The sequence below is a fragment of the Alnus glutinosa genome, chromosome 13 (genome assembly GCF_958979055.1).
Source record: "Alnus glutinosa chromosome 13, dhAlnGlut1.1, whole genome shotgun sequence".
Lineage (NCBI taxonomy): Eukaryota > Viridiplantae > Streptophyta > Magnoliopsida > Fagales > Betulaceae > Alnus > Alnus glutinosa.
The window spans coordinates 22,808,914-22,880,532 of NC_084898.1; the positions used below are offsets into that span (position 1 = coordinate 22,808,914).

Consider the following 71,619-nt stretch of genomic DNA (forward strand, 5'->3'; position numbering starts at 1 on the left):
AATGACATGGCAGAAGAATTTTCGTTCCTTATGCTTGGTTCAAAAAGAGGAAGAAGAAGAAAATAAAAGAGGAAGAATAAGAAGACGAAAATAAAGCTACAAGACTCCTTGGTTTTGATGGTCAAAGAGGAAAGCAACCGGTCAAAAGTAAAAGAAACACAAACAAAGAAAGTGGGAGTGTGTTTCAAAGTTTTTGTTAGAAGCTATTGAAGAAAATTGAAAAAAAAAGAAGGGAAGGCCCTACTTGCCCCTTGGTTTGATAAACCGCGTAAAGGATCTCTGTGAGTCTGTGTCTTCCAAAGGACACATTGCAAGAGGAAAAAAAAAATGTTGGTCCAAAACCAAAAAAAAAAGAGCAAAGGACCTACCAGCCGGTCAAAGTACTTAGTTTATATTATTTGACATGTTCCAAATTGCAGGTTTCATGTTCCCAGCAGCAAGCACAAAAGACAAAATTTCTATTGGGCCTCTTACAACAATGTTCATTATTTTTCAGCCCATGTTCAGCAGCAAGTTCACAAATAAAGGGAAAGCTTGTTTCAGAATTGTCAAATTAGGCTTGGTTCGAAGCATCCTCATTTAAACTCGGGGTCAAGTTTTTTTCGAAGAAGGGGAGAATGATGCAAAGTGAAACAAGAATAAATTTGTCATTATAGTTTATTTAAAATATTAGTTTTATTTGAATTTAATTATGAGCTTAGCCCAAAGTTTTAAATTATTTGTTGTTCAATAATGGGCTTAGCCTAAAAGAGAGTCACATTAGCTTAGGTTATTTGTTATTTAATAATGGGCTTGGCCCTTAGCCCAAAGTGAGTCGCATTAGGGTTAGGGTTAGGGTTTAGCTTATGAGCCTATTTAAGCGTATTATTCTATTGTAAAAGACAGTTTTTGAAGTTATGAAAAAATATGTTTGTTTCTCTAAGGTGTGATTCCTCTATCTTTTGGTGGTGAGACGCAAAGCTAGTGAGACGCTGGTTTATTCTTTCGTGTTCGTTAACTTGGTGAGACTCTGAATTAACGTATATTTATTTTAATTTTCTGTTTGTTTTGAATTCCTGCTACGTCAGGTAGTCTGCTACCCGCCTGGTGAAGGGTGAGTCTATACCCCTTAGGAGCTTGTCCTCCACTATGGATTTACTCTTGTCCTTCCTTTCCATCTCCATGTATGTGCAACTTCTCTCCAAGTTGGCAATGACTTTGCTCAAATCTCCTGCATCCTCCCGTCGATCTCCCTGAGGGTCGAGCCTTCTGTTCCTTAATTCTAGGGGATCGCCTTCTTGGAAATTATCTACTTGATCATCGTCCTCCTGTCGATCTTCCATCCAAATATTGGTATTGCTGTTGCGATCTTCTTCTTCACGCTCATCCATGTTCATCTCGGGAGGGGGCTGTCCCAGTCTCCTGACTAGCAATTCTGCATTTCGATGTGTTAATGCTTCATCTGGGCTTCCAACGTTGTTATGCGATTATGATCTCCACTGCCCGGGGGAGGAAACGGTGGACGTGGATGGTTCTGAATAACTAGCTCCATTCAAACTATGGGCTCTGGGTTAATCTGGCTTCTGGAATGTGTGTTCATCACCACGCTGGATCTTCTTTTTTGTATGAGAAACGAATGATCGGTTCCCAAAGACAGTACCACATTGTTGGTACAGTTTCCGGTATGGTGATAAGCTGTACATTTTTCAATGTTCTTCACACTTCCCAAGAATAATCTGCAAAAAAAAAAAAAAAAAAAAAAAAAACCAAAACTAGAAACCCTTTTGGGGGTCCTGCTCTAATGTCTAAATTAGCTTCTGTGAAAAAAAATAATGTTGTGTGCATTAATCAGTCTGAGTTTATACCAAGGGAGTCAAACCTGAATTAGGATTCCTACTCTTTCTCGATCTAGAAGTGCTGTCAGAGTTCTACTTAGACTTTGATCATTTAGTAAACATATAATTTGATCTGACCTAGTAAGATCCGGGATCATATTTGGACTAGGAGTCCTATCCTGATTCTACCGAGAATAGAACTACTAACCAAACTAAACTTGAATTAAGAGTCCTATTCCGATTTTGCCGAGGATAGGACTGCTGATCTGATTATGACTTCTACTTCAATTCAACTTGGAGTAGAGTCCTAATCTGGATTTCCTAAATAATTGATACTTGATTTTTGGGACAAGCTTATCACGGACCTTGGCTAGCTACTAACTCTTGGTTTTGGGCTATATGCATTTTCGGAACCCAATCTGGATTTACTTCCTGTTGCATATTTTCGGGAATGGCTACTTAATGTCTATCACCCGATATAGGACTTCTCGAGAGTCATGCTATTTCCTTTTAGAGCCGGACTGAGTGAAATTATTCCCCAAAATGTCCATCACGTCTTAAGGTTGTTTTTGCAGGCAATAATGATCTTATTAATGCTTTTATGATAATGGATTTAAGGTTTTAGCCATTTTGTCAAATTGCTTGACAACTGAATCTCTTAAGAAATTGGAAAAGGCGACAAATTTACGACAAAAGCTTTGGAATCTTCAAAAAAGTGTTTGAAATTATCAACAAAAACACCTCATACCTTAACTTACAATTACGAGTTTTATTGTTAATTTTTTGTTTGAATAGTAATAAGTGATTCACGTGATAGGAAGATGAAATGATATTTGAATTTTTTGTTAGAGAATAATAAAGAAAGTTGTTTTATAATAATTTTGAAAAGTTGTAGACTTCTTTTTTTAAAGAAATGAAAATAAGGGGGAGGTGATTTGCCAAACGATTCCAATGATTTGCCGAGAAAAAATAAAATAAAAAGAAATATTAGAAATTGTATTTTTATCCTTATAATTATTTTATATTAATGTTGATGTCTCAATCAATCTTTAGAATTTTTTTTTTTTTTAATAAAAATTTATTAAATAGTTAGTTGAAACTATCACATCAATATTATTATTGTAGATTAGTTATAATATAAAAATATAATTTTCAACATTACCCTAAAATAAAACTAAATAAAATAGGAGCCGCACAATATATATATATAAGGAGGTTCAAGATCCCACTCCACCAGGATATGAAATTTGAGTTCAAAGGATTCTTCCATGGATTGTTTTGAGTTTCAAGTCTCTGGTAGAATTTCAATAAAATTTCAATTACCAAAAAAAGGGATGATCTCCGACACCAAAATGGATTTCGATAGCCATAAAAATGCAGAAACAAAGTAGAGGGAAACTGGTACAGAAAGAAAGCGACCCAAGTGGTAGAGTTCCTTGAATGAAGCTCATTTCCAACTGGTTCTGCACCTCCAGGATGGTGGTAGCCGAATCCCTTAGCCGTTGCGCCTCCTCGTCCGTCAGATGCACATTGGTGACGCCCAAGACCCCACCCCTACCAAGCTGGGACGGCAGGCTCAAGAACACGTCCCCACCTTCAATGCCATAGAGCCCTCTTGCAAGGACCGTGACCGGGTGGATCTTCCTCTGGTCTCTAAGAAGGGATCGAGCCAGGCTGGCCACCGAGTACCCAATAGCCCACGATGTGTAGCCTTTGAGGCTTATCACTTCATAAGCACTATCAATCACTGCTTTGTGAATATTCTCTAAGGTTTCCTTTTCGTACGCTATTTGTTGCTTTTCTAGGAAGCTCAATACCGGCACGCCGCCGACGCTAATGCTTGACCACAGCGCCACCGAGCTATCACCATGCTCCCCTATTATGTAAGCCTACAATCATAATTACAATTTACAACCAAAACAGGTTAACTAAGAAACCAACAACATTGCTTAACTTCGCTCTTTTAAGGTGGTTTTTTATTCAGAAAATTTTACTTTATAGTCAAATCTTTCATCACTTCTAAAAAAGATATTTAAATTAAAAAAAAAAAAAATGTCAATTTGGAATTTTTATCTTTTAATTTTTTTCAATTTCAACTATCCATTAGAATTTTTCATTAAATTCTATCAAAATTCTCAAATACTATTTTTTTTTATTCCGTTAAATTCTGAACAACACCTAAAATCTTAACGATTTTTTTTTTCTTCTTTTTTTTTTTTTCCTAAAAAAATAAGAATATTTTGAAAATTTTGACAAAATTTAACAAAAAAACTCAAACGGATTATTGAAATTGAAAAAATTGAGAAATGAAAATCCTAAATTGACACTTTTTAAAGTTTAGGTATATTTTTTTAAAATATAAAACAATTGACTTGCAACTAAATGACATGGCAGTAAAATTAACTTTTAGATTAGCACTTAATTTTTTTTTTTTACCAAGTGCTCATCCAAAGCTTATTTTTACTGTCATATCATCTAGTTGTATGATAGTTATAAATTACTCAAATACAAAACACTGACATTACTTTCAAACTTATATATGGTCACAACAAAAAAGACAAAAGTACCCTTTGCCAACCAACCTGGTAGTCTCTAATAAATCAAGGAATATATAAGCTACTCACCCCTAATTTTAATCTTTAATCTATTACGATAAACTATTAAGAAGAGCCTAAAATTCATCATTCAATGCATGGCTGCTTTATAGGTGTCTGTTGGTCTAATCAAAGATGAAGTATAACAATTAACTAACAAACCTGTTTATAGTTTATTCTTAGATGGTAAATCTGTTTTCGTCCTTGATTTTCAAAGAAAATAAATTATTAATGATTATAGAGAAGTGTTGTTCTTTTGCATATATATATAAATATATATATATATATAAAATTTACGAATTAACCGTATGAATTCAACGATGAATTTGCACATTTTTTGAAAAGACATGGCCAAGAAAAAGAATAAAAAAAAACCAAATATTTCTTCATTTAAGATAAGTTTATTCAAACACGGCTTGAAAATACTAAACATAGCCTTTCATGTTTCAGTTTTCACACCTAATTTTTTGAAAAACGTAATCAGAATTAATGGATGAAGTGAATCCTAAGAAAGACAACAAAAGTCCTGAAATTCTGTACCTCCACAAACTCTAATCCAATGCAGCCCCATGAAACTCTCCTCTACTTCCAAAAATTAGCCTCCGTTAAATTTTTATTTATTTTATTTATTGTTTTTTTTTTCTCTCTTTTCTCTTAACAATAATAATAATAATAATAATAATAATTAACATTCAAACACAAAACACCGTTATAAACACAAAAATAGTCCTACCCTTTTAGTTTTCGCCCTTATGCACATTAAAAAACCAAAAAAAAAAAAGGGGCCTTAGACGTTTTCCATGGATTAAAAATTGAGAAAGGTTACCTGCATTTTTAAGTGTGCATTTTCAAATACACACTTTCTAACACACGTGATATTGATAATTATCATTAAATTTAGATGATTACTATTATATATTAAATTCAATGTAATTTTTACTTTTTTTTTCAAAAAATGTTTACTAGAGAATTAAAAACTTAAAAGGACACGTATCATCTCTCTTAAAAAAACAAAAATAAATGCTATGCAAAATATAAGGACCAACCAAGCTACAAAGTAACTCTATACACCTGATTAGTTGTACCACGATTAATTCAAAAGTTCAGGGTTGTACCACACATGATTAAATATCATTTAAAATATTTTTCAAAAAAAAAAATCATTTAAAATAAGCGATCGAATAAAAAGTAAGCACATGAGCTTGTTGAAGAAAATATCTACTTCAACAAAAGGGTGCTGCTACTGACATGGACGTCTTGAGCGTTTGCGTCGAGATGATCGGCGATGAGGAACCGAAATCTGGATGAGTCGAGATTGGTACCCGACCCGATAACCCGATTCGAGGGGAACCCAGATAGCTTCCAGGCCACGTAAGTAAGCACATCCACGGGATTGGAAACGATCATCATAATGGAGTCCGGGGAGTAGCGGGCAAGAGGGGGTATGATCCCCTTGAACAGCGCCACATTCCTCTGCAGCAGGTTCAGCTTAGACTCGTCCGGGATCTGGCGGGCCTCGGCGGTGACGATGCAGAGATCGGATCCAACGGTGACAGCGTAGTCGACGGAGGCGTGGATTTTGGTGCGGGGGAGGAAGGCAGCGGCGTGCTGGAGGTCTAGCATCTCGCCGCGGAGCTTGTCGGGCTTGGCGTCGACGAGAACGAGCTCGTCGGCGAGGTCTTGGGTGAGGATGGTTTGGGCAATGGCCATGCCCACGTTGCCAGCCCCAATGACGGAGATCTTGGTGTGGCGCTTGGTCGGAGACGGAGGGACGGCGCTCTTGATGGGCTTGAAGAAGGCCTCACTTAGGTCGAGGCCTCCCGGGCCAAGAGACGAGCCTGAAGAAGTCTTATACATTGTCAAAACTGAGAGCTTTTTGTGCGTGGGTTTTTTGGCACAGAGCGTTGGAGTGTGGGAGATATTTGTAGTCGGAGTGTCTTGGAGAGAACGAAAAGCTGTGGTCCTGTGCGTACGGAACAGAGACGTTGAGTGGGGAGAACGTTTTTGAATTTCAGCGGTTAACGTTCTGGAAGAACTGCCCTAGATTTCCTACTCGTGCTGTAGACTTTCAACGGTCCACGTTCTGGAAGTAACTGCCCTAGGTTTCCTCCTCCATAAAGAGCTGGAGTCTTTCCTTTCAGCAGTAATGTTGCGTATTATTCCTTTCTCTTCATTTTATCCCCTCAAAATTAATGTGACTCTTGAAATTATCATTGGATCAAAATTCATGATGATTTCAAGATCCACATCAATTTTGGGAGGATAAAAAGAGGACAAGAAAATGATATGTAACATTACTCTTTCTTTTAGTTTCCTCAAGTTCAGGGGAAATGATACTTGGGGGACGTTTTACAGTTTCCCAGCCGACTTTTTTAATTAAAAAAAAAAATTAATCAAAAGCAACTTTTGATGTGACATCAAAACTTACTTTTGATTAAATAAATCTCATTTAAATGAAAAGGGCCAGGCAGGGGCCGGCTGGTTTGCCCCTGCCTATCATTGCTCCAAGTTCAGACTCTCTAGAAGCCTTCTTCATTATTTGGAAAAATTTTTTCTTGAACCAATCATTCCTCATTAATGATGGGCCTCATGGTAGGCCGAATCTTAAAGATCCCTTACAAGTTCCAAATAGGCCAATCACAAATTCAAGGGCGAAGAAGATCAAGGAAGCAATGCAAGGATTGGTGCAATCCACTTGGGCCGAGTTTGCAAATTTATCGAGTAAGACCCCAACATTCAAGATGGGCTTGAAAGAAGAAGAACCAACTTTAATTCATGTTATACAAGCGACAGATGGGGGCGACATAGCCTAGAGGTTTCTTGCAAACTCTTTATTTCACTAAGTATAGGCATGTGAGCCTATTTTTTATGTTTCTATGGTTGTAGGCCTTTAGGCCTATTTGTTTCATTAAGTGGACTTCTTTTATTAGCTATAGAAGTGTAGTTTAAGATATTTTAGGCTTGAAGATGTTCAGCCCAGCCCATGTCTTTTAATTGATGTAGACCTTAGTAGGGTTAAGGTTTCATGTAGAGGTTTTAAAAAAGACTTGTAGCCGCATATGCTAGACAAGTTGATTGTGAATGAAGTTTTGTTCTTCATAGAAAACTTTTTAGTTTTCTCTACTTGTTCTTAATTGAACTAAGAACTTATCAAAGGCAAACCCTTTGTGGCGTTCTTACCAAATCTAGGTTCTTGAAACAAGATTTCAACGGGTCTAGATCTTCTTGACTTGATTTTTGGCTTTCTTGGGTAGGTTTCAATTTGATTGTGGGTTCAAGGGAGTTCAATCCCACGGGTTCACATCATTTGGTATCAGAGCTCAGTTCCAAATCAGGTCTAATTTATCCTTTTCAATTCTTCCATTAGTTTTTATTTTTTTCTTTCTCTTTTTCTTGTATTAGGCGTGTTCTAAGGTTCTCTAGTCTCATCTGCGATTCCTTCTTCATTCTTGTTAATTTCGTGTGTTTGAATTCGAAGCTATGATTTTTACAATTGATTATTCGTGTACTTGATTCAAGAATTCAAATTTGCAAATTCTTTAATTGAGTATACAAATCTTTGCTTAAATTTTTCAGATTTGAATCATTTTTTTTAATTTTCAAATTTGACTCTTTGCTTCAATTTCAAGATTTGAATCTGTGCCTTTAATTTCAAGATTTGAATATGTGCCTTTAATTTTCAGATTTGAATCTTTGCCTTAATTTTTTAGATTTGAATCTTTGCCTTTAATTTTCCAGATTTGAATCTTTGCCTTAATTTCCAGATTTGAGTCTTTGCTTTAATTTTCCAGATTTGAATATTTGCTTCGATTTTCCATATTTGAATCATTGCTTTAACTTCCATATCTGTAATTTTTCAAATTTTAAGTTCATTTCTTTTTTCATTAGTGTTTATCCTTTGTCTACTTCCGTTCTTGTTATATAGTTATCATATTCAAAAGTTGCTGCATAGTTATATATATATATATATATATATATATATATATATATATATATATATATAAATAAATAAATAAATAAATAAAGAGAGAAAAAAAAAAACAAAAAAACCAAAAAAATAAAATAAAAAAAATAAATAAAGAAGAAGAAAAAGAAGAAAGAAATTTCGAAAAATAGCTATTTAATATACTTTGCACTCTGAAAATTGAAGTGATTTGGTGTTGATTGATCTTTATCTTCAAAGGGATCAAGTGTATCATCTTTAGTATCTTGTGTCCTAATTGTTCTTTCATCGTACAAATTCTTTTAGATCCGTGTCATTTTATTCCTTTCTTGTTTCTGGAATCTGTTGCTGGTTGGAATAATACGAGGTATGTTTTGATTTAGTTCACCTAGTTCTTAAAGAACTTGAAAGGGAAAACAAGTGAGGTGAAAGACTAAAAGAGTGGAAACACGAGTGGAGTGACAATATTTGAGTGTAAACACGTAAGGGAGTGTGTGAGGTTTTTACCACTAACATTTTTTTTGTTTTGTTGTGCATTGAAAATGTCTCATAAGAGTGACTCAACACCTAAGGAGGAGGTGGATAATTCATTCTTTGTATTGCGGGCCATGCAAAAACAGTTTGAACGGTTGAATTAAGTGTTGGATGAGGTGAATAATAGGATGGATCAGCAAGAGGTAGTCATTAGAAATCTGCAAGGTGGGCGAGATAGGAGGAGACGTGCGCCTAGCATTGAAAATGAGTTTGAAAACAAAGGAGATGATGATGATGATGAAGACATAGCATCTGAAGTTGGAATGGGCGGAGTTGACAGACCTAGAGGAGGTAGGCGTGGAAGAGGACATGGGAGAAATCCAAGGGGTAGAGATGAGGTAGATAGGAACTTTGGGAGCATCAAAATGAAAATACCATATTTCCAAGGTAGGACTGACCCTAAAGCCTATTTAGAGTGGGAGAAGAAAATAGAGTCGATTTTTTATTGTCACAATTATTTAGAAGAGAAAAAGGTGAAGTTGGTAGTAATTGAGTTCACTGATTATGCAATTATTTGGTGGGATCAATTAATGACCAACAAGAGGAGGAATCATGAGAGACCTATAGAAACATGGGGTGAGTTGAAAGCTTTCATGAGGCGAAGATTTGTACCTAGCCACTACTATAGAGACCTCTACCAAAAATTACAAAACCTTACACAAGGGTCGAGGAGTGTAGAAGATTACCATAAGGAGATGGAGGTGGCTATGATTCGGGCCAATGTAGAGGAGGATCGGGAGGCCACAATGGCCAGATTTTTAAGTGGTTTGAATAGGGACATAGCCAATGTAGTTGAGTTGCAACATTATGTGAAGGTAGAAGATATGGTGTACATGGCTATGAAGGTGGAGAGGCAATTAAAGAGAAAGGGGGCAGCAAGGTATACTTTAGTTTCTAGCACTCCTTAGAAACTAAAGTGGGATAGAAATGATCAAGCTGTAGTAAAGGGGAAGGCCGAACCACCTAAGGGAAAAGATGAGGGAACTAGCAAGAACAAACCCAAGGTTGATTGCCAACCTTCAAGGAATAGAGATATTAAATGTTTTAAGTGTTTGGGTTCAGGGCACATTGCGTCTCAATGTCCAAACAAGCGAGTGATGGTTATGCGAGACAATGGGGATGTGATGACTGATAGTGAAGATGATAGTGATGAGATGCCCGAGTTGGCTAATGCTAGTGATGATGATGGAGTGGAATACCCCGTAGAAGGTGAGTCTTTTGTTGCCAGGCGTGCTCTCAATACGCAAATTAAGATAGATGATACGGAGCAATATAGAGAGAACATATTTCATACCAGATGTTATGTAAACAACAAGGTGTGTAGTATGATTATAGACGGGGGAAGTTGCACCAATGTAGCTAGTACCACCCTAGTTTAAAAGTTGAGCTTACCTTTATTGAAGCATCCTAGACCTTATAAGTTGCAATGGTTGAATGAATGTGGGGAGGTCAAGGTCAATAAGCAAGTTTTGGTGGCTTTTACCATTGGGAGGTATAGTGATGAGGTGCTTTGTGATGTAGTTCCTATGCATGCTGGCCATATTTTGTTGGGGAGGCCATGGCAATATGATAGGAGGGTGATTCATGACGGGTTTACAAACAGGTACAACTTTGTGAAGGATGGAAAAACATTCAAGCTTGCTCCTTTGACCCCAAAACAGGTTTATGAAAACCAACTGAAGCTGAAAAGTGAGATTGAGCAAAAAAGAAAGAGTGAAAAAGAAAATAGAGAGGTGCTTGAGAATAAAGAAAAGAGAGTGGAGCCACGAGAGAAAAAAGAAAGAGAACTTGCAGAGAGAAAAGGGTAGGCAAAGATGAGTTTTTATGCAAAGGAGAGTGAGGTTAAGATGGCCTTCTTAGCAGATCAGCTTATGATTTTTCTTGTTTACAAAGAATCTTATCTTAATCTTGACGAAACTAACCAATCTCTTCCTAGTTTGGCTCTTTCTTTGTTGTAGGAGTTCGAGGATGTATTTCTGGAGGAGATGCCGAGTGGGTTGCCACCCATTAGAGGCATTGAGCACCAAATTGATTTCATACCCGGAGCAGTTATTCCAAACCGACCAGCCTATAGGAGTAATTCGGAGGAGACCAAGGAGCTTCAAAGGTAAGTTGAAGATTTGTTGAGCAAGGGGTACGTGAGAGAGAGCATGAGCCCATGTGCAGTACCAGTGCTACTAGTGCCAAAGAAGGATCGGACTTGGGGGATGTGCGTTGATTGCAGAGCGGTCAACAATATTATAGTAAAGTACCGTCATCCCATTCCTAGATTAGATGATATGCTTGATGAGTTGCATGGCTCGTGTATTTTTAGTAAAATAGATCTTAAAAGTGGATATCATCAAATTAGAATGAAAGAGGGAGATGAATGGAAAACTGCTTTTAAGACTAAACATGGACTTTATGAATGGTTGGTTATGCCATTTGGACTTACAAATGCGCCTAGTACTTTCATGAGATTAATGAACCATGTATTACGTGCATTCATAGGCAAATTTGTAGTCGTGTACTTTGATGATATCTTAGTGTACAACACGAACTTAGATGAACATATTGAGCATTTAAGATGTGTGTTAGATGTGTTGAGATGTGAAAAGTTGTATGCTAATTTTAAGAAATGTACCTTTTGCATGGAAAAAGTTGTTTTTCTTGGTTATGTTGTTAGTAGAAAAGGTATTGAGATACATGAAGAAAAAGTAAAGGCTATCAAGGAGTGGCCAACGCCTAAAAGCATCACTGAGGTAAGAAGCTTTCATGGTTTAGCTAGCTTCTGTAGGCGTCTTGTTACAGATTTTAGCACCATTGCTGCACCACTCACTGAAATAATTAAAAAGAATGTTGGATTTCATTTGGGGAGTGATTAAGCAAATGCACTTACTACTATCAAAGAAAGGTTATGTTCTACACGTGTTAGCATTACATGACTTTAACAAAACTTTTGAGATTGAATGTGATGCCTCAGGAATAGGAATTGGAGCCGTTTTAATGCAGGATAGGCGACCCATAGCCTTCTTCAGTGAGAAGCTAAGTGGGGTGGCCTTGAATTACCCCACTTATGACAAAGAACTTTATGCTCTTGTTCGCGCTCTAGAGACGTAGCAGCACTACCTTTTGCCTAAGGAATTTGTGATCCACACCGATCATGAATCATTAAAGCATCTCAAGAGTCAAGGTAAATTAAATAAGCGACATGCTAGATGGATTGAATACATTGATACCTTTCCCTATGTCATCCGTTACAAGCAAGGTAAGGAGAACATTGTTGCTGATGCTTTATCACGAAGGAAGGCCGAATTGGTGAAGTCAATTCATGAGAGGGTACGACTTCAAATTGCACAGAAGAATGAAAAGTTTGCTTCCCAAGCCAATAATGGGCGAAGGCGTGTCATCTTTGAACCAGGCGTTTGGGTTTGGGTTCACATGCGCAAAGAACGATTCCCAACCCATAGAAGGACTAAATTGCATCCTCGAGGTGATGGACCTTTCCAAATCCTTGAGAAAATTAATGATAATGCTTATAAAGTGGATCTTCCCGGTGAGTATAATGTCTCTGCTACTTTCAATGTTTCTGATCTTTCTCCCTATGATGCAGGTGACGATTCGAGGTCGAATCCTTTTGAGGAGAGGGGGAATGATGGGCCCCATGGTAGGCCGAATCTTAACGATCCCTTTCAAGTTCCAGATGGGCCAATCACAAAGTCAAGGGCGAAGAAGATCAAGGAAGCAATGCAAGGATTGGTGCAATCCACTTGGGCCGAGTTTGCAAATTTATCGAGCAAGACCCCAACATTCATGATGGGCTTGAAAGAAGAAAAACCAACTTTATTTCATGTGATACAAGCGACAGATGGGGGCAGCATAGCCTAGTGGTTTCTTGCAAACTCTTTATTTCACTAAGTATAGGCATGTAGGCCTATTTTTTATGTTTCTATGATTGTAGGCCTTTAGGCCTATTTGTTTCATTAAGTGGACTTCTTTTATTAGCTATAGAAGTGTAGTTTAGGATATTTCGGGCTTGAAGATGTTCAACCTATGTCTTTTAATTGATGTAGGCCTTAGTAGGGTTAGGGTTTCATGGAGAGGTTTTAAAAAATACTTGTAGCCGCATATGCTAGAAAAGTTGATTGTGAATGAAGTTTTGTTCTTCATAGAAAACTTTTCAGTTTTCTCTACTTGTTCTTGATTGAACTTAGAAACAAAGGCAAACCCTTTGTGGCGTTCTCACCAAATCTAGGTTCTTGAAACAAGATTTCAACGGGTCTAGATCTTCTTGACTTGATTTTGGCTTTCTTGGGTAGGTTTCAATTTTATTGTGGGTTCAAGGGAGTTCAATCCCACGGGTTCACATCAATTAATCTTTCAAAATTTTTGTCCAGCATTGCTACAGCTTTTTCTTCATCCTCAAAGTTGTCTTCACATAAACTTCGACTTTCTTCTTGGAAGCTTTAAGGGCAATGGTCTTCACCTTTTTGACCGGAGGCAGGGACAGTTCATAACTTTGAAGAGATCCCACCAACTCTTCAATCTTCATCTCTTCCAAGTCTTTACTTTCTTCAATTGTAGTCACCTTGATTCTGAAACACTCAGGTAAAGATCTTAAAATTTTACGAATGAGTTTTACATCCGAGGCGGTTTTCCCAAGACTCACCATTGAGTTTCTTAGGTCGCTTATTTTAGAGTAAAACCATACGAATATCTCATCTTCCAACATCTTAATTTCTTCAAATCTAGAAATCAACATTTGAAGTTTGGCAGATTTAACAAGTTTGGTGCCTTCATATGTTGTTTCTAAGATTTGCCATGCTTCTTTAGCAAATTCACTATTTGAGATTTTAGCGAATTCAGACGGTGAAAGCAATTGATATAGAGCATGGAGGGCTTTATCATTGAATAATCGTGCATTTTTATCAATGACTGATTCGGGAGTTGCATCCACTGGCTTAGTCCAACCCGTTTCAACAATTTTCCAACAGTCAATGGATTTTAAAAAGAATCCCATACGAGCTTTCCAATAGCCATAGTTCGTACCATCAAAGGTAGGAACATCATTAAGATTTTGAGACATTTGAATTAAAACTAGAAGTCAATAAGAAAGGTAACACTTAAGAATTGAATTTAAACAGAGTGTACCAAGCTTTGATAACAATTGAAAATTAATATGACTTCCTAATTTACCAAGTATATGTAATAGTGTGCAACAAAATATCACAATGCGAAAATTAAAGAGACAGATATTTTGTTGACGAAGTGAAAACTCAATTAAGAGAAAAATCACTTTGGGGTAGCCAAACACAGAATATCCACTATTCAGAAGACAAAGCTATAACATAAACAGTAACACTCACATACCCAATACAACGATTGTAGCTAGCACTCTGACGTGTAACCCAACACGAACGCCTCCCAACTAAGTCACCTACTTGAAGGGGACTTCAATGGAATCATTTACCTTAGGGCCAACCCCTAAGATAAATTTCAATTCAGCACAATAATAACACTTGGCAACGGCTTGAGAGTGAGCAGATCTGCACAATAACTTCTAAAATAAACTCTTTAAGCACTACCGAATTCACTACCGAATTCTTACAAATTACATGCCTAGGGGTCTCTATTTATAGGCCACAGAAACCTAAATCTCGTCTGATGCGATTTTGCTAGGCGGCGTCCGGACGATAGTTGAGGGCATCCGGACGAACAACTATTCGCTTGAAATTCTTTCCTGAATAGAGCAGTGTCAGGATGGTGTTGCCCTAGCGTCCGGACGGTTGTACTTCAGCTGCAGGCAATTTCCATATTAAGGCTTCAGCGTCCGGACCATGGAGTCTATCGTCCGGACGGTTAAACTTTTACGGCAAACTATTTCTATATTAAGGCTTGTGCGTTAGGACCATGAAGAATGACGTCCGGACAGTTGGACTTTGTATGCACGTCTTGCCTTATCAAGGATAGTGTCTGAACGAGAACACACATCGTTCGGACGGTTGCAACTTTCTTCCCATATCAATGTTTTTGAATGAAGTCTTTTACCTTGTTTCACTAAAAGGCGTCTGGCTGTGTTGCTGAGACGTCCGGACGGATGCAACCTAGAGTTATTCGAAGCTTCTCGACATAGAGGAAGGTCCAGACTAAAAGTGGACGAAAAGTTCTCGTCGTCAAGACTAATGATGCTTTGACAGTTGAGGGTCTGAACGGAATATCACGTCGTTCGGACGGATGCAAGGGATCCGATTTCTCTGACTTGGAATCTGTGCAGAATCTTCTAGAAGTATGACTCTGAATAAGAAGACTCTGAAAATAACTGAATCCCTGTTTAAAAGCATCATTACATAGAAGTGATTTTATCTAACAGAATGCAGCCAATCACAAACTAACAAACTCCCCATTTGGCCATTTTGGGACAAAAATTACTCGATCGGTTAAAAATACAATCCCTGTCCAAATAAAAAAATACTCCCCCCTTTTTGTCACAAAAAAACAATAGGTAAAACAGAGTATTAAGAAAAACCACAAAATAATTACTCCCTCTAAATATCTTAGCAGGACAAGGGTAAATAGAGTAAAAATTAACCAAGAGTTATAAAGTTTTACAGATTATCCAAAATGTCTCAAAATAAAAACCAAGCACCAAGGAAAAACTCAAATAGCCTCAACCATAGGCGCATCATCCTTGTCATCACTACTACTACTAGACGGATGATGGTGCTTGAGACATTCCTAAATGTCTAGTTGGCCCTGCTCCACACGGAGGTTAATAGAGTGAACCTCCTGCTGCATCGATGACATCGCTTGCTGTATAGAAGAAACAGTCGGCTGCATATAGAGCTCATGCCCCCTTGTAGAGATGTCAAAGCCTCCAAAATTTGAGCATAACCGGCATCCTGCTATGGAGGTGGCAGAGCAGTTTGAGATGAAGAAGCAATGTCCGGCATCTCAACATGAATAGGAGCCGGCTGAGGGTCTTCATTCTAATCGTCATGCCTCAGCTGTGCATTGGACTTCATTAGGGTCTGTTTACTGAGGGGATCCTGAATCTTCATCTTCGACTCTCCAGCCACATCAATGCCTGACTGCAAAATGATTTGACTAAGCAAGTAGCCAAAAGGGAGACCGGTATTATTCTCATCCTGGGCCTCTATCATAACACCATAATATGCTTGCATAGGCAAAAAGGCAAGCGCAGATAGATGGCATATACAAACTGTTTCCTTTTTAGAATCAGATTAATACGCCTAACAATAGGCCAAAGATTGTGCTGGACGATCTTCGCAAGCATGCGGTGTGAGGGAGACAAAGCACCAATCTTGATAGTAGAGGCTCGTTCCTCGCCCTGCGGGACGGCATGAAAGAACTCACTGAGCTCATCCAAAGACGGAGCCAAAACAACATCATTGAATGGACTAGCTGAAATCTAAAGCACTAGCACCCCGATGATCTAGTTGATGACCTGAGGATCAACCATGATAACATGCCCTGCAATGCAGGACTATAGAACAATGCCATTGTCATCATTCTGCACTACCTCGAGATGGGCATAGAACTGTCTGACCAGCCTGGTGAGCACAATGCAGGCGCAGTTGTGGAGGTATCCCCAGTGATAGGTCTGAATGATCTCATGGATACTATCTAGTGGAGCAACCATAATATCTGCACGAACAACATTCCTCTCAGGAATGACAGGCTTGTTCATAATCTTGGCTCTGAAGGCTGCCACATCCTCCTCAATCCTCTGTTAGACTTTGCGCTGTGGACTGTCAGCAGACATGATTCTGCAAAAATAACCAACAAGGTATGGCGAAAATATTCTCAAAAATATTAGGTTTTTGTTAGTTCAAAAAAAATTCAACATTATAACGGCAATAAAATGGACTTTTCCAAAAATTACAACCAGTAAATAACCCAATACAGTCCAAAAGAATGCCAAAACAGATAATCCCAATATAGGAGATATCAAAAATATGCAATTTTAATCTCAAACAAATTCCCAAAAGATTCAATATTCTAACAGTTAATAAAACACTGAAAAGAATAAAAAGAACTAGAAAAATACCTGGAATGAAGAGAAAAATGCATAAAAGGACAAAAAACACTAAGAAATCGTGAGAGATCCTTGAGAAAATCGTACCCAAAAGAGACAAAAAGAGAGAAGAAAAGCCAAAGAGGTGTTGCAGCTAGGGGAGAAAGCGATTTTTAATCCTGTGGGGTCCCTGTCCGGACATATCACTAACCCGTCCGGACTCACATTGCCACATAAGCATGCAACAAGGCCGCACGCATCCGGACGTGTTACCTGACCGTCCAGCCGTCTAAGCCGCACCCGTCCTAACGTAAGGAGAGACCGTCTGATGCTTCACATTGAAAAACAGAAATTGAAGGAAAATTTGCAGAAAAAATATTTTTCCTAGTATCAACTCCAGAACACGCATATATAATCAACTGATAAAGCAGTTAGATAGCATCTCAAAAATATGCAGAGATATGAAAGAGAGTTCAAAGTTCAATCAGCACAAAAATTCCCTGTAGATAGAAATTTTACATAGATTACTCAACTCATACAATGCGTGTGTGTGTAAAGACTTTTTCAATAAGGTATGAAGTTCATTGATATAACTTAAAGCAACCGGATTTTCTAAACAAGAGAGAAAATCAATGAAAGATCAGTCAAAAGTCAAACCTTATTATTTACTAGGGTCTAGCCACCCTCATCTAATACACTCCCCTAAGATGCAGCACATAATTGTTTTACTTATACCATGAAGGACAAGATGAATTTTTACTTCCACCATAAAGGACAAGATATAAAGCTAATTCAGTACAGAAGCAGTGAATATATGCATATTACTATGAATTTAAAAGAATAACTGCTTGTTTCTTTTTGGTGGTGCAACCTAGAGAGAATGTTAAAATTTTTAAACTCTAGGTTTGTTACCCAGATAATTAACCCTAGAGGGGGGGTGAATAGGGTTGATGGCAAACTTTTCTTTTAATAAAAATTATACTGAATTAAGAATTTAGAACAATATAAAATGCAGTATAATACAAACAATATAAATATTGAAACAATAATAAACAGATAGAGAGAGAGATTCAAACTCAGCGATTTATCGTGGTTCGGTCCACCTGACCTACGTCCACTCCCCAAGCACACCACTTGAGATTTCAATCCACTAAACCAAACTCCTTGCAGGTGGAGTTAAAACCTTTACACTTCATGGGTACACTACTCTTCTTCACAAGGTGGAAAATCTCCTTCACACCTCACAAGGGTCACACCAACCCTCTTGATACAATAGATTGTGGATCGGATTTGAGATTTCTCTCACAATGACAATTCTCCTTTTTGAGAAAGATATACAATAAAGCTTTTACAACAATATCTCTCTCACTAGAACTCTTGTATGAATTGAACTTGAATGGCTCAAATGAACTTGAATATATGAAATGAAAGAATGCTTTGAGCTCTAAGCTTGTTTGTTTCTCACTTGATTGAATGATATGAAAATGAGAACCAAGGTCATGTATTTATAGGTCTAGCAAGAATATGACCGTTGGAGAGAATTTGAATTTTGCTAGCTAATTTTTCAAGTTGCAATCATATTTTCAAAGTCAGAAATTGTTGCTAGCTAACTTTTCAAATTGCAACCAGATTTTCAAAGTCAGAAATTGTTGCTAGCTAACTTTTCAAATTTGCAACCAGATTTTCAAAGTCAGAAATTGTTGCTAGCTAACTTTTCAAATTTGCAACCAGATTTTCAAAGTCAGAAATTGTTAGCTAATTTTCCAAAGATGAAATCTGATTTTCAAAGACAAGAATTGTTGTTAGCTAATTTTTCAAAGATGAAATCTGATTTTCAAAGACAAGGATTATTATTAGCTAATATTTCAAAAATGAAATCAGATTTTCAAAAACTCATGTATGCAATGTATGAAGGGTCCTAAGGTCGTTTTAGAGTAAGGAGCCTTAGAAGTTCAATCATATAGGAGCTTTACAAGAATACCCTAATAAAATACGGATTCTTCAATCTTGAGTTCTTCAGTGCTTAAGGGCTTCTTGCTTTGAATTCCAAATACCTTTGATTCTTTTTGGTCCTTTGAGAATGTGTGCTCGAATGTTTCTTGCAACTATCATACTTGAAGTAAATACATTAGAGCAACAAGATATAATTTGTTATCATCAAAATATTTGCAATAAAATCGGATTGACGCCATAGGGCTAACAAGGTTCAACTAGCATATTGGTCAATTTGACCATCTTATCAAAAAGAAATCTCTCTCATCAGAAATTCTAGAAACAAAAAGTCATAGAGAAAAAAACAAAATGTACCTTAGAAAAGTAAATATCTAGCATTTGGATGCACAGGAAAAACTTAGCAGATATTTAGGCATAAACTCTCAATCATATAAAAGCATAGTCAATTAATGCGCAATGAAATGAGATATCAGGCAAGAATACATGCAATATTTGACATGCCAAGAAAAGAAAAAATAAAATTCCTTGCATTTTCTCCCCCAATTTTTTTTTTATTATTAAAAACAATAAACACATGCTATATGGAAAAATAAAAAATAAAAAAAATCATAAGACTAGCATGTAAGGTAAGATCAAACCTGTGAAGGATCAAAATTACCAATACAGAAAAGCAGTCGCCCAACATGCTCTGTCTGTCTTCCCCAAATAGTACTTGCAAAGTTCTCACAAGAGAATTAAATAGGGGGTAAATAACAGTAGTTCCTAAATTGCAAAGCAAACAAAAGATATAACAAGTAGAATATCATGCAATGCAATCAAACCTGATGCTCTAGGATTATGAACCATATCCTAGGCATGAATATCCTCACCAACTAGGTGAGTACATTCCCCCTCAAGGGGTGAATGTCTTCCTTCTTACTGACCCATGCCTGCCTTCCTGTCGGTGGTTGTTGGCAGGTCTTCATTTGATGATCCATCCACTGTATTATGCTCTGCATCCAAATAGGTAGCCCCTTATAGTATTAATCATCCTCCACCTTTTGCAGCCTTTTGAAGTGCTTGGATTTGTTAGTCTTGGATTTGCCATTTTGCTTGGCAGAAACAAATCTCTACTAAGACCACTGATGCTAAGGAGCATGGCACCGTGGGGCACGATGCCTTGGGACTTGATACCATGGGGCTTGATATTGAGGAGCCTGATGCTTTGGAGCTTGATTCCATGGAGCCTGATGAGGAGCCTGATGCCTCGAAGCTTGATTCCATGGAGTTTGATACTGGGCCAGAGGTCTTATGCCAAAATTTGCTTGTCTTGGCACCTCTTTCTTGGCCTTTGCTCTCCGAGCCTTGAGAAGGGAGCACTGGGGTCGGACATTCTCGCTTAATCCACAGTGATGGCATATGGGCGATCTTCTAATAGTAGGGACCTTCTGAGTGACCAGTAGAGGGAATGTGGGCTTAACAAAGACAGTCCTAAAAGTAGGGGGAATGTTAGAGGGATGAGTTACATACCCAAGTCCAGTCTTGTCTGTTGACTTTTCTGGATTGATAGCATGCGAATCAGCTTCTCATCGGTGACCCTCTCCAACTGTAGCTGTGTCTCCAGTAGCTTCTCCTCTAACCCTTGTATCTTGAGCAGCAATGAGCTTTTCTCTGTCTATAAGCTATTCAAGTCATGAATGTGTTGCTTGGGAGCCTCTCTCAGCTTCTCTAACTCCACACAGAGGATTTTATAAGCCTCCTTGAGTTCTTCCCTGTCTTCATCACTATGCTCTGAGTAGTAAGAACCCTCCTCTACATTTGGAACTACAATGGCTAGAAATTTCTCTTGCTCAGGAGCTTATTCTTCTTCGGACTCATCACTGAGAGTCGCATTGTATGCCATCTTTTTTCTCTACTTGAGGTTCCCACAATCAGCCCATATATGCCCAAACCCTAAGCATTCAAAACATCTTGGGCCTTTGGGGTCTTTTTCTCAGTTTCCTTAGGTTCAGACTCTCTGGGGCCTTCTTCATTCTTTTGAAAAAAAAATTCTTGAATCGATCATTCCTCATTAATCTTTCGAAATTTTTGGCCAACCCACAGCTTTTTCTTCATCCTCAAAGCCGTCTTTAGATAAAACTTCGACTTTCTTCTTGGAAGCTTTAAAGGCAATGGTCTTCACCTTTTTGACCGGAGGCAGGGATAGTTCATAACTTTGAAGAGATCCCACTGATGTGAACCCCGTCAAGAATAACGAGACCCAACAACGAAAGGGAACCCAAGATCGTTCTATGGACAGATTCAAATGGAAGACCTCGACCCATTGTTTATGACAAACAAGAACCTCGGTATAAGGAAGACGCCACAAACGGTGGTGGAAACTCCGTTTGATAAGTCGAGATGAACACCACGGGAAATCCCGATAATTCGTTTAGTTCTTCAAAGAACCAAAGAGAATTAACCTCACAAGTTTTATGAATAATCAATGTCTGCGTTTTCCATTGCTTATGAAGAAAAATTAACCTATTTAAAGGGCTGAACATTACAAGGAAAAAACCCTAACATAGAAAACCTAATTAAAGCCGAAAATGGCTAAGGAAAGAAATCCTTACCTTCCTAAAACACACAGGACATATAAGGCAATAAAGGCTAGACACCCACCCTCCTAATCAAAGCTAAAATAAATCCCTACTTGCCTAAAAAAAAAAAAGACGCTAAAATAGGAAAGAAGAGCTGGATGCCTAGAGTCATATAGAAGGAAACAAAAGACAACATAAAAGGAAAGAAAGTGGCGCCTAGAATAGCCATGCAATCCGATCCTTCTAGAATAGACCCAAAATATTTCTTGCCAATTCTTAGCCTTGACCGGATCCTTCTAGAACTTGAATCAAGGTGACAATTCTTTGTTGCCCACGTGGATCATGCTCATTGGGCCTCTACGAATTTGCTTGAGCCCATAACTCTTGAATGAGTCCGTTGAGTACATCCTTGAACTTCTTTGCCCGTGCTCTTGTAACCGGGCCAATTGGTACTTGAACGAGATCCTTCGAAGCGGTGCCTTGATTTCCATCACATGGCTGCATTGGGTTATTGGGCAGTCCACCACCAACGAAAACCACCAAAGAATGGCCTCCAACCTCCGGATTTTAGTCCCGGCCACCGATTATGGAGGATCGGGTCCCCACGGGTTCAGCAGGTTACACACACGGGTCACGGGTTTTTACTCCCGGGTCTGGCGGTTGCAGGTCACGAGCTCGCCGGAAATCAGCTTATGGCCACCGGACATGGAGGATCGGACCTCTGGAAGGATCGGGTTCGGCTCACGGTCCACAAATCGCCTGGTTTCTCTTTCTCGGGTTTGGCGGGTTGCGGGCTCATCGACGACATCCACCGGAAGATCCGGGTTTGATCTTCCCGATTTCTCTCCTCTCCGATCAGCCCTCTCTCTCCGATCTCTAATCTCTCTATCTCCCCGAATCTCTCTCTCAACATCTCTCTCTCTCGTTCTCACTCTCGGGTCCGTGGGTGAGAATAATAGAAAAGAAGGAAGAAGAATAAAACAAAGAAAAAGAAATAATAAAAGGAGACAACTTGTTGTGCAAGTTGAATTTTTTTTTTTTTTACTTATTGATTAAGTTAACTTAACTTATAAGATAATAATTTAATTTTTAATTTTTTTTTATTATTAATAAATTGTGTCTAATAAAATTTAGGGCATTTCAAGTACAGTTTTCGGTTATAAAGGAGTGTTAGAGTCATTGATCAGATCGAATCTCGTGATTATTAGGATTCAAATGTTGTTGGTGTTGGTTATCATTATCCCTAGATATCCGAATTCTGATGAGGCTTTGATATAAAACATTTTCTTGGGATGTCAACAATTTCTGGATTCTCGGTAGGGATTTAGAGAGAGAGAGAGAGAGAGAGAGAGAGACTTCATTCTCCTTACCCAATCTATTCTTTATGAGCCATTATGCCCCTGTTCAGACTTTTTCTCTCTTACATTTTGTGGAATATCTCACCTTCTGACAAGTTCTATGATAACTACTATGAAGTTTTGTCAAAGCATTAAGCATGACTTTTTTTTTTTCCTGCCAAATACGATGATAAATTGGTGGAACTGTATCAACGCCCATAGAATAAGAAAGCCAGCGCCGCGGTTTGGCAATTCCTTCCCTTTATATTTGAGCTTAATTTTTTTTTTTAATGATAATAAAAAGTGATTGATAAGATATGAAATATAAATAATTTCTATGAAAAAATGAAAATAATTTGTATTCTAGTGATTTGAAAAATAAAATAAAAATAAAAATGTTTTGAATTTGATATTTTTTTTAAAAAAATAAAAATAAAAAAAAAGAAGAGGAGAGAGAATTGTCAAACCGGATATATTCTTTGTTCAATGACTCTAGAACTGGTATTATGTGATTTACCGCTTCCTTCTAGGACAAGGTTGAGTAATTGATGTTTCCCTTTGTTGACAATCAACGCCATGGTACAACTGTAGTAATTTTTTATTTTTACCGAGTGCTACCATATATTGATAGGAGCCCGAAGGCGAGTACAGTGAATAGAGGTATAAAGACACCCTACACACTAAGCTAGATTCAAGGATTCTAACTTGGGATTGCCTACAAATAAACAAATATTACATGAACAAACTTTTGAACTTCTCTTTGACACTAAGGCTCTTCCATCAAATAAAAGAGGATTAATCTAGCTAAATATAAGTCATTTCATAGTCCAGTAATATCAGCATAATTAATAGACAGACTTTTGAATACCACACTAGAAAAGCAAAATTAGAAAAACACCCAAACAGCAGCCAAACAGGATCGTCGTCAGGAACAGACCATCACCGGCGACGGCGCGTGTAGAACACGTGCCGTCACTGCGGACCTCCCTCTACACCAGACAATCGCTGAAATCAACGATCTCCACCAACCAAGGCCTTGAGGACAGGCCGTGGCCCTCACGCGTGGGTCCAAGGAGTGATCTCCTTGGTACGTGATGGCCACGCGCCGAGTAGGACAAACCGATGTGGCCGTGGCTGGGGGCTACGCGACCGAAAGACGCCGGCGACCACCGAGAAGAGTCACGTGTCTTGTAGAACCCAGTCGAAGAGAACAGATCTGGCTCCAAAGAAACAACCAAGGAAAGCACTGCCAAAAGCTTCGCCGGAGACACACCAGAGAACGCCGCTCCCGATCACAACCACCATGTGAAGTCATCTGCCAGGATCTAATAGAAAAAGCAAAGAAAAAGAGAAAAGGAAAAGCAACAAACATAAACCACCATAGCCCTGAGAGGGCTAGGAAAAAATTAACCACCATCGGTAGAAGATCTACCGAGGGGAACAAATCTCCACAGCCTTAATGGTTGGGAGAGATCTAACCTCCACTGGTTCACACCAGGGAGGAACAAAAACACTCCATAGCCCAAAAAGGCTAGGAGGTAACCACCACCGGGAGGAGGGAAACATGAAAACCTCCCTGTCCCGGCGAAAATATTCAAAAAAAAGCCGACTCTCTCTGAAGGGGGAGGTACAACTGCAATAATACTTGTGCATATGTTTAAAATTTTCAAATGTGCATTTTTTGTTGTTGTTGTTGTTGGTAAGAATGTGCATTTTTTTTTTTTTTTTGAAGTATTTTATATATACTGTTATGTAGGTGGCAGATCCATACATATTTTTATGAATTTTAATGAGATGATCTTAACATTAGGGTTTTCCCAAATATTATTAAATTAAGCAATGGAAGATTCGTTAGAGACTTTCAACTTGTTTAAAATTAAGTTAAAAAACTTAAAAAGTACTTTTAGTACCTAAAAAATTATGGAAAGCAAATGAATATATTTGATAAAAAAAAAAAAAACTCAAAAAGCACTTCTTCGTTTTCGAAAAACTTTTTAAAAAAAGGTTTAAAAATGAATTGTTTTCTGAAAAGATGATTTTGAATATAAAGTTTATTTCCCGACAGAATCCTCATGATTGATGTTTGGGTTGAGGTGGGTGGATGTATTGGGCCTTGTGGGCTGGGCTGGGCTGGGTGATGTCTTTGATGCCGTGGATTTTAGTGATTGTGGAAAAATGCCGGGTTACTACTAAAGAGCAATGCTACACATCATCCTCTTGTCCTCCTTTTGTCCTCCCAAAATTGATGTGGCTCTTAAAATCACCATTGGATCAAAATCTAAAAGTGATATATCAAAAATTCAATGGCGATTTTAAGAGCCACATCAATTTTGGGAAAACAAAAGGAGGATAAGGGGATGATGTGTAGGCAAGGTGGTGAAAAGTTGTATATTTAGGTGGTAGTGAATCACTACTCTTTCCAAAATTTATGATTTATGGGTTTTCAATATAAATAAGTCTATAAGCTTATCCTACTATTTTCCTTCAAATCACCCCAAAGATCAACTGTTAGTGCTGAACTAGGGGGCCCTGTACAGACCTGAATCACAGCATTTGTAATGCACCTGATTTTCATTATGTTCTACCAAATATAGTTTTGTATCTTCCTGCATTAATATTAGCTCTCTCCTGAATGTGTCCAAGTTCTCAAATGTTCTAAATTGAACAAATGATAATAACTAGTTATTCAAGCTTGCATGAACTCAAACACAAAGCCAACCGGAAAGAGATGTGGGTCAGCTGACATTTGTCTACATCACCACCATAAATTTTTAAATTTCTAAATTTCTATTTACGGATTACCATAAATTTATATTGAATTTATATGTTTATGGATATGGGTATTTCGTTTCTTTTGCTCTTATTTCATGATTTTCTCAGTTTGTCTTTTAACTCTGTTTTTTGTGTTGAATATGATGATAGTGTTTGTCACCCCAGTCATACTTGCATCTCATGTTGCAAGATGGTGATTGACAGGTTATCTGATTCCATACTTCCATTAACCTTTTCATTCAATTTTTATTTTTTTTTTCTTTGCTTTTTACTATGTTTCTGACATGACTGAGAGTTAAATAAATTATTCTTTCGTTTTTCTTTCTATTAATGTCATGTCCTATAGTCTGTGTTTCTTGCGCCCATGAGTGCAAAATGGTGATCAACCTTTTATTTGATCTCATTTAGTTTTTCCCCCTTCTTTTTTATTTTTTCCTTAGAGTAAAAGATCTCAATGATATACAAGCAACGAGACGTGATGATCTCTAACCATCATTACTGCAGTTTTGTGATGAATTCAAACATGCACTACCATCTGATCTCTGTTGGAAAATTGCATGCTTGTATTTCTCCAATTAAGAATTTGTTAGTTTTTTTATTATGTCCTTTTATGTTAATTATCTTGTAAAGATTTCAATTCCTGCTTTGAGGATCTTTTTTTATGCAATCAATGATGCAACCTATTTATCATTTCTGAATTTTCTGTGATTATCATCTAATATATCACCATCTTTCGGCTGAGGTTGCAGTTGTAAATTCTCAATTTTAGACTTTGTTTTGTTTAATTGTGTTTCTTGGTTTCTGTGCTTGTGTTTGTTGTTGTCTTGTAACATGATAGTCATTTTTGCCCATGGTATCTAATGTCCAAACTTATTCTTTTAGCTGGTCATTTCATTTTAAGGGCATAGATAAAACCTCTTACAGGTCTTGCGACACAGTGAGCTTGATTTCTCAATGGCTCACTGTTACTAAATCCCTGTTTACATTTTTCCTTCAATATTATTAAATATTGGTTGAAACTATGCATTAATAATTTTGTTTGAAACTTCTTTGTATTGATGATTTTGATTGAATGCAACTATGGCAGACAAACTGGCGTAGGCCAAAGGGAATTGATTCTCGTGTAAGAAGGAAGTTCAAGGGATGCACATTTGATACCCAACATTGGTTATGGTTCAGACAAGAAGACCCGTCATTACCTTCCTAATGGTTTCAAGAAATTTGTTGTGCACTACGCCAAGGAGCTTGAGCTGCTGATGATGCACAACAGGTGAAGTGAAGGCAACCCTTACTATAACTTGTTCATTGTCCATGTGGCTGTATATATGCTTATGTGCCTATTGTTGTGTTTTCTTGCCTTTTCTGGACCTACTGTGCTGAGATTGCCCACAATGTGTCCACAAGGAAGAGGAAAGAGATTGTGGAGAGAGCCGCCCAGCTTGGTGCTGTTGTGACCAACAAGCTTGCCAGGTTGCGTAGCCAGGAAGAGGAATGAGATTGAAATTCATAATGTCTGTTGGATTATGTTTTGTAGTGAGCTTTTATTAGCATGTGCACATTTATGGGGTTTAAATCATGTTGAGCTCTCTTATAGTCATTGACAAGAATTTTAGGTGATATTCTTTATTCTTTTTTTTTTTTTTTGAATTTTAGAGTGAGATAATGGAAGAGCCGTATAAACTCTTCTACTTTTTCTTGAAGTTTATAGTTTTTCTAGTACAATATTCAATATTCAATATTCACCGCTTTTCTCCCGTTCCCTTCTCAAATAAATTAGTAGGGGCTTTAATGTTATGTCTTCTTTTCACCATTTTTTTTTTTTTTTGAAGTGTAAAATACTTTTCATCCAATAGTTTGTCTTTTCAAACCTCTCTACTCGTTTTGAGGGATGGTTTGGGTCACCAGTTGTTTATTGCGTAAAATGTGTTTTTCTTTTTCTTAAAGCGATAAACATGTTTGTTTATACACTTCTATTGATTCTCTTTTCTTTCGTTTTGAGGGATTGCTCCAAACAAACTGAGTTGAGAACATATTATTCATCCAAAAAGTAAAACGCAAGAGTTTTGTCCTATAATTAGTATTTTCTGCTTCCCTCCATGATGAAGTAAATAATAAGTCATTGATCTAATAAAGTGTTTTTTCTTCTCTTTTTTGGGCCAAGTATATATTAATTGTTCACATAATACAGCTTCTAATAACATCTTTTTGGTGAGAGTTGCATTCTATGTTTGGATCTGTGACATGACGGAGTATTATTTAATATCAGCTCACCTCTATCAGCATTTACGTAGAAATAAAAAGAAATTAAATTTTGATTAAAATATAAATAGAAAAATACATACTTTCAATAATTTAATTACAACGAAAGTTATGTAAAAAAGTTGACACATATAATTGAGGAAAACCATCACATGTGTCGCTGTATGACGAGTAATTCTATCCGTCTAACCTAAGTCCAACTTATGTCCAACTCTGCTGACGTGGAACCACGCCATGTCAGCCCTCATTTAAAAAATAAAAATTTGAAAACCAGGGTTAACAATACGCAGCGGTTTATTTGTTCCCAATTTTTTTTTTCCCCCCAAGCTTTCCCTCCATCTCTCCATCTCTTCCCTCAACCCCACCGACCTCGTCGACAACCAGCAACCACCGCCAACGGTATGCCCAGCACCATCTCCGGCCGTCTCCATATCCGGTTGGGCTCCGACAAGTCAACCACCGTATTGCCACGAGCAGACCCAGTCGAACCACCACCACCCCCGACGAGCCCATCAATCATAAGGTTTTCTTAGTTTTTTTTCGATATTTCCTTTTGATCTTCTTTCCAGATCCCCTTTTTTTAGTTGTTTTTGGGTGAGATTTGGGCCCTTCCCTCCAGATCCCGGTTTTTTAGTCGTTTCTTTTTTTTTTTCTTTGAAGGTTTTCCGTTTGGCTGCGGAGAAAATGCATGAAAAGTTAAAAGGAAAAAAAAAAATTCAACTTTGACTTAGTTTATATTTTCTGTTTTGTTTTCCCTGTTTTTGGAAGATATGCTTGTCGATCTCTAGTTCAGAAGTTCATTTTTACTTGTGCTTTACACCCATGTGCTTCATATCCTCCGTCGACTCCAATTTGCTTTAACCTTGTGGTTTTCCTGTCCACTCTTGCTCACTTTCACTTATTTTTTGATTGTCTGGAGCCTGTTTTAAGGTTAGTGTAGTTGCTGTTTAGCATTGATCTTTCAAGTTTTATTATTATGTTAGGCTCAGTGTTTAAACTTCCTAAGGTTTGTTGTAAATGGACTACTTATAAATATTTTTGGGATTTCAATTATGGTTAGCTTCATCTGCAGAGCATATATTGTAGTATAAGTATGGAAGGTTAAAAGTTAAAACAGTCTTTTTTAACTCCTTGGGAGGCTTGAAGCTATCACGGGAGTAATCCAAGTTTTTTTACCCAAACTAATTGTGTTTTCTTATTTGTGAATACTATGTTATATTCATCTGAAAATTTCTAATGTGTATACCAAATATACAACTGCATTTGTATCTGAGCCTAAAACCTTGGGTTCAATGTTGAATATGATCATTTGTATATAACCATGGTCTATGGAATTGGTACTAAAACCTTGGGTTCAATGTATTTTTGGTCGAATCTTTCATTCGGGTTTTTGTTCTATATGGAATTTCTCATGTTACACAGAGCTAGATGTGGATTGTAGAATTATTCTTGTAAAGCCTTGTTTGGCCAAAATTACCAAATTATGTATTGAACTGGAACTTCTGTCTTATGTTGATTCATTCAATTGTTGAGCTTTGATTTGATGGTCCAAATTGGTGATACCCTATTAATTGCCTCTACCTGTTGATTGATCTAAAAATTCCATTGCTAATTATTTGCTGATCTACAAGGTTGTTGTCTTGTATTCGAGAAACCTTGATTTATGCCAGAATCTGCAGTATATTCATTTCCTTTATTTAGGGAACACGTGGTACCAATGTTGCGTCGGGGAAGGGTTTTCTCTGTATGGTTTTCTGTGGACTATGGTTGGTGCATTTAGATGGTCAAAACACATCTCGTGAACTATATATTTCAAACTGTTGGAACACGTCTTTTTAATTGGTCAAAACACATCTTTTTGTAATATCTCGACAAAAATGTATGTTTTTATCCCAATATTTTTCTTGGTTAATGCATTAGCTGTTAAAGTATAAAATGATGTTGGGTTATTTTTATGCAAACTATTAATCATGTCTCTATTATTTGTTAATTTGAAATAATTTGTTTGTTGATTTAGATGTCGTCGAATTGGCCATCCTCAAGGAAATGGCAGTGAAGCGGTTCGGGAATGTTATTATGGTATGAGAACATATCTAAGTACTTCATGGATGGAGAAAAATCCGGGAAGACAATTCTTTGGATGCGCTCAATACGGCAAAGGCTCGCATTGCAAGTAATTTGAATGGTTTGAACCACGCATTTGTGAATGTGGCGGCAAGCTTGTATACGAAATGAGGGTGAGGATTAAGATTATGGAAGAAGAACTTCGTAAACGAGCAAAAAAAGAGAAGCGATCAAATGTCCTTTGTTTGTGTCATGGGGATTATCTGTTGCACTTTTGTTTGCTTTTGTGTTCATTTTAGATCACGTTTGTTTATGTAGTAGCAACAGATTAAATTAGTCATGATTGTATATAAGCGTGGATGCCTTTTGTTCTATGTAATTACCTCTAATTTTAAAACTTTTGCTTTATTTATAAATGCCTAGGTAGAAAATCCAATCCTAAGGTACTGAGGTTCACATCTATACAAATAAACATTGAAAATTGTTTAGACAATGCTTTAGATCAATGCCTAATTTTAAAAGGCATTCTTTTGACATGCCATTTCCCATTGTCTCACAACTTAATCTCCACATCAATTTCTACTTGTTCTACAATCCTTTATTTTTCTTCTATACACTACTTTAACATTAACTACTAGATATGATACATAATAAAAAAGGAGGACGTAGAAATTGACAAGAACATGAAATTGATGATAATCAACAATCTTGATACCCGTTTCCATTATTTGGCAAAGGGAACCAACCACTTGCAATTCAACGCCTGAAACAAATGCATGTCACAGGATAATTTTTTTTTTTTTTTTTTGAAAGTATGTCACAGGATTATTTGAAAGGGAATGTTTGGCATAAGTTTTGGAGGACCATTTAACTTGGACCATAATTGAATCAATTTTGTGGTTTACACTTTACGGCCCAAAAGAAGCTCTTTTCGATTTCATTTCATCCATCTAGCAAAAGAACATGACATAAAAGCTCCGGTCTCAATTGGCAACACAATAAAAATCCAACTCCATTACACATCAACTCCCATTACAAAACAAATTAACTCCATTACTTGAGTATTACATAACTTCCAAGTAATAATAAATTAACACAAAAAATATCAAAATAGAAAATCAACTTCAAAGAAGGTACATATTTTGTTCTTTTGTCATCATCCTCAAAGAAGGCTTCTGAAGAGTTCAATTTCATTTCCAGCTACATCAAAACGAATAAAACAAAGTTAAGAGAAAACAACTATAAATAATAACATTCACTATTATTTGAAGCAAGATTAAAGGAAGAATGAAACATCTAACATATAATTTTGAGAGTCAATTTCAAAGGGCAAAACATCATCAATCCGAAGCTGTGTCAAAGAATGATCATCTCCGCGTTCATTCCCTAATACGAATGGTGACAAGTACATATATGAGTTATTGCACGAAAACAATAATAATAATAAATAAATATACAAACTTTATGACAAGTTAGTGGCAAAATCTATTTTTACTCAGGTAAGAGTGCTGTTATGTGTAATTAACAAATCATAAGTTAGTTTAAGCACGAGGTGATAACTGAATTTTGGGCCTACTACAATCATTGTTGTCCCCATTAAACATGGACTGGCACAAACTTACAATTATGGACAGTAAAAAGATATTTCGATCTTCTCATTTGTGCTTTTACAAAGCCACTGCCATGAAAGATTACACTAGGAGAGAGTAAAGATATTTTTATCTTCTTTTTGTGCTTTGTATGGCACAAAAACCAAATTAATTCCTACCAAATGCTCAAGAATTTACCACTCACCCTGCTTTGGACTTGTTTTTCTGGTTAAAAGATTTTGCTTGCCAATCCTCTGGGGGGTGCACAGCAGGACTATCGAATAAAAACAGCAAATATATAATGTCAATCTTACTCAAAAATCTACACAATAAGTCAAGCTACCGAACAAAAAAAATAATAATCTAGGAGAATTTTCTTTAAAAATTAAACAAATAAAAGCTACTGTAATAGCCAAGTCATGCCCTTTCTTTCAACCCCACAGTTCACTAAGCATTTAGTCCTTCTGTTTGTCAAAATTTAAACCAAGTAAAGTTGATTTCTTTTTCTTTATCTTTTTCCTGTATTTTCTCTGAAGCCCCATAATCAAATCCCAGCATATGACCCCACTCCCAGATCCCACCAACAACACATGATACTTCATAAGTTTGAAAACTTCCTGGCCTCCAAGCCAGCAGAAACGCCCTAGTACCACAATTTAATTAGCACAAATCAATTTTTTTTTTTCTTTTTTAACAAAAACTATCAATAATAGAAGTTTTTTGACTGGAAAAGAAAAGAAAAAATTAAAAACCAGACGACAAACATGGCAATAGTAGGGGTTGCACAACAGCAACACAAATTGTGAAGTTGTGAGAACAAGTAAGAATTATTTTATGAACAACTAAACTTGTGTACATATAAGCCAGCTCCCATTTTTCAACCCACTTCTCTTGTGAATCCCTCAAGGATTCCTAAACATATACGAAATGGGTGTCCTACGACTTACATGGATACTTATAATTTATTGCATACCTCGGGTAGAAATAGTAGTACTTGTTTTTTGGAGCAGATTTGTGCTTGTCTGTGTATGGCCAGTGGAACACCAGATTTGCTCGCAAGTCGCAACACAGAGGCTGTTGTTTCTGTGAACTTGCTGCTTCATCGGGTTCGTCGGAGCTGAACCGGAGATGGAGCTGGGCGTACCGTTGGCGGTAGTAGCTGGTTTTCGACGGTGGTCGGTGGGGTTGACGGAGGAGATGGAGAGACGGAGGGAAAGCTTGGGGGGAAAAAAAATTTTGGGAACAAATAAACCACTGCGTATTGTTAATGCTGGTTTTCAAATTTTTTTTTTTTTAAATGAGGGCTGACGTGACGTGGTGCCACGTCAGCAGAGTTGGACATAAGTTGGACTTAGGTTAGACGGATAGAATTACTCCTGTATGACTCATTTTGTTTCAGGGACTTGGAAAACGTAACCTCATGGGTGGTGAAAGGAGCAGGTCTATTCTGATAGATCTCAAAAAAACCAAGTTGTCAAACTTATAGCATACCTCTAATTAAGCAAAAATATATAACACTTGCTTTCTTGTTTATTTATTGTTGGTATAGTTTCTAGTATGGTGGAGACAGCTCACTCCTTTCCAATGATCGTAATGTCCAATTGCTGCAAAAACAAACACAGTGAAGAGAACACGCTAGGGGTTGGCCAGCGTTTCTCCCTCTAATGCTTAAGTCAGTTTCTAAGTGTACATTGAGTGTAAGTATAACAAATTGCAGTATTGGTTTCATGCTTGAGGTTCCGGACCATTTATAGGTTGAGAGGAAAATTACCTTTTTATCCTTAGGGTTTTGCCTCTTTCTTCTCCTTTGACCTAGGAGCCCCGCCAGATTCAGACCGTAGTCTAGAATTGCTCACCTTACAAACCGAGACTCTTTCCTTAATAATCTCAAGGTGAAACTTACGGAGACAAATCCTGGATTTTTAGGGATAAGGCGAGGCTTCAGAAAAATTTGGGATGGGATGGGGCCCTGTTTCGAAATATCCGGGGTTGAACATAACAGACCCCCGGTCCAATGTGTTAGCTCGGGACAATACGATGTCTGATAAGTGCTGAATGTTACACATTCAAGCTCCTTAATTTACATATGTTAAGCTCTTAGTTTTGTTATAGTTTGATGTTTTGTATTGTTTTTGTGTTTTCTTGTTTTTTACAGGTTTTGGAAGAAAATCCATCAAATTCTGAGATTATAACAAAGTCGGAAAACTTGTTTTTGAAAAGATTCAACTCCAAATCAATTTTGAATTTAAGAAAAGAGAAGTCGGCAAAATCCGTTATTTTTGGAAAGAATCTAAAATGAGCACGTCTCGGTATTTTAATTATAACTTTTTATTCGAGTATCGGATTGCAATGAAATTGGTGGCGTTGGAAAGGTAATAAAAAAATGTATCAAATATGTCAGAAATAGATTTTTCCTAATTAGGTACCACTTGAGTGGGACTGACCCACTTGCTGTCAGAGATGGGGTATATGATACCTGCATCTAGTAACTTGACGACCTCCTTCATGACTACCTATTTCATATTAGGGTTTAACCGATGCTGCGCCTCTCTAGAAGGTTTGGCGTCATCTTCCAAATGAATGCGGTGCATACAGATGGAAGGGTTAATCCCCTTCAAATCAGCCACACTCCACCCAATCGCTTCTCTATACTCCTCGAGTACTTCCATCAAGCTGCTCTCTCGGTCTTCTCTTAAATCAGAAGCAATGACGACCGGGAGAGTTTCGTTCGAACCTAAGAACGCATATTTGAGTTTTTTAGGGAGTGGCTTGAGCTCTAGTCTTGGTGGGGAAATGAGGGAAGGAATGGGAGGAGTGCCTGAAGTAATAGGTAAAGGCTCCTTGGGTGCTCTCCATGGGGGAAAGTCTATGGCGGCCGCAGTATCTAGTAAGGAACTAACCTCGCTGATATAATGCTCCGTGTTGAAGTCTTCACTACCGAAATGAGTTAGGCAGGCCTCCAAGGGGTCTTTCATTAACTGATAGGGGAGTGTGTCTTCCACAGTTTCCTCGATGATGTCCAAGAAGAAACACTCACTCATGTCCGGCGGGTGCTGGAAGGCATTAAAGATGTTCAACTTGACCTTCATGTTGCCAAACGTGATTTCCATCTCTCCGGTCCTACAATTAATGCACGCATTAGCCGTGGCTAAGAAAGGACGTCCCAGGATGACGGGAATCAACTTATTCGGATTTGGGATAGGTTCTGTATCAAGAACGATAAAATCTACTGGAAAGTAGAACTTGTCCACCCTTATGATCACATCCTCAACAATACCACGTGGTTTCTCAACTGATCGATCAGCAAGCTGTAAGACAACCGTCGTGGGCTTCAATTCTCCCAGTCCTAACTGCACGAACACCAAGTACGGGAGTAAATTCACACCAGCTCCTAAATCAAGGAGCGCTTTCTCCATAGCATGGTCTCCTATTATGCATGAAATGGTCGGAGCACTAGGGTCTTTAAATTTGGGAGGGATGCTGTGCTGGATTAGGGAGCTCACCTATTCTGTGAGAAGGATTTTCTGGGGAGTGTGGCTCCTTGTCTTTCGCTTCTGCGTGCACAGGTCCTTCAAAAATTTGGCGTACGGGGGTATCTGCCGGATTGCATCAATGATGGGGATATTAATCTTTATTTGTTTGAACACCTCCATCATTTCTTGAAATTTGTCTCCTTGTTTTCCAGCACAAGGAGGCTCTTTGAGACGATCAGGGAATGGGGCCCTAGGCTCATATGTTGTCTCAGGAGTAGGAGTAGCTAAGAATGGGGTTTCATTGCTTACTCCTTTATCTTTGGCCATATTTAACTTCTTTGTTGGCCCATTCTGCTCATTCTTCTTCTCCTCCACCTTATTGTCAATCACTTTCCCGCTCCTCAGCGTGGTAATGGCTTGGATTTGATGAGTGGGGTCGCCTGACGAACTTCCATCGACCATATAATGTCCCTTCGGATTAGCCACTGGCTGACTGGGGAGCTTCCCCTCTGCTCTCTTATTGAGCGAATTAGCTAGCTGCCCAACTTGGGCTTCTAGCTTTGAAATGGATTGCGAATGAGAGTTGAGCATCTGTGTGTTTGCCTCAAGATTGCTCAGAGCAGACAGCACCTTATCCTCAAAGGCAGAATTCCTAGGAGGAGGAGGAGCTGGCTGATATTGATGCTGGGGGGTCGATAGTTGGATGCCGGATTAAAAGACTGATAAAAAAAAAAAAAAAGACTCACAACCAAACTCTTTATCAACGATGCCCTTAAGCTTTTAGGCCACCTCTTTAGTAGTGTAGTGAATATTAATTTTCGTAATTAAGCTCTTAGGCCACCTTGCCACTTTTAATTCTGCTAAAAGCAATTTAGGATTTTTTTTTTTTTTTTTTTTTGAAATGTGTGTTGTAGTTAAAATCAATAAAAAAAAATTGGGTCTTTTTAACTAAAATTTATTTGACCTTTATATAAGTAAATTTATATAGAACTTTAGAATTATTAGTTTGTCCTCTTTTTTTTTTTTTTTTTTTTTTGTATATTGTACCATAAGGAATATTGAATAATTGGACAGAAATTTTCTACAACCCACATATAAAAGTGACATGTGTCCTTTAAGCATATGAGAATCACATTTTTTTTATTAATGCTATTAAAAATGCATGTGAGAAGCACATGTTACTAAAAAAACATGTGATTCTCACATGCTTAAAGGATATATGTCACTTTTATATGTGGGTTGTAGGAAATTTCCTATAAATTAACCGGTTTGTAGGAAATTTATGTCCATAACTTTAAGCCTAAGATTCAACAATTAACTATCATTACTTTTTTTGTCCACCTCTAGATTATATTTTGAATGGACTTAATATCATAATCTTGGTTTCCAAACTCTCTCTCTCTCTCTCTCTCTCTCTCTCTCTCTCTCTCTCTCTCTCTCTCTCTCTCTCTCTCTCTCTCTCTCTCTCTCTCTCTCTCTCTCTCTCTCTCTCTCTCTCTCTCTATCTATATATATATATATATATATATATGATTGTGTACATGCAATCAATGTATATTACTTCCCTAGGCGAAAACCAATAACAAATAAACTAGGTGTTTTCTAGTATCATACATAATTTTTTGCAATTCTTAAACGTGGTCGATTACCATCCAAACATGCATGTATGTTAAGAGTGGTCGAACAACCTCTAAAACAGGCATTTCAGGATTGTTGATCAGTGATCACCCCATAATATGAGAAGGGTTGGTTTGACTTTTTCAATGAACTCGGATTAATTGGTTGAGTGAATAGAGTCGAATAAGTCAAATCAGCATAAACATGTCCAATTAGAGCACTAATAATTTGAATATGAATTTATATCGGTTATTTCTAAGATCGGAACTACTATTATTAATTGGTTCCTCTCAAGTGCAAAATATTCCTAAAACAATTTTTTCAATGAATAGCAATATTTTTGGTCAAATCAATTGGATTAAACGAAGAATTAACAAAAGAAATAATTTCTGAAAATACTTCATCTTATTATTGAACCCATCTTACATATATTGATAAGACTATTGAAGAGAAAAATAAAATAAATAAAAAAATTCATGTCTAGCTAAGGACAAAACCCTCCAGGACCTCCAAAGGAAAAGGCTTGCCCCATAAAAGAAGTACTAAAATTGTCCAAGCGGTAACATTGTCCACCAATGTCATTAAAAGGATGCACCATTTCGTAATTGATGTCAACCATTTGGTTCTCAGGATTGATTATTTGAATATGTTCAAAAAGACCTGCTCTCTTCGGTTCAAAGCTAGGAAGAAAACCATTCCCCATTGGTACTGGAGTATGTATATCAGGCGGAGAAAAAGTTGCTCCACCGTATCGAACAGAAGATGCTCCATTAGCTAAATGAGTAAATATCTTTTTGGGCCAATATCCCAGTTGGTAACTGTTTAGTGTCAACCACCAATTTCCAGTTGATTGATCCTATCAAAGATAAAGAAATATTAGCACCATTCTAATATATATATATATAGTTGTTAACATTAACAAAAGTAGGAGGAGAGAGATGCATGCGTTACGTCGTACCTGAAAAATGGCTAGATCAAAACCGTATTGCTGTCCATCATAGACAGAAATTTTAGGAAAAGGTCCACCGAGGAAATATTGAGGATGCACTTGTACAAAACCTGGACATAGTGTATTGTAACAACCAGTTTTTTTATAGCCATCTGCCTGTTGATATCATGCATTCATGTTCAAATGGATTCATTTAAGGGTATCTTTCATAGTTGAGATAAGACAAAGGGATTGGAACAAGAAAATCATTTCTTACAGTCCAATACGCAGTAAGATATGTGCGATTGTCCCCATATAAAGCAGGATGCACCTATATATACATAAAGAAAAACGGCTATAATAAGGTGGAAAGGAAAAGAAAATAAATTGATATATATATATATATATATGAAATCAACAATTACTTACTGCCCATCCAACTTCTATGCTGTTTGTATCAGCTTCGGGTCCATTTTGAGCCCATATTTGAGCTTTGCTATATTGGCGGTTATCCACATGTGGATTATTAACCATGATTATTGCCCTTGCTCCACGGTAAGTTGCAACCCCCAATGTGTTAACACTTACAGACTAAGTCAAAAATTGATGTCACGGTTAGTTTAATATTTATAACAACTTAATAAATACTAATAATATTATAATGCTCTGAAGCAAACAATGACTATCATTTAAAAAAGAAAAAAATTACATTTTCGCCAGGGAATTTCTTAGTTGCAAATGTGTTAAAGCTTCCACCATGAAATTCTGAGAAAGACTTCAAACCATGAGTTTGGCCCTGATCAACTTTAGTTCTTTGTATAGGTACCATTCCTTGTGGGCAACTGATATCCACAAGTTGGCTTTTTGAGAAAACTTGGTTTGTCATCCTTCCTGTTGAGAAACTTGGGTGCATCTACATAATTTAGTAAAACATGATTAATTTTCTGGATGAGATAATAGTATAGAAGAAAAGAATGTTGAAAGGACAAAATATATTTGCAATTACCTGAATTTTGTGATTCTTGAGCAAAGGATGATCGAAAGCAGGCTGCTTATATATATCCACACAATCGAACTCACCAACATCACCTGACTGCACATGAAAAAAAAAAAAAAAAAAAAAAACAAATTAAGGATCTGATAGCATCTTATGTAGTATTGCATTGAATAAACTTAAATATTTGTACGTATTCTAAGAACTTGAGAAACTAGAGATCAGTTCGATCTAGAACATAACTTGCATTCTGGAATTGAATGTTTAGTGTCTCTTTTCTTTTCTCACTTTGTGTCACTTGAGAAAAAGGATATTGGCATGCGTTTTTCATAAATGTTTAAGTACCTGAAGTGGGTTGATGACTCCTGGTTCATGGAACTTGCTTGTTCCACCATCAACTCCACAGTAGCTAAATATAACACCAAGTATTACTAATAGATCGAAACAAACCCATTGTACCAATATTTGTATCACAGATCGATGATATCAAAAGCTGAACTGAGGTGTGTATATATAATATATGATTGTGTTGAAAAAATCACTGTGAATTTACCACATTTATCATTTTACTATAGTTAAAAGATTGTTAATTTTTTCTTTATTCATTGAATTGAATTTGATTCCATATGAGTTAACATAATCTTAATCATTTAATTTTAAAATAATGGTGAAATTTTAAAAAACTCTAACATGAGATCATTCGAAGAAATTGGAAAGATCCTAATTAATCATCTAATTAAATAATATCTCTGCGTATATAGTTCTCTCCTGATTCTATATTTAAATTCCCATACCAACAAAGAAATTTAAGCAAAATAAACGGGTCTTCGTATGGAAATATGTGTTGCAATCTTAAATTCTGTGAATCGATTTGTTTCTATTTATATTATAAAAGTCTTTGTTACATAAATTTATGAACGCCCGCCGACAATAGGTCAAGAAATTAAGAACCTTTTTTTTTTGGAAAAATGGAGAAGATCTCATTGCAATCAGAACCTTCACGGAAACTTGATAACCTCCAATTAGGTATTGTTAGTAAGGCAGAATTTTGGAAAACTTTTCCATTAATTTTTAAATTTTATTAAAAAAAAAATTAATGTTTGTAATCTTTGTTTTGATGAATATTTCGAGACGAAATGGAATCGAAAATTCTTTTTAACCATACTATAAGAGAAATCAAAAGATCATGAATATACATTTGCATTAATTTCCATAGTAACTCGCAAATAAATTAAGAAATTAATTGGTCAAGAAATTAAGAACCTTTATGGAACCTTGATAATTAACCTCCAAATTGGGTAACAAAATTTTCATCTTGAAGGAGCTTTTTTTCAAGAATAGAATGCTGACTCTAATCAACTTTTAATTCATTTCATTTCTTTACCTTGTTTCGGAAATTGAGCATTTATCTTCTTACTATTTAATCCAATATTTAAGAATGTATTTAATATCGTTTGATTCTTTTCTTTTTCTTTTTTTTATGCTATCGATTGTTTAATCCTTCTTTCAATAATGAAATAAGGGGCTTGTTATTTGTACTTAAAGTGCAAATAGCATTTTCCATGAATTTTACTTCTACTTTTTTTTATTTCTAAAAGAAAAAATTAAAAATAAAACACTAAAGTTAGTTTAGGGACCACCTTGCCACGTGTGCAAGGTGGTCAGGAGAGCATTTAATCAAATATTCAAGAATGACTTTAATAATGTTTGATTACCTTATTTAATGCAATTCATTTTTTTTAAGCATTGTTTCAAGACTGAAACGTCGGAATTTGGAGAATCAGTTTTTAATGCTATAAATTAAATTTTTAAGAGAATTAGATGATATTGATGCATTCTTTAATTACTTATTTAAATAATTAGGTGCCTTAACATAACTTTTTTTTTTTTTTTTTGAAATGGGCTATAGTTAACTTAATAAGCCTTGGTAAAGACTAACAATGAAAAAAAAAACTATACTTAGTAACTTTTTTTTTTTTTTTTTTTTGAGGGAAAGTTGAACTTTAATTAATACAAACAACATTACAACATTCGATCATTACAGCAATCAGCCACCCTGAAGTTGAACATACAACTTGAGTCAAAGACTCAAATAAATACAGACAGTAGCAACTAATAAAATCCAGCCAACAGCATGGTGCCTCTGCGTTGACATACACCTTTACTTGATCAGGGAGTCGGTCACACATACTGGCAAAAGCCAATGACTGAATTAATACACGCACATAGCACACTGTCAGATTAAATCCCAATCAAAACAACACAGGATAAGCACTTTGAAATGGAGACTGTCTTCCGGGAGGGCCGCCACCAAAAAAACCTTACACCACCAAACATCGTAAGACTTCCGAACACCATCAGCCCCACCAATCACAGTAGAAACAACCAGATTGTAGCCTTCACGCGCAGCCCAAAGCAGAAATAACGCACAGGCGCGTGATGACCACGCTCCGACCACCGACAGACCACAAGGCCGAGAGGAGTGGCTGAAGCACCAGAAGCTGACGGAGAATGAGGCTAGAGGGCGCGTGTCTCACAGAAGACGGCAGAAACTCGTAGATCTAGCCTCATAAAAACTGACAGAAAGAAACCCGGCCACAAATTCCGCCGACAACACGCCAAGGACGGCTAGACCCCTCCGACATCTCCACCAGAGAACTCGCCTACCACCACAAACTAAACAACTAAAAAACAACAACAAAGTCCACCGGATCCACCGAGGAGACAAAACTACCACAACCCAAAGGGTTGGGAGACTAACCAACACCCAAACAACAAAAAAAACCCTGGGAGGAGGGAGGCACGAAGCCTCCCTCTCCCAAAACAAAGCCAAACGACGACTCTCTCTCTCTAGAAACACCGGGAGCTTCTCTCTCTAGAAAAGTTGTATTACTTAGTAACTTAAGAAGCCTTAAAAGTTAGTAACTTTATATATATATATATATATATAGCTTAGTTCATATGTTTGTATGTTAATGGTAATGTATAACACACACACACAAATATAATCATATTAAAAAAAAATATATAAATGTTGAGTATGTTGTAGTTAATTACATTTACTTAGTATATATTAATTAACTATATGATATGTTAGTTTATGAACTATATAACTAATTAGAGTATATATAATATAGTAACTATAAGTCTAGTAATATTAGTTAATATCATAAATGGGGAATTTAAATGACAAATATTTTGTTGACGAAGTGGAAACTCAATTAAGAGAAAAACCACTCCGGGGTAGCCAAACCCAAGATATCAACTATTCAGAAGACAAAGCTAGTAACAAAACAGTAACACTCACATAACACTAAGCAGCGATCGTACCTTACACTTTGACACGTAACCCAACGTGAACGCCCCAACCAGGTCTCCTACCTGAGGGGGTCTTAAATGGAATCCTTTCACTTATGGCTCCTCCCTCAAAACTGATCAAATCACACGACGACCCTCAAAGAGCTAGCTAATCTCACAATATCTGCCTAAACACTCTTTCTAAGTACAAAAGAATTCACCATCGTATTCCGCAAATAATACATGCCTAGAGACCTCTATTTATAGCCTTTAGAAGACCTTTTACAATTTTGATTCGGAGTTCTCTAGGCCATGTCCGGACATAATCACCAAGCCTCCGGACGATTGCTAGATGTCTTCCCAATCCGTGTCTGTAAAGGAATTCTAAACCTTCTCGAACTCCAGATAGAGTCTGAATGCGTCCGCTGGGCCATCCAGATGTTTCTGTAGGCCATCCAGAAAATATAGTTGTTTTATCTTTTATTAGCTTTCCAACGACACCAATTTCATCTCAATCCGATAGTTGGGCAGAAAGTTATGATAAAAATACTTAGATGTGTGCATAATCTTCTTGGAAACCGAAAATTGCCTTCTTGATGCTTGTAACACTGATACTTGTCATATTAAGGCCCTTTTCATATTGGAAAAATAATCTCTGAATATTCTGAAGACTTCGAAATATTACGGCATCCATGTTTCAGTGGCACACTCACAATATAGTGATTTTGTCAACAGAATTTTGCCAAAAAACTAACAACTTTAACTCGAGAGAGGACCCTTTGAGAAGAAGAATTTGGCAGCCATTTAACTTGCCAAAAGTGGATCTACTCCCCATTGCCCACCCTCCATCTCAAGCCACTCTCTAAAACTTCCCTTGCTTGAAAAATACTACGTCATGCATATGAGGGATTCCTGCCCAACCTAGCTCTCAAGAAAGAATCACAAGGAAAATATTTTTCATTCAGAATAGTGGCTACTAAAGAGTGCGGATGTTGAAGTAGGCACCAACCTTGCTTTGCCAACAAAGCAAGATTAAAAACCTCCAAATCTCTGAAGCCCAAACCCCTTTTCTGACTTTGGAAACCCTAATTTCTTCCAAGTCATCCAGTTAGTCCTCCTTTCATTTCCTTGATGACCTCACCAAAACCGATTCATAAGGCGATTAAGTTGCTTGCAGAGTGTTGTTCGCAACAAGAAAACACTCATGCAATAGGTGGGTATAGCTTGAACCACCGCTTTGATCATAACTTCTTTACCAGCCTGTGAGAGGAATTTTTCCGTCCATCCATCCAACTTCTTTCGCACACACCCCTTGATACCTGCAAAGGTGTGATATTTTGACCCACCAACCAAAGCAGGGAGCCCCAAGTATTTCTCAAAGCTAGTAGAATATGAGATACCCACAGAAGAGCATATGAATCCTTTTAACTCCAATCTGGTATTCCTGCTGAAAAAAGTGGCAGTTTTGGTTCTGTTGATCTTTTGACCAGAGGCTTATTCATAGTGTTGGATTAGGCTCATCACATTCACCCATTCCTGAAAAGTAGCCTTGCAAAACTGGAGACTGTCATCCGGAAAGAATAAGTGACTAAGCCGAGTTCCTTTCGTTGCAATAATGACGCCGGAGATCAACTCTGCCTGTGATGCCTAGGAAAGAAGATTGCTAAGGCCCTCCACACAAAGGAGAAACAGGTAATCTGTCTTAGACCCCTTGTTGGTTGAATCGGCCCATAAAGAGTTCCATTAACAAGCATCGAATAAGAAATTGTAGTCACACACCTCATGATAAGATCAATCCACCTCTTTGAGAACCCCATAGACTTCAAACACGAGCACAGTAATAGCACAACAACAACGGCTTGAGAGTTTGCAGATCTTCTTAATATCTCCCTAAATATACTCTCTAAGCTATAAATAATTCAACACCGAATTCTGTAAATAATAGATACCTAGAGGCCTCTAGTTATAGGATCATCACACCTAAAACAAGTCTGAAACAAATTTCTCTAGGCGGCGTCCGGACGATCAACAGTGCAACCGGCTGTCCATAAACTACTTCGAGCATTACCATAATAAGGCTGCGTCCGGACGGTATTGCTCTAGCGTCTGGACCATTGTACTTCTGCTGCACGTAATTGCCATAATAAGGACCGTGTCTGGATATTGTTGCCTTGTTGTCTGGACGGCTGGAATTCTTCTCGACGTCTTGCCTTATTAAGGATTGTGTTTGGACGATGTAGCACTGTCGTTCGAATGGATGCAGCTATCTTCCTATATACGTGTATGCAAAGGAAAACCGAATTTCTCTCGAATTCTGAAGAGCGTCCGGATGTGTTGCCATGACATCCGGACGGATGCAACCTTGAACTATTCGAAGCATCTCGACATTGATGGGCGTCCGGACGGAAACTTGGGATCCGACTTTTCTGAATTGGAATATGCACAGAATCTTCTTTGAACATCTTGAAAAACTTTTCTGAAATGAGGACTCTAAAATAAATGGCATCCCTGATTATGTAGCAACATTATATAATAGAAATTTTGTCAAAGAGAATGCAGCCAACACAAACTAACAGTTTATTCAAATTGGTATTCATGTCTAGAGTGACCTGGGTTTGTACCGCCACTAAACACTCCTCAAGACCAACCGAGCCACTGGCACTAAAATCCTATTGAAAATAAGAAGAGAAAGCTCCCCATATCTCTGTTGGTTGACTCCAAACCCTGCCCTTTTCATCCTTTACCTTGTTGATCTGATTTTTACGGCGCCAATGGCTCGCCCAGGCATGGAAGAACTTCATATTCTGGTTACCCTCTTTATACCAGTTTCTTTTGGCACGCTACTTCCAAAGGATGTCCTCCATTTCCATAAGCTGGTGAATCTTTTCCTGCATATTATTAGTAAGGTGAATGTTCCCCGGATGCTCCGGCCCCTGTAACTTCTCTGGATGCCTTGTCAGCCTTCCAATAATGCGATCAGCATTCCCAGATTTAGGAGAGCTCCAGTTTTGTAAAGCTTGCTTGCAAATGTTTAGCTTATGCATAGTCTAGGCCATGACATTAGCATCCTCCGCCTTACTATCCCACACAGATTTGATCACTGCCGAACAGTCCACATCTTTGTTCCATGCAGCCTCAAATTTGAAAGAATTTTCTGTTTATTACCATTTTTTTTTTAGTTTTAGTTTTTATTTTTATTTTTTAGGACATTTTTGTCTTATTCAAAAAAATCTAGGGTCATTTTTGTCCTTTTGTTGGTATAGGGGGAACATTGATTTTTTTTTATTTTTTATTTTTTTTAAGTTTGAGGTGAGACACTGACACAATTGGTAGTTTTGGAGTACATTGACAATTGAGTGGTAGTTTGAAGGAGATATATATGTGTACTTTTCCCTAAGATAAATGATTTATATACTATAAATTGGTTTAATATAAGATAGTACCCAAACATTTTATATCAAGACGATATATTTATGTAAGACTTGATATAAGATAAATTTATGTGTTATGTGAATATTGTTCTTATTTATTGTAACAATTCACTTCTGCCCCCAATAAAAAATAAAAAGTCTTTTCAAAATTATTACCAAACAACTTTCTGCACTTTTCTCTCACAAAAAATTCAAATCTTATTTAACCTTTATATCACATCAATCACTTCTTATTACTATTTGAAAAAAAAAAAAAAAAAAAAAAAAAAAAAAAAAAGACTCACAACCAAACTCTTTATCAACGATGCCCTTAAGCTTTTAGGCCACCTCTTTAGTGGTGTAGTGAATATTAATTTTCGTAATTAAGCTTTTAGGCCACCTTGCCACTTTTAATTCTACTAAAAGCAATTTAGGATTTTTTATTTTTTATTTTTTTATTTTTTGAAATGTGTGTTGTAGTTAAAATCAATAAAAAAAAATTGGGTCTTTTTAACTAAAATTTATTTGAACTTTATATAAGTAAATTTATATAGAACTTTAGAATTATTAGTTTGTACTTTCTTTTTTTTCTTTTTTTTTGTATATTGTACCATAAGGAATATTGAATAATTGGACAGAAATTTTCTACAACCCACATATAAAAGTGACATGTGTCCTTTAAGCATATGAGAATCACATTTTTTTTATTAATACTATTAAAAATACATGTGAGAAGCACATGTTACTAAAAAAACATGTGATGCTCACATGCTTAAAGGATATATGTCACTTTTATATATGCGTTGTAGGAAATTTCCTATAAACCGGTTTGTAGGAAATTTATGTCCATAACTTTAAGCCCAAGATTCAACAATTAACTATCATTACTTTTTTTGTCCACCTCTAGATTATATTTTGAATGGACTTAATATCATAATCTTGGTTTCCAAACTCTCTCTCTCTCTCTCTCTCTCTCTCTCTCTCTCTCTCTCTCTCTCTCTCTCTCTCTCTCTCTATATATATATATATATATATATATATATATGATTGTGTACATGCAATCAATGTATATTACTTCCCTAGGCGAAAACCAATAAAAAATAAACTAGGTTTTTTCTAGTATCATACATAATTTTTTGCAATTCTTAAACGTGGTAGATTACCATCCAAACATGCATGTATGTTAAGAGTGGTCGAACGACCTCTAAAACAGGCATTTCAGGATTGTTGATCAGTGATCACCCCATAATATGAGAAGGGTTGGTTTGACTTTTTCAATGAACTCGGATTAATTGGTTGAGTGAATAGAGTCGAATAAGTCAAATCAGCATAAACATGTCCAATTAGAGCACTAATAATTTGAATATGAATTTATATCGGTTATTTCTAGGATCGGAACTACTATTATTAATTGGTTCCTCTCAAGTGCAAAATATTCCTAAAACAATTTTTTCAATGAATAGCAATATTTTTGGTCAAATCAATTGGATTAAACGAAGAATTAACAAAAGAAATAATTTCTGAAAATACTTCATCTTATTATTGAACCCATCTTACATATATTGATGAGAGTATTGAAGAGAAAAATAAAATAAATAAAAAAATTCATGTCTAGCTAAGGACAAAACCCTCCAGGACCTCCAAAGGAAAAGGCTTGCCCCATAAAAGAAGTACTAAAATTGTCCAAGCGGTAACATTGTCCACCAATGTCATTAAAAGGATGCACCATTTCGTAATTGATGTCAACCATTTGGTTCTCAGCATTGATTATTTGAATATGTTCACTCTTTGTTCCTGGTGTAACATTTTTTTTTTTTGGAAAAAATATAATTTAGCCCTCCAAACTACCATCGATTCTCCGGATGGCACCCCAAATTACCAAAGCTTGGATTTCGGCCCCCAAACTACCAACTGCTTGTTTTTTAGCCCCCTCCGTTAATTTGTGCCGTCTAAGTTGACGAAAAGTGAGTCACGTGCGTGGCACATGACTCTTTTAGCTAAAAGGTCCGAAAATGCCCCTCTCCTTGTGTTTGAAATTCCTCCGTTGTTTTGATTCTTGTTTTTCAACAACTTTTCTTCTCCTCGAAACAATTGTTCCCGGCCAGTCTCCGACGACTTTTCTTCAGATGGATATCTTCAGACGATACTCGGACCCTAATCCATTTGGGTCTACCTCCTAGAAGCCGGAGGGTACTTCTTCGTTTGCCGGCACCTCTGCTCGCTTGGACGAAGAAGTAGTTCTCCTAGCTTCCAGCATGCCCAAGAGGTGCGCAGACAGGAAGAAATTCAAGGAGACGTGGCGGCTTTGGCGCTTAGGAGAACCTGTGCGTGTCTCAAATTGGCCGACTCGGCGTGGAGTGTGCACCTGCCGACTTCGACGGACACGGGTGAGATAAGAAGGGCGTGGACTGGCTGGATGACATGGAAAGCTCAGGTGGGGTTCCTTTATGGAGCTTCTCAATCTAAACGACGCTGTCAACTCTGTGGTGGCCGGCTCGGCAGCCTGGTCTTCACTGGTTCGGCCGACGGAAGCATCAAGGTGTGGTGAAGAGAGGGGAGCAAGAAGGCACGCGGCACTTTGTCGCCAATTGGATTGCCATGGCCGCCCAAGTTCTCCATCCCGGCGAATGCTTCAGTGGTTTTGAGACTGTCCAGTGTTGATGAAGACGGCAGTAGCCTTTCGATGAAGGGTCTTCTGAGGCACCATGAAAGAAGCTCATCGCCACTGAAGTTTCCGGGGCCTAACATGCAACAAATTTTCACCCCGTCTCAAAGAACTTGGCTGCTTTAAAGTTGACCTCTTACTATAAATAGCATTATTTGAACTGGATCTCCCTCTCTAGTTATCTACATGAAAGTTAACTTAAGCCTCCAATTCTTCTGTTAACATCGTCATTGGGTTTCGCCTCTGTTTTCATGTTGTAAAACAGAGGTGAACAGAGTCATGAAAAGTGGGCAAAAAATGACTTCTGGTTTGTGAAAACAGAAGCTATTTTCCATCCCGGCCAAATGCTTGGTTGAGTTGGAGGGGCTGAAGACGGTGGATGGGGAGGACCCACCTAAGATTCTGCATTTCAACCCCAGGTTGAAAGAGGATTGGAGTGGGAAGCCTGTGATTGAGCAGAACACATGTTATAGGAGGCAGTGGGGATCAGCGCTGAGATGCGAGGGGTGGAAGTCTAGGGCCGATGAAGAAACTGGTAGGTAGAGATTTGATTTCAACGGGTTTTGTGCTGATTTTTAACTTGAGAGAATGCGCGGGGCTTTTTTTTTTTTTTTTTTGTTCTGTGTATGTGTTTTATTGCTACTAGAATGAGTGCATGGATATAAATGCAAGGTAGATTGGTAGATGCATAACGTTTAGCATTATCGAGTTGTTGTTTATGTGATTCTATTTTGTTGTAGGCTTGTAGCCAATGATATCCATGTTTTTGGGATGCAAAGTGCGATTTAAATTTAGGTCGTTATACCTGAATGTAGAAACTTGATTCTTCTGAAGTTGCCGCCGTACCCTATGATGTGATTTTGTTTACTAACACCTGGTTTCTTCTCTTGGTCACAAGCTTTGGGTGGTTTTCAAACAGCTTGAATGAAGAATTCTGCATCTTTATATAGTTCTTAGTTAACTTTCATTTAATTAAACATGTCTGTTGAAAGGGGCATTATTGTTTACCTTTTTTGATTCGCTGGATTTTATGAAGTTGATGGGCAAGTGAAATGTGAGAAGTGGATTCGGGATGATGACAATCACTCGGAAGAATGGAAAGCAACATGGTGGTTGAAAAGGCTGATATGGGGGACAAAGACAGTGTCTATAGACTGGTCATACCCTTTTTTTTTTTCTTTTTTTTCTTTTTTTTCTTTTTCTCTCACAACACAAACAAAATGAGAAAAGAAATGACGAACCTTCATGCAGAGGAAGACCTGTTCTTGTCTCTGTAACTCGGCGAGAACTGCGACAAGATCAGACTTGAGCAAACAGGACACGTGGGATCGGATGAACTGGTCGAGGCAGACCGGGTGGGACTTGAGCCTCTTGAGCTCATTGGCCACGATAAGACCGACAAGCCATCCATGTGCACGGCTGATGAGCTTCATGCCGGAGTTGGGAGGTGCCGAAATGAGGACGTCAAACGTGTTTTGAGAGTGAACGAGGAGGCGAGAATTTCAAAGGGTTAGTTTCGGAATTTCAAGGTGTAGGGAGAGGGGCATTTTCGGGCTTTTTAGCTAAAAGAGCACTTTCCATCCATTTAGACAGCACAAACTGACGGAGGGGGCCAAAAAACAAGCGGTTGGTAATTTGGGGGGTCAGAATCCAAGCTTTGGTAGTTTGGGGTGCCATCCGGAGAATCGATGGTAATTTGAGGGGCTAAATTGTATTTTTTTTCCTTTCTTTTTTTTTTTCGATGAATAGTTTAACATCTTTCATAAAGTTCTTATCTTTAAGGAGGACGAGAACATAAATAAATAAATAGAGACGCAATAAGAAGAAAATGCATTTTTCCTGGACTATGTTGTTGGCTTTTGGCTGAATTGAATTGGGAAGGATTTTGGGATCTATTGATTACTAATTGTATTTTTTTCTAAATAAATTTTAGGTGGTATTTTTTCATTTTTGAGTTGAAAACGAGTGTACTTCCTAAGGAGATATCTTTAAACTAGATTGTTCTATTATGTAACTACAATTATTATCTCTATATTTCTCACCTTGCAGAGATATTGGCAGAAGTGTCAAGAGAGAAGACAACAAATTTTGCAGAGATATGACAGAAGTACTAAGAAGAGAGAAGGCATCGGATTTCTGTGTAAATACTTATTGAGAGATCTTATTGTAGTGGATAGAAGTTTTGCAAAAATTTAATATATGGAAAGGTTTTGCTGCTATGTTGAGAATGCTGAACAAGTTGATCCCATGTATTTTGTTGTGCTGTTAAATATTGTGATAGGATGGGAAGAATATAATCAATGAAGTAAGAAAATATGTTGTTTTTGTAACTCTATTTTTGTAGTTCTTATTGTATTTATAAGATCAGTGCATTTTTTTAGATCAAGACAATTTCTAAAGCTCTTTGAGCAATTTCCTTGTGTATGTGATTAAAGAAACTACAAACAATTTTTTTGACTGGTTTAGTTGGATGTTGGTGGGAAAGGATTTTTTATAGTGCTAATGGTTTTGACATTTTAGGGTAATGCTGATAGCTTGATATTTATTGTAGAATGTTGCCTTATTTCAAGCTTATGGGCTTTTGGTATAAAAATGATGCAAATGCTTGTGTTAAATGCTTTACAATTCCATATTGTTTTTGGTCTCAAAACAAAGAAGTATTATAAACTGATTGAACCGTTGATGTCTAAAATGGAGCTCAAATTCCTCCAAATGGGAATAGACGTCTAAGTTTCATTAGATATTTACATTCGGCTTTCAAGATGCTACAGAGTAGTCTTTAGACAATCAATAATGTTTACAGAGACGTTTGGTAAAGATAAGGGTGTCTTTTTACAGAGTTGCATTCAACAATTTACTTGTACATTAGGTAGGCCCTGAATTGGAAAACCGCAAACTATTTAACATTGAATAGATCTGAGGAACTTGAGGGTGAGACTTACCTTGAACAAAAAACTCATGGACAGTTCCCTTGAGTTCAATCGAACTGCAACCAGGATTTTTCTTTAGGTTTCTTTTTTTCATCATTGTCGTAACTCTACTAACATGGTTCCACATACCTCAACCAGCATACATGTTAGACAGAAGCACATAAGAACTTGGATTACAAGAATCCAACCTGATTAGATGGTCAGCTATGGGCTTTCCAATAGATGTAATATGATAGAGGTTTAAACACAAATTCTACAATGTTGTTTACCCATTCCATAATTTAAACACACAAAACCTATCTTCTATCACTTCTCCAGTAAAAATAAATTGCCAAGATAAAGTGCACAACTGAAGTCTGATTCACCAAAAAGATTCAAAAAAAATAACTGAAATTTACTAGAAAAGGCATGAACTAAGTAATGAAAGAAGCCACAGTATGAGAAGTTCATTAAGAACTATTACAACACAAAAAGGGACAAGCTACTAGTACATATGAAAATCTACAAATTACAACATAAAAAGATATTCACTTGTCCATACAACACAAAAAAAAAAAAAAAAAAAAACAATAAAATACTTTGTAACTTGCAATCCTTCCATTCCACTTATTTCATTTACCATTCCAATAGCTCAGGCTGCCATATATCCTGCAAAATTATGAACAAAATTTTAGATAATACAATCTACCTTCTTTTAAATCTCATTAAGATTTTTTTTTCTTTTTAATTTAGCGAAACAACATTCAACAAATGTTGCGTAAAATCTATTAATGAGAGAGGAAGAGCCTAACAAACCATTTTGAGGGACAACTTGGGGACGTGGATCATCATCAACCGAATATGTCAAAGCAAATTATCATCATCATACTCATTCCCCAAGTCCATCTAGGAGTGATTACAAGAAAAATTCAAATTAGATGTCAACCTAAACAAAACCACAAGATGAAAACAAAAGTGTATTATGCACAATCAAAATGTAGCTCACAAACCTAACAGCAATTAACAAAAACCACTTACAAACCATAATGTCAAAAATAGCAAGCAGAAAATCACAAGAAAACAATCAATGTGTGATCATGATTTCCAAACATGCATTTGGACTATTGGATGTGACATAGAGAGATTTAAAATAATTCCATCATAGCAAATTATAATCAAATTCAGATAATTAAGTTTCTTGAAATCCAAAGGAGTATGGTGAAACATGATTTCAAATGCATCTAATGGCTTCAACATGGAAATGATGCAACTTGGTCTCAAACTTAGGAAAGCAATGATGGCAATTTGTTTCCACAGCATTCAACATTTGGAAACACAAACACCATCCATGCATCTAATGGCTCAGTTGAGTTCTAGACTAACCAATTTTGTGAAATTTCTAGTTAGTTGGAACAAGAAAGCAGCATCAGGAACGCAAACAAATGTACAAGGACAAGAAAAATGTGTAATTAAACCATAAGAAGACAAGGAAATTTTTAAGAAGATTTTTTTCCCCCAATGTTTAAAATTTTCTACTAAAACAAAATCCAATTTCAAAAACCCATCCAGTAAAAAAAAAAAAAGTGAATCTTACGAAAAGCGTATTTGTAATTACTTCAACTACCAAATAGTCCAAGTTCTAAGAAAACCCAATAAATTTCAAAACCCAGACCAAGCAATGGCCATTCTAAATGTTCGTCACTAGCATATTTTGGTATCTGAAACTAGTATTTAAAGGAACCAAAAACAAAATTTTTTAAAAAATAAAGGATTATGACAAGGAGGCAAAATATATGAACAAACCAAGCAAAACCCAGATGAGTGAACCAAAAAAAAAGACAAAGAACCAAAAGCAAAACAGACCGGTGGTGTCGTAGTGGGCGGGCGTCGTTCGGTGGGCGGAGACTATCAAACCGCGTGAGGTTGAGAGAGATCGGCCAGATGGCGGGCGGCGGCACTGGTGGTGATGGGCGGAGGCACTGGCAGTGGCTACACTGCTTGGCTTTTGTGCGGCACTGCTTGGGTGGGAGAGGGTGAGGGAAAAGCTTTGGGAGAGAGAGGGGGGGAAAATGAAAATGAAAATGAAACCACAAAGATTTCGTTTTGGTTTTGAAATATTTTTTTTTTCTTTTTTTAATAGGCTGGTAATTACATATAATAAAGGATAAATTCAGAAAAACCATTAACAGAAGTTCAAAAGGATACGGTTCAAATAATCGACAAGTTTCAAAGGAGAAATAATCCCTCCTCGAGAAGCTAAGGAGCGTTCAACATGGTCAAGGAGAGCACAAAGAACACAGAACCCTTCACTACCACCTGAAAATTGCAACACTGAAAATTGAACAAAAAGGTGCTAATTCCAGGAGTAAATCACATAAAACAACACCCAAAAAAAGGGTTAAATTAAAATGCGTAAATGCAATAGAATCCTTGATCTTATGGTCACAGGGCATTGCATGATGGCAAGAACGAAGAGCCTGGACAAGTGGTGTACGTTATGATTGACTTGCATTTAATAAGTCTTGAGAAAGCATCTTGTTGGATAAATTAAGATGATGAAATAACTTATAAGATAAGTAAATTTGAGAATATATTTGTTGAGAGAGATATTTAGGAGCTAACTTCATTGAGAAGTTATGTAAACATCTCTTATCACAAGGCATCTTAATCACGACTCTTCAAGTAATGATCGTAAAGATGACTTTGAGAAAAAGCAACTCATGCCAAGTTGCTTTACTTCTCAACTAAGGCCTTGTTTGATAAATGACAGGCATACATAGAGTAGTGGATTGTTAATTTTAAAATTATAAAAAATAATAAATATGATATAAAGTAAAAAGTGTTTGTATAGAAAAATTTGTAGTGAATTTTTTATTTGAATAATAATTAAAAAATTATTGATGTGATATAAAAAAGAAAAAAAAAATATTTTGATGTTGATTGTTATTAAAAACTGTAAAAATAAAATAAAAAAAATTGAAATCTCTCTCTCCCACTACTCTGCACATGGCAGAGTGTTTCCAAACAAGCCCTAAGTATTTTGTAAAAATCTTCTATTCTCTTCCTATATAAGAGTGCAGATGCTTTGAAGAAATATAAACAAAAGTGAAGCAAAGCAAAAGAAATAGAGGTTTTCTGTTCTTAATCTGCCGTATAACAATACACAAAAAAGTTTTTTTAATTTTCTTTTTTAGAGTGAGGAAAATCTGGATGTATTAGGGCTTTGAATTTTGAGTGATTTTCTCCCTGTAACTATTTTAATAGTAAATTTTCTCTGCATTTCTTACTGTGAATGTACCTTAAATTGAAAAAATCACTTAAATCTTTATGTTATTTGTGATAGATTTATTTATCCTTGTCTTCTTAATTTTTTTGCTTCTCACATTCCTGAGAAATATGACTTATTTCTTAACAAGTGGCACAGTACGCGAAAAGCATTGCAAGGCGGCATTGATAAAGCATGTGTTGCCTAGATTTGCAAGCCCTGCACCCTACAAAACGGAACAGGATCCTCTCTATTTGAGATGGAGAGAATTCTCTCCATTTAATTATAAATTAAGAGTATAATTGTCTTTTCACATTTTATAAAACCAAATGAATCCTCTCCATTTCATTTGAAATGAAGAGGATCCAAATTCCTACAAAACCAAGCACCCAGACCAAAAAAAATTCAATACCCCCAAATTGTATATGAGTAATGCTACACATCATCCCCTTGTCCTCCTTTTGTCACCCCAAAATTGATGTGGCTCTTAAAATCACCATTGGATCAAAATCCAAGAGTGATATATCAAAAATTCAATGGTGATTTTAAGAGCCACATCAATTTTGGGGTGACAAAAGGAGGACAAGGGGATGATGTGTAGCATTACTCATTGTATATATATACACACGTAGACACATACTTATATAATAATCCTGAAAAAAACAAACAAATACACAAACCGTGCCAGCATATACGACTTGATATCGCCGACAGAGAACGAAAGGGCTGAAGTCTTGGTTTCTTTGGAAGAAGGCGATAAAGACCTGGTGCCTCTGGAGGAAGAGCAAGATGGCCATGGCGAAGAACCATGTGAAGAAGACCATCACGATGACGAAGAGTCCAATAAATTGTTACCCAAAAAGCGATCAGGGGAAGAGGTAAATGGTTCCAGTTGTAGGGTTTCCTCATCACTACAAATAGAGAAATTGGGATAGTCATCAACGGTTTCTGTTTGCGCGGGCATAGAAGAAGACCCACCTAGGGTTTCGTCAATAGGAGGTAAAATTGTTGAAGACCCAGTTGGATTCGATGCCGAAAGGACCAAAGATCGATCATCTTGGGCTTTTTTACCTAAATGTGGAGAAGACCCGTTTTGAATTGATGCAGCAACTAAAGAAAGATCACCAAGGGCTTCAGAAGGGAAAGATGTTAAAGACCCACCAAGATTTTCTTCAGAAGCAGGCATTTCAGGAGACAATGATGAAGACCCATCAAACCTCGGAAGTAGTAAAATCTGAAGGACCAGAGTCGGGTTCTAGGGTTTCTCTGAGATGGGTTTCCACAGCAGATCCAGACGCTCTGTTTTGCGTGTGTTATTGGTAAGGAATGTGAAAAATGAGAAGTGGGTTTTGAAGGGTTAATCTTTGAAAGATTGTTTTGGCTCCAAATTTGAGTTTGGGAAATTCTAGGGTTTTGTACTGGGGAGGGGGTGAAGAAAGAGGGAAAGTGAAAAGTGTTTGAAATATGGTTTGGTTTGTGGGGGATTTGAGATTTTGAAAATGGAGGGAAACCTCAGTACATCATTATTTTGGTTTTTCCGCTCAGACCAAATTTTAAGGAAAGAGAGCTCCTTTGTCAAGTCATGGCAAAAACCAAGGGTTTTTTGCCCACCAATGACATATTGACACATCATCTCAAAACAAAAAACTCAAAAAACTATATTGTTGTTGAAACACCGGATCTGGACCACCCTGAGAACCCCCCTGCCCAAATCCGCACCACCACAGCCAGGCCAAACGCCGCCGGCACCGCCCAGGCCAGACCATGCTACCACCGACCGGGTCGAAACACGCCGCCACGGGCAAGCCAACCCCAACTCCTCCGACGTGGGTCTGGACGCTTCCAGCAACGCCCAGGTCGGAAAACGCCACCAATGCCCGTGCCGGACCACACCGTCCAAGTCGGAAACCGCCACTGTTCAGGTCGGAAGACGCCGTCACAGCCAGGCCAAACTCGCCGGTGAGTGACGCCCGAATAGAAGGGTTGGCCCGAAGGCCACCCCCAGGTTCGAGCCAACCCCAGACCTCGGGGGTGGCCGCGCGGCAGCCATATGGACCGAGGGTAGCCGCGCGGCCACCCCCCAGTGGCCGGGGGTGGCCGCACAGAGCCTGGGGTGGCCATCGGGCCAGCCCTAGATGGATCTAGGGTTGGCCCGAAGGCCACCCCCAGACCCCGGGGATGGCCGCACGACCTCCCCATGGACCAGGGGTAGCCGCGCGGCCACCCCCGGCCAACTTTGGGTCCAAGAAGAGCCGATCCTTCCCGTCCAGGGACTACCCACCTCGTTCGGCTCCGTCGCGTCGTCCTCTTCTCCTTCGAGTTCCGACGCCGTGGAGTTGCCGATCTCAGGGTCCGGCATGGCCGCGTGGGGCAGTGGCTGGGAGGAGGATTTTTGGTTTTTGTTTTTTTTTTTTCTTTCTAAAGACCAAAAGAGTGAAGGAAGGAGGATGATTCGGTGTTGTGCCAACACTGAATTTTTTTGTGTTTTTTTTGTTCCTTACTGATCTGTCAACTTCTTATTGGTGGGCAGAAATGTGTTGGTTTCTGCCGGTACCGAATTGAAGTTATTCTCTTAAGGAAAGAGATAGATTTGTAGGACTTTGGGAGAAAGAGATAGATCATCAAGATTTTTCCTTTTCTTTATGCGTAAGTAATACACCAGAATTTTTTATTTTATTTTTTCCTTTAAGAATTGTTATTCAACATTCTTTCATCCCCATACAATATATGTGTACGTAGTCTTATAAATTTAATAGTAAATTTGACCCAAAAAAAAAATATGCAAGAAAATAATAAGAAAAACATATAATAGTAGAAATAGAGCCAAACTTTAAAAAGGGTTTAGTTTGGGGCTCTATCTTCCCATAATCATTGAAATTTAGTTGAGTACTTGAGCGAAGCTAAATAATGGGGAAGACTCCAATGGCAAAATCCAGTAAAAATAGTCTTAAAAGGTCATGGATGTTAGAATGTTTGAGGATATTAACCTAAGCAGGGCAACCTTTGCTGTGGAAACGAATCCTCTCTCCAGTTCAACAGCACTGGAGAATATCCAATTAGTTATAAATGTAGGGAAATTTTTGTCTTTTTACATTTTTTTTAGACAAAAAAGCTCCTACACTACTATTAACTGGATCCTCTCCATTTAAGATCCTAATACCTTTGTTGTTGAGGCAGAAATTTGATGATTGTTGCTTGTGATTAAAACTACAGATGAAATTCCGAAATTATTAATCCTCGTTTTGGTGTCACAACTTCCAACTATACTTGTTTTTATCTACTTAACAGTCTGGGAAGGCAAGCTTTGGTGAGGAATTGTAAAAGGTCTTGTTCGTATAATCAAGTTCATATGGTGAGATTAAGATACCCAATAGCCAATTGTCTCAGTTTGAAATCAAAACATAATTAGGGACGAAGCCAGAAGCTCTGATGGCAGGGGCTAATGGCCAAAAAAAGATTTTGCCAAAGGCCAATAGGCTAAATTTTTATTTTTTACCTTATATTTTTTAATTTTTTTTTTCAAACCTTATAATTTTTTTTTTTTAGAAATTGCCCCCCCCCCCCCCCCCCCCCCCCCCAATGAACATAATACTCTTTAGGTCAATATTATGAATTTATTTCAAATACTACTTATTCAAAATCTTCATATAGAAAGGCCAGAGCAAGTTATATGGCTGCAACACCAAATTGAAATAGACTCAATAAAGTATGGTAGAGGAGTACACGTGCAGCGATTATTAATTGTAAACTGCTAATAAGCATAATTGCAACCTTCTAAGTTGGTTGAAGTTAACGATTTTAAAAATAAGCGAAAGCGGTTAATAATCGCTAACCAAATATATCAATTTGTGATTTTTGTATAATGACCGCATGTGGTCAATTAGATTTTGAAGCATTCGAAGTCTATGGATTCTAATGTTTGAAAACACTAAAATATGCTCAAAATAGTTTAAAATATGTCAAAAAGAATGAAAAAAAAATACAAAAAACCTATTACTTGATAAACGGTTAGCAGTTGCTATTTGGCCTTCAAAAACTGCATTACTGCTAGTTAGCGGTTACCCGGCCCTAACGAAACAAGTGCGGTTATTAAAAAGTAATAACTCCTTGCACAACCATAGAGTATGGTGCACTGGAATCTTGATAAGAAATTAGTGGATTTCAATAAATATTAACTCCTATTTGTATGGATATTATAATAACAATAAGCTTGATTAGCATGGGTTTTTCATTAAATTTTGATTTTAATTTTTTTTTTTTAAAAAAAAAACGTTTTATAAAAGATCAAAGTAAAAAATATAATTAATAATATTGAAAAGGGGAAAAAAAGGTTATAAAGGAATTTATGAAATTCAAATAACTCTTGATTTTTGCCCTATGCTGATGGTTGAGAGGATTGAATTAAACCCATATTAAACAATGACAAAAACATTCATTAAATGCTACTTGTCATATATTTAGTCATTCTAAAACCATTTTATATATTAAATTTTGGTTATTTTTCAACCTACCTTTTATTAATCGTTGTTAATTAAATTTTTGTACACCTACTGAACTAATATGCACCCAAATATGAAATTGTATGTTGGAAAGTTTTGGCCTGTTTTACAATTTTAACCACCTTAAAACCATTCAAAATGTTAAATTTTGGTCATCAATGAGGTAATATTATTATTTTTTAGTGCACTATTTAACAATTTTTTTCTTTAATATTCACGTTTAGTATTGCCATTGGAATATTTAGACTTAAAAAGGTTCTTTTAGCTTACAGCTTAACTATTAATCTTCCAATTGTTGCGCTTCTTTTCAGGAGCCATATCATTTAACAACATAGTAAATAGCACAAAGGGAACAATAAATTTCATAATCTATAATAAAATCCTAGAACCCAAAACAACTTGTACACAACTTTTACTTCTGAGTGTGAGCTAGAAGCATTTAGAAGTACAACATCTTTATTAAAGATAAGCATTACTTTGAAGTTCAGATATATTTTCTGCTTCCACTACAAAGTTGGTTGTGAATCACCAATACTTGGAAAGCATTTCAAAACAAGACTCAATAAATTTGTCCACAACTCTAAAATAGTTATGCCTCCAACTCTTCTTAATGATTAGGATCCCAAAGAAAACCCAAAATCCAAATGCATAAGAGACAAAAACAAATGCATAAAAGAATAAAGGGCTATCAATTATACTAGTCCCTTCTTCTTTGTCCTTACTTTGGCTCTTATGTTCAGGCTCAAGCCCGTTTGTGATTGAGCATTTTCTCGGCAGAGGATCTCCACAAAGATTCGGATTGCCATCATAGCATTGCATCTTGAAAGTTGAGAACTGCCTCTCAAATGGGATTCTTCCTGAAAGATTGTTATATGCAACACTAAACGTAGATAGAGAAGTGAGTCCAACCAATTCATAAGGGATTTTCTGACTTAACTTGTTGTGAGAAAGATCCAAGCTCTCCACATTTTTCAAGTTCCGGAAAGAATTTGGAATGGGTCCTGTTAGAAAATTATTTGACAAGTTCAAGAATCGAAGCAATGACAACTCTCCCATTTCAGAAGGAATGCAACCTGTCAATTGGTTGGACGACATGTCAATTCCGGTCATCAACCACAATGGTGCCCCCTTGAAATTATATACTATATTTTTTATTCGCCAAGACACTGCAATTTCAAATGAATTTTGAACTAGAAATGGAAACATGGAATTTTGAAACTTTCTCACTGGATAAGTCTTCGTCCAGAATGTAATGTTATTGAGGCAAGAGGGAATTTGGCCTGAAACATGATTATCAGAGATATCAAAAACTTGCAAATATTTCATTTGACAGATTCCTCGGAGTAGGTGACCTTCAAAGCGATTTCCATTAAAAATAACTATAGACAAACTGGGATGATCATACAACCACTTTGGAATATTACCAGACAAGTGATTGTTTTGAACATCTAAGATTAACAAAATGGGACTGTTTGATATTGTGGGTGCGATGACTCCTTCAAAGTGATTGTTGCCAAGTAGTAAACACTCCAACCATGTCATGTTGGAGTTCCTTGGGAGCATTTCTCCTTGCAATTTATTGTTTGATAGATCTAGATATTCTAGGTTGGTGCCATTTCTAGTCAAACTTTGTGGCAATGTACCTGAGAACATGTTATAAGAAAGATCTAATACTTCAAGAGTCAAATTACCAAATGACCAAGGGATTTTGCCTTCTAATGCATTTGAGGACATGTTAACTTGACGCAAGTGTGGAAGAACATGTCCAACATATTCCGGAAGACAACCTTTGACGCGATTATCAGATATGTCAAAAACCTCAAGTGATGAAGTTCGATTAGCAAAGCAATCAAGAAAAAAGCCATCAATTTTGTTGCTTCCCAAGAATAGATGTCCTATGCTTGTGTTGAAAAACAACTCACAAGGTATGCTTCCCTCTATTGCGGTGTTAGACAACGCCAGCTGAGCCAAGGAAGATTGGGAGGAGATAAAACTTGGGAAAACGTGACCATTCTTCTTGTTGATGTTGCAGCTCTCCAAGCCCAGACTTCCTAGTTGAAATGTTGGGACCCATGAGGGAGACTCGGTTTCAACTTCCAAATCGTAGTTTCCAGAAAGATCAAGGTCTTTGAGACTTGAAGCATTGGCAAAAATGGAAAATGATAAAACCCCATCTAATTGATTATACGAAACATCAAACCACTCAATCTTGCTTTGTTTTGAGAATATTGATGGAGGTAGATTACCATGAAGGCGATTATTCAATAGAAAAAGTCTTTGAAGATTTTGAATCATCCCAAGACAAGAGGGAAAAACGCCTTCCAATTCATTACTCTCAAGAAACAGTTCTGTCAGATATTTTAGTCGCTTCAATTCGCAAAAAGCTGCAACAAAGTAAGTTTGAGAAATGAGTGTAGAAATAATTTGCAGGTATAAATGGTAGGATCGAGTAGCGAGTAAATATTTATTTCAAGAAATTTAGTCTAACTGGCTTTAATTGGCCAAGTATGAGAAGCAAATTAAGCACAACATGCATGAAAACCCATCTACTTTCTTTTCTCTCTGGTTTAGCAAATAGTGGAAAAGAAAACAAAAACAAATCGGCACGCTGAACAGTGAACAATGTAATTTGGAACTTGATGAATTAGTGAATACGAATTGAGTTGGAAGTAAGAGAGCAAATATAATTGAATAAAGCACCTATAGATAGATAAACAAATCATGGATAAATCAAGTAAGAGTTCTCACGTTGAAGGCCCCCTCCAATTTGCATGTCTCTAAGATCCAGTCTTTCCAGTTCCTCAAATAATGTGAACCAGGTTACATTTGGATATCATGTACTTGATGTGACGTTGTCCAAAGTGATACGGTTAACTCCCCCATTTCTACCGTAACACAAAACTTGAAAAGCTTCACAACAATTCCTTCCGTTCCAGTCTGCAAAGGCTATACCATTAGTGGAGTTTCTGATCTCCAAGAGAGCTTTGTTTTGCTCTTCACTGCAACCTTTGCCACAAGCCAAAGGGAAAAAAGTGATTGCCATAACCCAAAGAAAAATGACAGTATTGCCAAAACAAGTCTTCATTTCTAAGAGATTCTCAAATGAATAGTTATGCTTCTTCATCGTACCATATTTTAAATGAATTGCAGAACGGTGGGGACCCGAAGAAGCAGCCAGAACGCAAAGCAGGTAAGCTGCGGAGTGGGGCCACGTGGAGCACTTAAAGCAAGTAGGGCCCAGGGATTGCTTTTGAGAATCAAAGGACGCCGTAGGATTGGGAGTCAACTGGTCACATGACCCCACTTTTTGTCACATGACCCCGTATCAGACAGTATCACTTTTTGTCATATGACCCACATTTTTGTCACATGACCCCGTGTCAGACGGTATCACTTTTTGTCACATAACCCCGTATCAGACTACAGTCTGTTACAAATTCAAACACTCCATGTCAAGGGTTGGCCTCATGTTGGCTGAAAATTCCACTTTTACCCATGCTTTTTTATAAATTGGAAGACGGTGCACAAGCTGATTTTTGCAAGGAAATTATTTTCCATGACTGGGGTAAAATGGAAAAAAATATCAGGCGCGTTGAAGAAGCTTCACACTTGCCAAAAGCCCACACCTGCCAAAAGCATGGGAGAGGGGTCACGGGCAGGTGAGGCGTCCGGGGAAAATGGGAGGGAGAAGGGAAAGGGTTAGCAAATGAGGCCTCAATTTTACCATTATTCACAACCTTATTATCGGTGGTTGTCGGCTAAAATCGACAACCAATTTCAGGGTTCTTAATTATTAAGAATTAGAAACTGGATAGTCGACTATCCGGTTAATCAACAGTTATTTATTTACCTTAGGTGGTATCTGATTATCTAGACTAGGTCCTGAATTTTTTTTTAAAAAAAAAATAATATATTGGGCCTACTTTTTAGATGTTCTTTAAATATTTTTTGGGCTATATTTAAATGTTTTTAGTTATTATTTAAGTATTGGGCTAATTAATCAAGAAATTCAATCACCTACCATCTGGATTTGAAAATGCATTTAGTGCTAATTAGCTAGCTAGTGAGTGTTAAACTAAGAGTTCTCACATTGAAGGCCCCCCTCCAGGCCCATGGCCCCCTTCCAATTTGCATGTCATTAAGTTCCAGTTTTTCCAGTTCCTCAAATATGGTGAACCAGGTTACATTTGGATACCACGTACTTGATGAAACGTTGTCCAAAGTGGATAGAGCAAACTCCCCCATTTCTACCGTAACACCAAACTTGAAAAGCTTCACAACAATTCCTTCCGTCCCAGTGTGCAAAGGCTAAACCATTTGTGGAGTTTCTGATCTCCAAGAGAACTCTGTTTTGCTCTTCACTGCATCCTTTGCCACAAGCCAAAGGGAAAAAAGTGATTGCCATAACCCAAAGAAAAATGACAGTATTGCCAAAACAAGTCTTCATTTCTAAGAGATTCTCAAATGAATAGTTGCGCTTCTTCGTCGTAGCATATTTATATATAAATTATTATTTCGACAATCAAAATTGTTAGTCTTTTACTCATCCGTCACACATTGTATCTGTCGTGCACAACCACGTGTTTTGTGGAAATTAATAGCTTGGAAATTGTACCTGCCCACGCTCTAACAAAGCACTAGATTTTTATACAAACTTCACATCAATTGACGTGTTGCATTTTAAATGACTTTTTCTGTGTAACCATATCTTCATCTAGCTAGATGTTACTATGCTGAAGAATGCCGTGCCCAATGGTGTAGACATAGCCATAATGGAAATATTTCATGCACAAAAACTACATGCCTTCATCTAGCAATAGATATGATTGTGCTTAAGAATGGCGTGCCCTAGGGTGTAGAAATAGCCATGATGGAGATATTTCATGACTTTGCTTAAGAATAGCGTGCCCCAGGGTGTAGAAATAGCCATGATGGAGATATTTTATGTGGAAAAACCATGTCTTCGTCTAGCAATAGACATGACTGTGCTTAAGAATGGCGTGCCCCAGGGTGTAGAAATAGCAATGATGGAGATATTTCGTGTCTTCATCTAACAATAGTCATGATTGTGCTTAAGAATGCCGTGCACTAGAGTGTAGAAAATAGACATGATGCAGATATTCCAATGTTATGGAATTTTCCAATAAGGATTATTATGGGCCTTTCAAAGCACAGCAATTTTTCAGGCTCAAAGTCAATGAAAGATGCAGGAATAGGTCTAATCAATCCGCGTCATTTCCTCCTTAATTTGACAAACCCACCTGCAAATCAAATTTCGTGGCTCTCTCTCTCTCTCTCTCTCTCTCTCTATTTACTGTGATTGACATTACTGGACCCTTTATATGGTGACATTTCTGAACCCTTTAAGGGGAAAATATATTTACCTCGGTTAATTATTGAATAATTACAACATCAAAAATAGATTGGGGATATTGAATAATTAAAAATTCTAAAATACACAGCAAATTACTTAGTTCTTAAAAGGGAGTTAAATGTACTTCTTTTTCAATATTTAATCCTGAAAAGTTAATTATTATGCTTGCCAATTGTTTGATGAATTGTCTATGTTAATATATTATATTGAAATTGTATATTTTATATTATGGTACTTTTCTTTATAAGGTTGATTATAATTAGGTTTGATGGTAATTAAATCAATCCATCCTTACTTATATCAATTCTCCTATAAATAGGAATATTCTGTATTGTAAATTAATTAAGCAATAAGAGCAACAATATAGTCATTTGGGCTTTACTATGTGGACGTAGGTCATACCAAACTACGTAAAATCTCTTTGTTCTTATTTTATTATTTTCACTATTTGTCTTTGTTTCCATTCGATTATATTATCTTTCATGTTATCAAAGGCATAGACTAATGTCAATATTCATTCCAATAGTCGTGTGAATTCTTTTATTATTCTGTTTTAAAATTATATCATGTTTGCCAATGGGTATGAAAAGTTTTCCATTCAAAAACTTTAATAACCAAACGAAAACAAAGAGAGCCATCTGGAACCTCTTTGAATTCCTACTAGATATATATGGTCAACATATTGAACCGAGCCACGTGGCAGATCAACTGAAACACGCGGGAAAGGAGAATAAGGGAGAGGAGGGGGAAGGCTCAGTGGCTTCGTCTGCCTCGGCGCAGCCCACCCGCCACTGAAAGTCAAGAATAATATTATTTGGATGTTTCAAGAATAAAACAGATTTAAATAAACTTTTAATCAAGTTAATCATTACGTAATATTTTGTTTTATCTACGAATGGTAGAAACGAATTAAGCTTCTTTTGATTGCGTAAGCATTGCGTGAAACCAACCACCATTCCATGTGCCATGTATCTCATCATAAAATGCCATGCATCCAATTCCACTCCTGAAGTAAAAGACAGGAATTAGTGCTATTGTACAGCTAAGTCCATTATCCGATCGATCGATCTTGTTTCAATTAAGGTTTTATGCCAACGCGCGACTACAAAGACAATAGCAGTGCTCACGTTTGACATTTATTTGTGGCATTCTTGTATTTTACTTTGTTCATATAATGTGATTTAACATGGTTTTATAGCAGAGATTCTGCATGAGTTTGAACTTTGTATTTTTCATTTACCTTTCATTTAAATTCAATATTCTACGTGTTGGATCTCACATGAGAGTTCGAGCTCACAAGCGAGAGAGAGTGTTAAAGTATTGATTAAATGAATAAATTTATAATTTTTATCGGCTTAAGCTTTTGGGACAAGTAATAATTTAACAGTACCATATTAAAAAAAATTGAAGAACTTTTGGTGCTTTGAATGGTCTTTCATCAAGTCTAATTAAATTGACTTCTAGGTATACACATGCTTGTGGTGTCTCCAAGTGCGAATCACGCCACGCTATCGGCACACTTTGCACGTATGCATCGTCACACACTCACACAAGCCACGTGCCTCTTATTTTTGTGTAAAATCTGATGCAGTTTATTCTTTTTTTTGTTTTTAACTTGTACAATTGCGATTTTAATAGTCATAATTGAATTGGTTCGAATTTTAATATTAAGAACCGCTTTATCAACCGTCATTTTTTAACAGTAAGTAATTGTTGTTTCAACAGTCATTAACTGCTCTTATAATTCTATATATATATATAAACATAATTTCAGAAAAGTGAACTACTACTACTTTTTTTTTCATCTTCCTCTTTAATATATGCTGTTACACGTTTCTTGAAGAAAGTTAGAAATGTAGGAAAATAAATTTGTTATAGAAATTAAAGAGAATTAACGTACAAGCCTAGTGATGTCGAAGACGAATTGGAAGTCCTTTTTGTGGAGTTGGCATCATATCACCAACAATTTTCTCCGTGGGAAGGACCACCTCCCATTCGAACCTCTTTACCACATTGTGAACAAAAGTGAGTATTGCTAGCCGAGCGTACTCTTTCCCAGGGCACATGCGAGCTCCACCTCCAAATGGTACAAACGTGAATGGAGGAAATGCATTTGCATCATCGTACCTCGACGGATCAAATTTTTCTGGTTCTGGAAAAAATTCACTGTTCTTGTTTGTTGAGCTCACGGTCCAGTATATCTGCCAAAAAAGAACAGAAATGATAAACTTTTATTTATGTTTTGTGCGAATCTTTTCCAAGTTTCTTGGAATATATATATGTATACCTTCCACCCCTTTGGAATGGTGTAACCGGCAAAGGTAAAGTCAGTGAGAGCCTCTCTGAAAGTCCCCTGAAGCGGTGGTGTGAGCCTCATAACTTCATTAATGGCATTCCAAGAATACTTCATTTTCTGTATGTCAACCCAATCCAATTCTTCCCCAGGCTTCTTTGATGCTGAGACCTCCATTTGCTCTGGTATTCGGTTAATTAAATAAAAAAAGAAAATAAAACAACCCATATATTCTGCATTAGCATTAACGCTATGATACATAAAAAAACAAAGGACAAAGTTTCCTCTAATCTAGTCTATAAAATTAATGCCATGTGTTCTTTTGTATGTAAGTAATATGTGTCATTTAGCGTAAGAAAAACACTTATTTTGTTAATTAATATGTGCTTTTCTCATATACATTTTTAATAACATTAATAAAAAAGCACAAGTTCTCGCCGGCGAAAAGGAAACATATCATGATCTGGTCGTAAGAAACTCTTAAAACCCATTTGTAGAAAATTTTGAATGTTATAAATAATATTTTATATTCTCAATATTACGATTGATTTAGTTTCTTTGTTAGGTTTATTACCCTAGCTACCTTTATTATTCTAGGGTTATTTCCTCCCTTGTGTACGTATGATAGGATTTAGCCTAAGGTTTCTTATCCACTACACGTACATTCTCTTTCTATAAATAAAGAGCTATATATGTAATCAATTCAAATTACTTGAATATAATAAAAATGTAGTTCATGCCCTTCTTCACGCTTCCATTCTATTTCTCTTTCATATATTTCTTCAATATATTTAACATCGGAAAAGATAAAGTTGGTACCAGCAAAGATCTTCTCGTAGATGTCGGGTCTCTCTCCAACATATTTCATGAAGAAAGTCATGGCAGTAGCCACAGTGCTATACCCTGCAACAAGCAAACCCATAATCTTGTCGACAATTTCAGCCTCCGGCATATATTTCCCAGACGGGTCGGTGACAGCAATCATGTGCGACAGTATATCCTGCATGGTTGCTCCCGTTGCCATGGCAGCCTTCTTCTCCTGAATAGTTTTCCTTAGCTCCCTACGGATCCCCGCTGCTGCTTTGCTTGCTTTATAAAATATGGTTCCTGGTGTAGAAAAATAAAACCACGTAGGAAATTAAATATAAAATAAGAAAAAGAGAAGAAAGAAAGCGGGAGGGTAAAGAGGCGCATGAGCTACAATATATTTACTATATTTAGGGCGGAGCCAGGGGGGTCGAGAGGGGGCACCTGCCTCCTCCCCCTCTCAACCCACAAAATTTTTTCTTACACCTGGTAAAATTTTCTTAGATAGCTTGGTTGTTGCCCACTCTAAACCAACTATAAGGGACATAGATATCACCAGCGTGGGCAAGCAGCAGACAACATTTCACTGTTTCAATTGGCAGATTTTTTTTTTTTTTTGTAAGTTTTACTGTTTTAGTTTCAGAGTTATAAAAGAAAGTTAGGTTTAGAAATAAGTTTCACGAAGAAGAAGATTCAAACGGTGCGTTTGAGCTTTAGTGTTTGAGTTGTTATTAAACGCCCCGTTTCATTAAAGGACACTGACTCCGTGACTCGTGGAGACGGAAAAGCGCTCCGTTTCAAACTCTCAGCATGAGTAGCGTGGGTTCGTCTCATACGGAAAAGAGTTTAAAAAGTTTAGAACTTTTTTTCCTGAACTGCCCCTGCCTTTAAACTTTTTTGACTTTTCTTTTTTGTCTTCTACGATTTTTTGGTCTTTAAGGCTTGAATAATAGTGCTACCCAGCCAACTATTTATCTGTCGGATAAATTTAACAAATTTTTGAAAAGGTGATAATTATGGTAATATACATAAATAATTTTTTTTTAAAAAAAAAAAAAAAAAAAAAAACACATGATTTGAGAACTAATTTATGTTTTTTCTTTTCTTTTTTTGTTATGCTTATAGCTAATGCAAAATATAAATACCATTTAGACAATAGTTAATTAAATTATTTATGAATTTTGTTAGTTATATTTTTTTAATATTTGTAATCAATTTCTTTTTTTTGTTTTTAAAAACTCTTTTAATCTTGCAATTCTTGCCCCCCCTTAGTCGATACCCTGGCTCCATCACCCACTAAATTGATACTTTTAGAAGTTTACGAGCATAATTACAAAAGTGATAAAAAATTAAGGGTGGTATGTGAAGTTTTCCTACTTAAACTAATTAATGAAGGGAATAAACCATACAAGAAAATAGAATAAGGGTCCGTTTGAGTTTGCGATTTCAAAAAGTGTGATTTTAAATAACGATTTTAAAATGTGCGATTTGAAAAAATTGATTTTTAAAAACGCAGTTAAGCGTTTGGCAAAATCGCAGTTTAGCCTTTAAAATCACGAATTTACTTTTAAAATTTTGCATTTTCAAAAAAAACCATCTTATCTGCGATTTGAAAAAACAGATTTTCTGCGTTTTCAAATCGCAATTTTTAAAAGCGCAGTTCTCAAACGATTTATGTTCTGCGATTTGGTTTAAAATCGCACTTATTATCTACGAAATCGCAATCTCAAACGCACCCTAAATTAAAGAGAATATAAATTCGATCGTAATACAATCAAAACTAAATAAGAAATATTCTTAAAGATGAAACCAAAACAATTAATATTTGTGATATATATGAAATATATATTAATTTCCAGCATGCATGCACCTGGGAAATTCACAGGAATCGAATGCATCCCCATCGTAATGTCATCAAAGCTGCCAACAAGCCTAGCAATGAATTGTGGATCATCCGAGCCCAAGAAAAATCTGAAGGCAAGTCTCAGCGTGAGGGTTTTAGCAAAAGAGGAGGCCTTCACCACCTCTTTTCCCTCCCACTGAATTTCCAGCTCTTGCTGTGTGATGGAATCCATTTTCCCCAAGTACCGCACCAACACTTCCGGCTTCAAAAACCCCGGCGACCGCAAGGTTTTTGCCACCTCGTCGGTTGGGAGTTGTGCCGGCGGGGCAGCAGCCCGGTAAGACCGGAAGATCTTTTGCATTGAATGAGGACGGAATGCGGTGAAGAGCTTTTGCTCGTTGGAGAAGAGGAATTTGTGTCCGCCGGGGCCGCATAAGACGGCGGTTTCCTCTCCGAGTATTTTGGTCTTGAATACATCCGGCGAGTACTTGTTCATCCGTTCAAAGACAAACTTTTCCGGCTTCCCAAAGAGGAACTCGAGAGTTTCGCCCATGATGGGCCATCCCAAGCTCCCTGGTGGCAGGTTTCTACAACCCTTGGACCTGCGAGTGAAAGCAAAGATGGTAAGAACAAGAACAAGAACCAGAGGGACCAAAGCTACGAATAGGAAGAAGGCCGCCATGGTTGATCTTAAAGAGGTTATTGAGATTGAAGATAGAAGGGGAAATGGGTTAAGTACAGGATTTTTACAGAAATTATTGGATCCAATTATTATGTTTTGTTTTTTTCTTGGATCCAATTATGACGCCAATAACTCGTCAATATTGAATCATTACCTTAAGAAACTGTTCATATGAAAAGATTTTTTTTTTTTTATTTTTTTTTTTTTCTTGTTTGTATTTGCTAGTAAAAACAAAAGGCTAATCATTTTCACCGAGAAATTCTACTGAATAGCATTAATTTTAATTTATTAGTTTCAGAGTCCGAAACTATTGACTTTTTTGCTAATGTTTTTATTTTTTCTATTTTTTTAACAAAATTGTAAAAGCATTAACAAACAACTCATCACATAAAATCTTTGAAATTACTTTCACATTTATGTCAAATCACATCTAAGTGAACCCTATGTGCGAGTCTCCTAAATTTGAAATTGAGGGGTTTGGAAATTCAGCAATAATTTGTTGCTCGGATTTCTATTCAAGTAGCAAATATGAGAGAATAGCGAATAGGCGGGCAACTCAAAACATACTTAGGCAGGTGGGCTCCATATCAACTCTCTTATATTTATTGTCTAAATCGTTAGCAAGACAACAAAATTATTGAAAATCTGTATCCAATACCGACCGATACAAATGAGATTCTACATGAGTAATTCTTCCAATCCACCATTTCTCCCATTTTCTTTCTATCCTTTTTACAAACTCCACCAACAAAATATTTAAATGGCCTTTTAATTTCATCACTTTTTCCCTAAACATTGATTTAAAATAATATTTAAATGGTATAAAAAAAATATAAGAAAAGCTATTATAAAATTCATTTGAATAAAAAAGTGAAAAATAGTTTGATTCCCTAAAATTAAGAAAATTCTAAAAACTCTTATTATCCTATATTTCAAAGAACCATCGAGAAACTTTTAGGGTATGATAATGATTTGAGAAATACTACATGTACAAATGTACTTATTAATGCTTATTTCAACGGCAAAAATAACTATTTTATATGCAGATTAACCCGACCAAAATTCAATTGTGATTTTCACGCCCACGTCAAATGAATAAGAGTGGCTGTGGAGCCACCTTCAACTAGGGCAGAGGTATATGAAGTAAATGTAATAAACGAAATTCTCACAGCCAAAAAGATCTTATAAATTTGCTTGATTCATAGCAGGAAAGTTCACTGAGGTTCTACATATTTATATAAAGATTAGAAAACAAAAATAACTAGAACACATATAATCAATCTTGAAATAGGGGTGCAAACAAAATAAGAACACCGGCCTGTTACAGGCATGGAAAGTTTTAAAATCTTATTTTGTCTCCTCAAAGAATTTATAATGAAAGCAGTTTATATTCACTACATATTTGGCTGGTTTCCGACAGGAAAATATTTATATCATAGAATTCTGTCCTGAAGATCTGTCATTAAAGTGGATGCCAATGAACTGAGTTTCTTTCCAGTCTCTCCCGCAATGCTTTTAAGGTTGGAAATGTCCTGTTGCGCCTGGAGTGGAGAAAGAAAAGAACATAATAAATATTATCCAATATATCTCATACATAGATTGCAATCTGTCAATCTGATCAAGCAAGAGTAATGCAAGTCAACTGTGAAATGCAGTGAAGTTGAAAGGCGCCTACCTGGAAAGAGAGTCGGTTGAAGATGTCGTTAGTAAGATCGACAGATGACTGATCTCCGCCGTTTCCAAAAAGATCAGCACTGGAGATGGCGGTTGAACCCTGGAAATAACAAGAACATAATGAATATAATTAAGAATTCCTATTTATCTGATATCAATTTAATGGGGAAAAAATTCTGATACTTGTTATCCAATTTCAATACTTAAAACTTTCATGTAGCAGTTCAATAACATCACATCGGGTGATTCACCCAAGCCAGGTCAAAATGATCAGGCAGCTTTTTCTTTTTCTTTTGTATCATTTCCAAGACGTGTTATAAGGCTATAAGTCCCTTGCAACCATAAAAAGTTAAGACTAACTAATGTTAAAAGAAATGTCTCTCTTTATTAATTCTTTTTTTTTTTTATCCCCTTTGGCCAACATCAGGTCAAGCAATATGGAAACAGGAACAGACTAT

The 71,619-nt window shown here is 36.9% G+C and overlaps 5 protein-coding genes, 2 long non-coding RNA genes and 3 other non-coding genes across 10 annotated transcripts in view; 4 read left to right on the plus strand and 6 right to left on the minus strand.

Annotated features, from left to right (window-relative positions):
* Positions 1-3,060: 3,060 nt before the first annotated feature.
* Positions 3,061-6,287, minus strand: LOC133854681 (L-lactate dehydrogenase B-like). The gene is made up of 2 exons (XM_062290935.1): positions 5,657-6,287; positions 3,061-3,703 (listed from the first exon to the last, which is right to left on the minus strand). The coding sequence occupies exons 1-2, from the start codon at positions 6,263-6,265 to the stop codon at positions 3,134-3,136; spliced, it is 1,179 nt and encodes a 392-aa protein (XP_062146919.1). The 5' UTR covers positions 6,266-6,287; the 3' UTR covers positions 3,061-3,133.
* Positions 6,288-16,202: 9,915 nt separating this feature from the next.
* LOC133854683 (uncharacterized) lies at positions 16,203-18,309 on the minus strand. The gene is made up of 3 exons (XR_009896837.1): positions 17,976-18,309; positions 17,008-17,230; positions 16,203-16,651 (listed from the first exon to the last, which is right to left on the minus strand). It is a non-coding gene; the product is annotated as an uncharacterized LOC133854683 (long non-coding RNA).
* Positions 18,310-25,655: 7,346 nt separating this feature from the next.
* Positions 25,656-25,735, plus strand: LOC133855108 (small nucleolar RNA U31b). The gene has a single exon (XR_009896946.1). It is a non-coding gene; the product is annotated as a small nucleolar RNA U31b (small nucleolar RNA).
* Positions 25,668-27,116, plus strand: LOC133854684 (uncharacterized). The gene is made up of 2 exons (XR_009896838.1): positions 25,668-25,723; positions 26,607-27,116. It is a non-coding gene; the product is annotated as an uncharacterized LOC133854684 (long non-coding RNA).
* Positions 25,988-26,064, plus strand: LOC133856435 (small nucleolar RNA Z195/SNORD33/SNORD32 family). Its single transcript, XR_009898206.1, has one exon. It is a non-coding gene; the product is annotated as a small nucleolar RNA Z195/SNORD33/SNORD32 family (small nucleolar RNA).
* Positions 26,182-26,267, plus strand: LOC133856437 (small nucleolar RNA Z196/R39/R59 family). The gene has a single exon (XR_009898208.1). It is a non-coding gene; the product is annotated as a small nucleolar RNA Z196/R39/R59 family (small nucleolar RNA).
* A 6,828-nt stretch (positions 27,117-33,944) lies between the features above and the next one.
* On the minus strand, positions 33,945-34,847 carry LOC133853990 (uncharacterized). Its single transcript, XM_062290013.1, has one exon. The coding sequence runs from the start codon at positions 34,845-34,847 to the stop codon at positions 33,945-33,947; it is 903 nt and encodes a 300-aa protein (XP_062145997.1).
* A 23,947-nt stretch (positions 34,848-58,794) lies between these two features.
* Positions 58,795-61,578, minus strand: LOC133854680 (receptor-like protein 56). The gene is made up of 2 exons (XM_062290933.1): positions 61,237-61,578; positions 58,795-60,872 (listed from the first exon to the last, which is right to left on the minus strand). Exons 1-2 carry the CDS (start codon positions 61,259-61,261, stop codon positions 59,014-59,016), a joined length of 1,884 nt encoding a protein of 627 aa, XP_062146917.1. The 5' UTR covers positions 61,262-61,578; the 3' UTR covers positions 58,795-59,013.
* A 4,140-nt stretch (positions 61,579-65,718) lies between these two features.
* LOC133854337 (beta-amyrin 28-monooxygenase-like) lies at positions 65,719-69,580 on the minus strand. Its single transcript, XM_062290486.1, has 4 exons — positions 68,833-69,580; positions 66,975-67,262; positions 66,150-66,337; positions 65,719-66,063 (listed from the first exon to the last, which is right to left on the minus strand). Exons 1-4 carry the CDS (start codon positions 69,485-69,487, stop codon positions 65,767-65,769), a joined length of 1,428 nt encoding a protein of 475 aa, XP_062146470.1. The 5' UTR covers positions 69,488-69,580; the 3' UTR covers positions 65,719-65,766.
* A 1,069-nt stretch (positions 69,581-70,649) lies between these two features.
* LOC133854407 (probable ADP-ribosylation factor GTPase-activating protein AGD8) overlaps positions 70,650-71,619 on the minus strand; it is a 9,864-nt gene continuing 8,894 nt past the window's right edge. Inside the window, exons 6-7 of the mRNA XM_062290604.1 lie at positions 71,163-71,261; positions 70,650-71,028 (exon numbers count right to left, since the gene is read on the minus strand). Of these exons, the coding sequence (XP_062146588.1) occupies positions 70,921-71,028; positions 71,163-71,261 (207 nt within the window). The 3' untranslated portion in view covers positions 70,650-70,920. The remainder of the gene's footprint in view (positions 71,029-71,162; positions 71,262-71,619) is intronic.

Coding starts and splice junctions, on each gene's coding strand:
- LOC133854681 (XM_062290935.1), bottom strand. CDS start 6,265: ATGTATAAGACTTCTTCAGGCTCGTCTCTTGGCCCGGGAGGCCTCGAC. Junction 3,704..5,656: donor CAAACGCTCAAGACGTCCAT/GTCAGTAGCAGC, acceptor TTATGATTGTAG/GCTTACATAATAGGGGAGCA.
- LOC133854680 (XM_062290933.1), bottom strand. CDS start 61,261: ATGCAAATTGGAGGGGGCCTTCAAC. Junction 60,873..61,236: donor AATTGGAGGGGGCCTTCAAC/GTGAGAACTCTT, acceptor ACTTTGTTGCAG/CTTTTTGCGAATTGAAGCGA.
- LOC133853990 (XM_062290013.1), bottom strand. CDS start 34,847: ATGGAGAAAGCGCTCCTTGATTTAGGAGCTGGTGTGAATTTACTCCCG.
- LOC133854337 (XM_062290486.1), bottom strand. CDS start 69,487: ATGGCGGCCTTCTTCCTATTCGTAGCTTTGGTCCCTCTGGTTCTTGTT. Junction 66,338..66,974: donor CTACGAGAAGATCTTTGCTG/GTACCAACTTTA, acceptor ACCGAATACCAG/AGCAAATGGAGGTCTCAGCA. Junction 66,064..66,149: donor CCATTCCAAAGGGGTGGAAG/GTATACATATAT, acceptor CTTTTTTGGCAG/ATATACTGGACCGTGAGCTC.